The sequence below is a fragment of the Rattus norvegicus genome, chromosome 12 (assembly GCF_021556685.1).
Source record: "Rattus norvegicus strain SHRSP/BbbUtx chromosome 12, alternate assembly SHRSP_T2T, whole genome shotgun sequence".
Lineage (NCBI taxonomy): Eukaryota > Metazoa > Chordata > Mammalia > Rodentia > Muridae > Rattus > Rattus norvegicus.
In genome coordinates this window covers 46748870-46820958 of record NC_141545.1, presented here as the reverse complement: position 1 = coordinate 46820958, position 72089 = coordinate 46748870, and the positions used below count along the sequence as shown (strand labels likewise).

The 72089-nt window shown below is 47.5% G+C and overlaps 2 long non-coding RNA genes across 4 annotated transcripts; one reads left to right on the top strand and one right to left on the bottom strand.

Moving 5' to 3' along the window:
- The first annotated feature begins 723 nt into the window (after positions 1 to 723).
- LOC120095994 (uncharacterized) lies at positions 724 to 3820 on the top strand. 2 transcript variants are annotated; one of them, XR_015634374.1, is made up of 3 exons: positions 724 to 1153; positions 2716 to 2908; positions 3353 to 3820. It is a non-coding gene; the product is annotated as an uncharacterized LOC120095994 (long non-coding RNA). The 2 variants fall into 2 exon arrangements; XR_015634375.1 differs by lacking the exon at positions 2716 to 2908 and having other exon boundaries at positions 727 to 1153.
- A 38469-nt stretch (positions 3821 to 42289) lies between these two features.
- Positions 42290 to 58658, bottom strand: LOC108352460 (uncharacterized). 2 transcript variants are annotated; one of them, XR_015634967.1, is made up of 7 exons: positions 58433 to 58658; positions 54935 to 55111; positions 53094 to 53360; positions 51136 to 51230; positions 45910 to 46289; positions 42644 to 42694; positions 42290 to 42482 (listed from the first exon to the last, which is right to left on the bottom strand). It is a non-coding gene; the product is annotated as an uncharacterized LOC108352460 (long non-coding RNA). The 2 variants fall into 2 exon arrangements; XR_015634968.1 differs by lacking the exons at positions 51136 to 51230; positions 54935 to 55111 and having other exon boundaries at positions 58433 to 58638.
- Between the last annotated feature and the right edge of the window lie 13431 nt (positions 58659 to 72089).

The following is a 72089-nucleotide window of genomic DNA, read 5'->3' as shown; positions in this document are numbered from 1 at the left end:
TGGCTGCTCTTTCAGAGGTCCTGAGTTCAATTCCCAGCAACCACATGGTGGCTCACAACCATCTGTAATAGGATCCAGCACCCTCTTCTAGTGTGTCTGATGACAGCTACAGTGTACTCATATAAGTAAATCTTTTAAAAGGAAGATAAGAAGTGTCTTTGAACTACAGTGATTCCAATACTCAAGAGGTTGAGGCAGGAGGATTGCCACAAGCATGGGAGCATCCCTGGCTACATAGGAAACACTCCCATCTCAGAGAGAAAGAGACAGAGACACAGAGATAAAAGAGAGAAATGAGTTCCTTCAAGTTCCAGGCTCCCCCTCACAGTGCTACCATGACTAGATCCTTCCACAGCCTCAGCCCCCCACAGGCTCTGCCCCTGCTGTTAGCTCTCCCAAGCTGGTGGTCCACAATACTTCCTATATGTCAGTCATGGAGATGGGAACACTCTCAACTATCTGTATGTGCCTCAATACCACATCCATCTTCAGTCTTTCTGACTTAGCCAGGTCTTCTGAGACTTCAGTAAATTGTCATCAGAGTTTATTCTGACACCCGGCTGTTCTCTTGTGATGCCCTGAGCATAAGGAGGTGGTGCTGGGTCAATGGCAGTTCAAAAAGATGGACTGTCCCCGATCAGCTACTCAGGAAACTGCCATGGTGGGGGAGGGGGGCTTTAAGGAACCCCTGGTTGGTTCTGCTGTGTGATGTCATTTCCTTTAGGTAAAGGACTACTCAGCTTCAAGAAACAAGATCCCAGCTGCTTCCTCCTGGCTCACAATAGGCTTGAGGACAGTGCTGCCAACGGCACATGGTGGAAGACGAGAAGCTCATTTTTATTGTCACTGTGACCAGACATCTAACAGAACTTAAGGGAAGAAGGGCTTCTTTTGGCTCATGGTTTAAAGGGATTCATCCATCACCATGTAGAAAGGCATGGTAGCTGCAACGGTCTTAACTGTAAACTTGCCATGGTGGAGAATTAACCCTGGAAGAGTCTTAAAAGGGGATTGTCTAGTTCAGTTGAATCTGCGGGCACGTCTGTGGATGACAGCCTTAACTGTTAATTGGTGAAGGAAGACCTAGCCCACCGTGGGCAGCACCATTCCCTATGCAAGCAGCTCTGGGTGATCCAATACAAGAGAAAGTCAGGTGAGCACAGGCGAGTAGTATGAGTGCATCCCCTACTCTCTGCTCTTGACTATGAGTGTGGGGTGATTAGCTGTTTCAGTTCCTGCCTTGGTGTCCCCCTAATGATGACCTGGAAGGGTAAGTTAATCTACCCTTCACACACGCACTGCTCTTTGCTGGTCTCTTATCAGAAGAACAGAGTCAAAATGAGGGTGATGGCTGAAGTAGCTGAAACATTCTTTGCAGCAAACCTGGAGATACAACTTGGAAGGTCAGGAAGAGGGGGACTCCGGCCAAAGTAGGGCTGGGATAGAACCCTCAAAGCCTCCTCTCAGCCACACAGTTCCTCCAACCAGACCTCACCTCAGAGTTCCACCGCAGCTTTCCAAAACAGCAGCAAAAGCTGGGGAACAAAGGTTGAGGGGCATCACAGTCAAAGCACAATGTGGTGCACAGCTCTCAACACAGTGGCTCCCTCCTTTCAGCTCTATGCCCTTAAATTTGTAGGGCACTTTCTCCTGAGTTCACACATTGCAGCCTCCCTCCCTGTGACCCTGCAGCATGGTGATAAAGGTCATCATGAACACACATGCGCACACATGTACACACAATACATGTATGCATGCACATGCACACACATGAACATGTATGCATATACATAAACAAATGCATAAATGGGGACTCGAACACCTTTAATATTCCAGGCACCAGGCAAGGCATTTTACATACCCATTAACCCATTTAAATGGTGAGATGATTGCAATAGTTTGAAGATGTTTGGGGCTCAAGATTTAAATGGCTCACCCAACCTCACAAGGCTAAAAATGACAGATTTGGATTAAAAAGAGACACATCCCAAGGTGCCCTGTTTACAGCAATGTATTGCATTGCTTTAGTACCTTCCAAAAGGAGCCTAAACCTGATTGATGAGAGGTCCATTTGCAACTGGGATCGGTTCCTGTTTGGCGGCTGTGGAACGACGCAGCCACTCTCACAAGGGCTTTCCTTACATGTTGTTTTTCCATACAACACACTCTGAAATAGGCAGTTTGGGGAAGTGTAGGCTTATATTCTTTTCAAAACCTACTTTAATAAGTGTACTTAAATGTTTTAACCTCCCTTCTAGCCCACAACCCACCAGAGGTCATGGAAAGGAAAGGCTATTAGGGGAAAGGAAGATGTGGGCCTGTTTAGAAATAATTCTTTGGGGCAGATCCAATCGGCATTGTCAGGATATCAGCAGCTCAGTTCACATGAATCAGCAGAGGTAGCCCCATCCACTGGTAAACACCATTCATGAATCAGCAAACTCCAGTTTGATCCAGAAGAAACCACAAGGCTCTGCCAATTGGCCCAAGTTCTTGGACATGGCAAGAAGCTTCGGGAACATCACCAGACATTCTTTGGTGCATTTCTCTCTATGAAGTCACAACAGACAATGTCCAGAAAAGAGTAGCAAGGTGAACCAACACCACACAGCTGCGTTGGCCACTGTCTTTAGGGTTGTATTTTTACCCTTTCCAAACATCGTATGTTCTTTCAAGCATCTGCTCTAGCAAAACATCACACGCCCTTTTTTCCAGGAAATTTCCAGAAAAATTCCACATGTCTGTCCTCAGCGAAAACATGCTACCACATGTCTCCTTCAGCAAAAAATATCCTCTCGTAGACAGTTTCCAGGAAAGCATCACGTGGCACATCTGAGTCTCCAAAGAAACCAGACAAGTCCACGTCAGGGGAGACAATGATGAAGTGAAGTTTCCAGAGACAAAGAGGGTAACTCAGCAGCTTCATCCCTTCATACTCTGGCGAGGATTGAATTGTCAATTCAACGTGACCTGGGAGGAAGAGTCTCAATGAGAGATTATCTACAGCAGGCTGGCCCGTGGGCAGGTCTATGGGGAGCCACCTGACTGCTTTAATTGATTTGGGAAGGCACAGCCTGAAAACTGGCAGTACTATTACTTGCTTGGGGTGCTGGGTTGTTAAGAGTGGAGATAGCTAAGTATCATTCATGTGTTCATCTGCGTTGTTGACTGTGGCTGTGATGTGACTAGCTCCTTTAAGCCCCTGCTGCCTTGAGTTCTCTGTCACAGTGGACTGTAAACCCGAGATGTGTGAGTTAAAATAGCCCCTTTCTTTTCTAATGTGCTTGTTTTGTTTGGTAATTTTTATCGTGGCAACCTGATAGTAGGTTTTTTTTTTTTTTTTTATATCCAGTGGGAACTTCCTCTTTGAAGCAAAATTCCTAGGCACAGGACAAGTAGTCACATTGCTCCATGGAGAAAACCCAGGATGCAAAAGGAGGTTGTCCAGTCTTGACAAAGCCAGGATTCTCATCAACGCAGACTGGGTCCAAATGCTTTTGCTCACACCACTACACTGGGGTGGTTATCTTGTAATAAGAATCCAAGTAATGAAGAGACTTTCCCAATGTCACACAAGATGGTGTTGCTGACGCCAAACTTGACTGTTATGGTTTAAATGTGAGATCTTCCCCACCCCTCAAGCTTGGGTGTTTGAATTCTTGGTGTTCGGATGCTGTTGCAGATGGGGGAGATGGGTCATCATCAGTGGTTTGGCCATGTATCACTTCAAGTGGAACTTTCCGCTTCCTGCTCAGTGGCATGCAGCACACAGCTGCCTTATTCCTTTCAGCTACAATAAACTGTACCCCCTTCAAACAAACAGCCGAAATAGATCCTTCTTAATATTGTATTTTATCAAAGATCCCATCTTAGGAATGAGATAAGACGCTGACACAGCCAACCAGCACATTTTGCTGCTTCCTAGCGGCTCCCAACCTCTGCCTCACTTCCATCCCCATCCATTTCCTCTTATGGCTTCTGCCCTCAGTTCTGCCCAAAAGACAGCTACAACTGGGAGATGCATCTCACCCATGAGAGAGATAAGGGAGAGATTCATGAGCATGTGGGTGGGGGATATTTGATCTTACCTGCCTGAGGTGGTGTGTTAACAGAGTTCCCTAAACTCTTGGTAGTGTCTGCCTGCAGGAAGGACGGAACAACTGTGCAAACATCCACCAGAGGATGTCTCTGAAGAGTTTTTCCTGGCACCAGCAGCAACTACAGGGCAAGTGCTTGAGCCTCCTTTGGGGTTTATTCTCTAAGTCTGTGGTTTGCATTCTACAACAGCTGTGCACATAGAGGAAAGTAAAACTTCTGGGCAAGAAACCTTCTGAAGCAAGGTTCTGTGTGTGTGTGTGTGTGTGTGTGTGTGTGTGTGTGCATGTACATGTATGTGTGTGCATGCATGTGCATGTGTGTCTGTGTGTGTGCATGTGTGTGTATGTACATGTATGTGTGCATGCATGTGCATGTGTGTGTGCATGTACATGTATGTGTGTGCATGCATGTGCATGTGTGTCTGTGTGTGCATGTGTGTGTGCATGTATGTGTGTGTGCACGCGCACGCGCACGCGTGTGTGATTTCAAAAGCTCTCCATACTTGGCTTAGTTTGGTTATTGGCCACTCTATCTACCTTCCCCTCCAAATCTCTATGACCCAGGTTCTGCTGTCATCCTCCCCTGCTTCAGTAGGAGAAACCAGGGCAACATCACACCAGGCTGCTCACCAAGGCCACACAGCTCGTCTAAGATTGAAGCCAGGACTCCAATCCAGGAAGTCTTGTTCCAAGGCTTCTGTTCCATATGGGGTCATCCCATTTGTTCTCCGTGGTTCTGAAACTGTATTGATACAAGCCAACCACGCGGGACACTGGCTCAAGTCCAGATCCCTGGGCATCTGCTGCCTCGACTGGTATGGGTGACTAACAGACCACATTCACAAATAGATTAATTCATTTCCACAATCTATGGGCTAAAGGACTATTGCCAGACTAAATGGTGTTTGTGTGTGTGTGTGTGTGTGTGTGTGTGTGTGTGTGTGTGTGCGTGCACTGCTTGAGGACAGAGGAGGAAGAATTCTAATACAGGCTGCCATTTGCTGAATGCACATCTCCACATCCTCCAAACCCTCGTGATGGGTAGCACCTGCTGGTGTTTAATCATCAAAATACCCCATAAATCAGGGGCATCATTATCTCTGTATCATGGAAAACCCATAGATGTAAACTGCCTCATTTACAGCCTGGCATCTCACAGGTCTGTCTGGTCCTGCTGTGGAGTCTTATCTTTACACTTTTATTCATCCATTTACATGTGTCTGTGAGAGGCATAGCTCACATGTTAAGGTCAGAGAACAACTTGTGAGAACTGGTTCCCTCCCTCTACCAGTGGGTCATGGGGATGAAACTCAGGTCTTCAGACTTGGCAGCAGGCACCTTTCTCCTTAGGAGCCATCTTGACACCACTGTACCATCCACTGCGGCCTTGTCTGTGGAAGCCTGGTTTCATGTCAAATTTACAGGTTAGTGGGGAAACCAAGCTGTACTTTTGTACGATGACAGAAACACAATGGAGAATGAGAATAGGAGCTGGTGGATAGCACACGGTGTGTGAATGAAAATGAGTGCGGGGAGGGGGCTGTACTGCTTCAAATTAGTTGACAGCCTTGATTGGCTTCCCGAGGAAAGTGATGTGTCATAGGGTCTGTTTGTAAGTAGTAGGGTTTGAACCAAGTAGTGATGGGAGTTCCGTCTGGATCAGAATGTTCCTGAAAACAAAAATACTGGTGTAGGAAGTCGATGAGGAATGAGATTATCTTGCTTACTCTGCATCCTGACAGTCAGGAGAGCTCACTTCCTCATCTCCCTCAGATGTGCAGGTCTTAGCGGACCACCCCACTGCCATGAAGCCTGCTTTTAGGGTCCCGGCTCTGCTTCATTTCTCTGAGGCTCTTTTGACTTCACAGATAAAACCCTGCTTTCATCTACCTCTGTCCACTAAGGACATAAGCTGGGGAAGGACAAGGATTCCTGACAGTTTTGTTCGCTGCTGGCTCCTTAGGGTGAATAATGGCTGAGGGCAGTGAGACGTGTGGGTACTCCGGAAGAGTTAGTTGAAATCTGAGCATGGGAAATGGGAAGAAACAGGCAATAGGGAGGGCCGAGGGTTCAGAACCATGGACAGAGACACGCCTCCCAAACCTGGGGAGCATTGGATGGGAGAGCTAAGGTTCAGAACCACGGACAGAGACACGCCGCCCAGACCTTGTGCAAACCACTGAATGAGGAGGGCGGAGGGTTCAGAACTATGAACAAGAGATGGGATGTCCAGAAGTTGGGGCGTTTCCTGATAGCCCAGCAGATGTCAGTTGGAGCGGTCTAGCAAGAGCAGAAATTTCATTCCTGGCTCCTTCCTCACTCCTCCCAGTCTCTTCTCTTTCTCTCGCCCTTCTTTTCTCCCCCTTCTCCCCATTTCCCCCTTTATCTTTCCCCCCCCTCTTCTTCTCTTTCTTCCCCTCCACCCCTGCCCTTTTTCTAGATCTCCATAGACTCTCAGGCATAGGCTGCCTAGACACAGCCCCAGGTCCCACCAAGCTACACAAGCCACCACCATTGCAGGCGCCAGCACATTCCCAGATTCTTCATTCCACCGAGCTTCGCTGCACAAGCCACCCCGGAAGCCTGATGTTCTCTCATTAGTTTGAGTTCAGGAGGTCCAACACAGCCCATAGGGACAACTTACCAATCAGCCCTGAACCCAAGACAGACTCCTCAACTCTTCTCTGACAGAACATCTTTGGCAGACTCCCCTCTCTTCCCCCTCTCTGTCTGGTGAGTCCTCGGAGACTCCAGCCAGACTGTTGTGATCCATATTTATCAGCTTGGGGCTGCCTTCCTTCCCTACCATTGCCCTCAGATTCTCCCCTGAGTTAATTGGGGAAGATGGATGGACGACGGCGCCCTATGTAACTCAATTAAGATAAAAGCCCCTGCTTTATGGCCGCCAGCAATAACTCTTGGTGCCGACATGTCTGATGCGAGCCACCCTGTGGAGGAGGCAAGGGTCTCAGCAACTGCTCTTGGTGACAGAGCGTTCCAGTTCCATGAGCCCCACACCCTGGACAGATATGGAAGGTGGATAAGCCCACTCATTGCTGCTGGGGATCCATGGTTTCTATATATAGAACATAGTCACTTCTAACCACTGGTTCAAGCCCCCATGTCTCTCCACTGCACTGGTAGTGCAAATTTACCTGATCCTAATATTTCTTCTTCCTATACCCCATTCCCAATGCAACATTACTATTTTGTATTCCACTGGGTACGTCAGCCAAATTAGGTCACTCATGGAAGCCATCCAAAATCCCCCTATGTCATTCAAAGGAACAGCCACAGTCGACATGACGGTTCTTTCAGTTTAATCTCCTTTCCCCCTCTGACCATAGATCTTCCCACGCTCCCTTGCTCGCCATGTCCTGACCACACTCCTTGAATCCACCCAGCATGCTCTGGGCGCCTACTTTTTTTCTGGCTGTTTCTCAGACCACAATGTCCTCCCCCCAGGGTCTCTCCCATGACTCATCTCCACACTATTTAAAACTGCCACACACTGTGCCAATAATCATTATCCTGACCCATTTCTTTCCTCTGGAGCACTTGTCATTGGGCACTGGCTAACTCATCTCCCCACCGTCTCCTTTCCCTCCCAGTGTGGGAACATCACAGAGAGAACAGTTTGTCTCATGGCCTCCTGAAACCACAACTCCTTGAGTGACATCTGGCACACACAGAGCACACCACAAACACTTTCTGAATAAAAACAGCTGTGAATCAGTAAAGGTCTAAAATGTGTTTGTTAAAGGCGGCTAGAACAAGAAAGGGAAACTGAGGCAGAAGTCTGAAGATGTCTACTAAGTTTCCCTGATGTACAACATCAAGGACTTAGCAGTTCCCGAGCATAGCCTGATCATATCCGTTCTTATCCAGACAGTTATGTATGAACTCAATAAACTTCCTGCCTCTGCTACTTCCCAGCTGTGAGAAGCTCCCCCTCCAGGAAGTTCCAGAAAGATCCAGAATCCCTCACATTCCATGAAGCAGACAACTCGAATTTTTTTAAAAAAAAATGTGTATGTGTGTGAGTTATGTGTGTGTCTATGTGTGTGCTGTTCCCACTGGTGCCAAAAGGGAATGCCACATCTCTCGGAACTGGAGTTACACATGGGGAGTGATGTGAGATTTGAGATGAGGAAAAGACAGGGGTCTTTTAGGGAAGAAGGAGAGAAAGGCAGCTGTCTCTCCCTCTCTTGCCCTCAGACTTCTACCTCAGTTTCCCTTCCTCTTTCTACCTACCTTCAAACATACATTTTTAGGCTTTTACTGATCTGTTCCTCTGTTTATACTGAAGTATTTATGGTGTGCTCTCTGTGTACCAGACATCATCCCAGAGGCCGGATGATGGAGAAGACAGTGAGACAAACTGTTGTCTTGGTTCTTCCACTCAACCCAGTACTGGGCACCCATGAATGGCTGATTACTGTGAGATGTCTGGGAGCTGGAGAGATATAGCAGACATGAGGACCTGGGGTTTTTTTTTTAGTCCACATAAAAAAGCCAGCTGTGATCATGGGAGCTTGAAGTCCAACCTCTTAGGAGACAGAGATAGATGGGTTGGTGCCCCCAGATGAAATATTTCCTCCCAATATCTATATAAGAAAACTTATGTCAAACACTGTACAAATGACTGTCATGTGTGGCAATATGTACAGACACCCAAGGCACAGAAAGTGTTCAAGGTCACACAGCTAAGAGTTAGCAGAGCAGTACTTGAGTGCAGGTCTTTGCACCATGATGCCTCTGTTCTTTTCCTTCTGCCCCCACTCCCTCTCTCCCATATGCCCTCAGCCTGGAACCTCCTGTCTCCACTCCATTCTCTTCATTTCACATATAGTAAGACCTTCAGTGTTCCAAGCCTGGACAGCAGTAAGGTTCCCCACCCATTGGAAAAACCCCAGAAATCAGTGTTTCTCTTCCTTATTATCATCCAAACCATGAAGTAGCTAAAGCTTTCTCAAGACTTTTGTCTGAAGGGTAATCCTGGAAGTGGAGCCCCACCAGCTACATCTTAGATCTAAATGGGAAGGGCGCGCATGCGCGCTCTCTCTCTCTAATGTGCACGCACATACATGCACACATACACATGCTGCACACATACATAGGTGCACGCACGCACACACACACACACGCTTTGTGGATTTGCTTTGGGACAGTTGTAGGAACCCCACTCCACATTACATCAGCGTTGAAGTCAACATGGTGTCCATCTTACTGCAGGCATTTTGGTCTTTCTCTATAGGATGGGCTCATAAACCAGTGAATCCTGGTGTGCCATCTAGCTACAGAGGAGCAAAATGCTAAAGTCTATAGACTGAAAAGCAGGGCCTCACATGTATGTCCATGCATGTGTAGAGCATTGCCCAAATCTGTTGACACTGTTTCCCACATGACAGTCTCACCTTAGCACCCACATCCCCCCGGGGCACTCTCTGAGCTTCTCGTGATGGGAACACAAGGGTTATAAACATAGATGGAGGACCTTTGGCCTCTCGGTCCAAAGGACGCTTAGCAGCATCCCTGGCTCCAAGACCATCCAGCGTTGCCTTGGTCTGTGACCTTCTGATACCCACCCCACCCTCTCTGAAGGCTGATTTCCTTGTTCATGAGAGACGAGCGATTCAGACTGACCTAAGATCAAAGAGTCCTCTTTGGGTGTCAATATTCTGGATTCTAAACTCCATCCAAGCAGGACTGGAGAGAAAGGCAGGCCCGGGTTTTACACCTCTCATTTCCCAGTGCCTCCCTGTATCATACAGCACGTCTGTGGACCTAGCTGTTCTCTCAGTAAGTTTCTTACACAGCGCAGGCCTCTGTGGGGGATGCTTACGTCCTAGTTAAGGCTGTTGTTGCCGTGATGAACCACCATGATCAAAACAACTTAGGGAGGAAAGGGTTCACTTGGCTGACATGTCCATATCATTGTTCATCACTATAGAAAATCACGACAGGAACCTGGAGGCAGGAGCTGATGCAGAGGCCATGGAGCAGATACCACTCACTGGCTTGATCCCCATGGCTTGCTCAGCCTGCTTATAGACCCCAGGACCACCAGCCATGGGCTGGGCCCTCCCCCATCAATCACTAATTAAGAAAATGTCCTACAGACTTGCCTTTCTCAAATGAGGTTCTCTGATGACTACAGCTTGTGTCAAGTTGGCATGAAACCACCCAGCACAGCTGATCCCTCGTCAAACTGACATACAAAACATCGCTGTAAAGCCACGACCTTTTCTTTCTCATGTATTGTCACGGTCTCACATTAAAAACATAGGTAACATTCAGAGTCCCGCAGATTTACAAATTCAAATGCCTTAAAACTCAGTCCAGTTAAAATATCCAGTCCCTTTTAGAATGACAAATCTCTTTTAAAAATTCAAAGCTTTCTTAATTGTGGGCTCCTATAAAAAAAAATAAAAATTAGGTTAAATGCTTTCTTACTTCAAGAGGGAAGGACCGGGCCACAGTCACAATCAGATCAAAGCAAAACCAAACTCACAACAGTGTAAATAGCACAGTGCCCAATATCTGGGACCCACTCACGGTCCTCTGGGCTCCTACAAAGGGCTCGGTCACTTGTCCAGCTCCACCGTCTGCAGCATACAGAGTTTGACTTCTAGTCTCTGGCTGGCTCTACCCCACTGCTGCTGCTGCTGCTGCTGCTGCTGCTGCTGCTGCTGCTGCTGCTGCTGCTGCTGCTGCTCCTGGTGGTCATCCCATAGTACTGGCATCTTCAAAATGCTACAGTTTTCTGCAACTCAGCTGCACTGTCACCAACAGCCTCTCCTGGGCTCTCTTCGTGGACTCCAGCTCCGCCAGTGTCAAGCCTCAACTTCTCTGCCTGACCGTATCAGTCCTGGGCTTCCAACTACCACTGAGGCTGCACCTTCACCAATGGTCTTCCCTGGTTTCTCACAGCGCCAAGCCTCAGCTGCTTTCTATGATCTCTTCACGCCTTCAAAACCAGTACCACCTACGTGACTCTCAGACTATCAAGTTCAGCTGTCAGCAGGTTGGAAGACCTTGGCTGTCTCTGGAACACAGCTTCTGGGTGCGGACTCTCAGGAAACCCTCCCCAGACCATTTCACTTCAGTGATGCTGATTTCTTACCTCTGGCTAACCAGCATCAATTGTCTCTGTAAAAACAGGGTTTCACCTTAGTGGTTCTGGTATGTTGTTAATCAGTCAATTCTTCAGCCCCAGATAACCAGACTCAAAAGTCCCAGTAGAGTCTTTGCTCCCTTCTGAAATGCCACAAGCCAGGCCTCCATCTTCTTCATTGCTCTTAACATTCTTATCTTCCCAGCTCCTACAGAACTGCTTCCTGAACTCTCAACACTCAATGTCTCTTCTAGCCCAAAGTTCCAAAGTTCTTCATAATCCTCCCCAAAACAAATGGTCAAATCTGTCACAGCAATACCTCACTATCCTGGGACCAAGTTCTATCTTTGTCAGGGTTTCTATTTTGCAATGAAAAACTATGACCAAAACAACTTGGGGAGGAAGGGGTTTATTCAGCTTACATTTCCTTATTGCTGTTCATCATCGAAGGAAGTCAGAACAGGAGTTCAAACAGGGAAAGAACCTGGAAGCAGGAGCAGAGGTCATGGAGGAGTGCTGCTTACTGGCTTGCTCCCCATGACTCACTCAGCCTGCTTTTTTATAGGACCCAGGATCAACAGCCCAGGGATGGCTCTACCCGAAATGGACTAGGCCCTCTCCCATTGATCACTAATTGAGAAAACGTCCTACAGCTGGATCTTATGGAGGCAGTTCTCCAACTGAGGCTCCTTCCTCTCTGATGGCTCTGGCTTATGTTGAGTTGACACACAAAACCAGCCAGTACAGACACAGAGAAGTTGAATGATTTGCCCAAGGTCACACAGAAAACGAGTTATCAGATCCGTAAATGTAGCTATGCCCAACTCCCAAGTCTGTGCTGCTCTCCCTGACCTTCGACTCCTTCTCGTTGAATGGACCTTTCGGAAGGGTCTAATGGTAGATGATAGGAATTTTCTAGAAAGATTGATGGAGGGTGAGGATTTCAAGATAGACTTGGAGGTCTGAAGGTGAGAAGATATACTCACATCGCCCTTACTGTAACAAAATACCCGAAGAAAATTCGACTTAAAGGTAGAAAGCCCCTAGCTTTGGAAATTTACATCTATGGTTACTTGGCTCTGTTGTTTGGCCTCCTCCTCATAACCATGAAGAAACCAAGAGAGGGAAAGGGAGAATCTGGGACCTCAGTCTACCTTTGGAAGGCATGTGGCCAGTGACTTAACTCCTTCCCCATGAGCCATGCCTCTTAAAGGTCTCAACACTTTTCGATGGTTCTATTATCTGATACCAAGCCTTTAACACAGGACCCTTTAAGGACAGTCTAGATATGAAGCACAGTAGAGAGACAGAAAGTGGATCCCGAAGACCAGAGGATTCACACAGAGCCCTGGGAGAAGGTCTAGAGGGGGGCTTTCTTTATCCTCATCCCCTGATGAGGATGGTGAGGATGTGGTATTAGGAGGCAGAAACCCTGGGAAGGCCCATCCATGCTGGGCCACACATCAAGGACTTCCTAATGGCATAGGCACCTCCTGCCACAGAAGCCATGGTCACAGGCCTTTTGATGATGAATGATGGCATCTTGTATTTAAATGTGTTAAGCCAGGGACCTCCATCTGTAGTCGCTGAAGGAGGAAGAATTTGAGGAGCCACTGAAACAAAGACCCTGGGACCCTTGTGGCTGCTGTGGTCTCCGTAGATGGTTCCTTGCACCTCTTTGGAAGAGAACTGGCCTGGGTAGCACATTGCCACAAGCATAGAAAGTTCCACCAAATTATCCTAATATGCAGAGGGGCCAGGAGAAAGGTTGGTCCCACCCCCGCCCCGAGAAAACTCAAGATGGAGGGTGGTCGATTCCAGACTTTATCTGCAACTTCTTTAATGGATGGAAGCTAAGGGTATTTTCCCAGAGGAAGAGACAATTATGAACAATTTCATAAGCACAAGATTCTGCTTAGCATTCTGGAGGGGTCACGGGCTCCCAGAAGGCAAACAATGAGCAATGACCCTAGTCCCGCCTAGTATTCAGGGAATTTCAGCAAGAGGAGCTGGGGACCTTGGTTTGAAAGCCTCCGTTGCCTGGGAGCCATCTCCAGGGCCTTCTTTATTCTCCACCCGACGCCCTTAGTCTGGGAAGAGAAGAATTTGTCTCTACTCCTAATTATGGGTTAAGACACAAATGATGCAAATATTATGCTAAATGAGTCCCCTTAAAATAGCAGAGAGCAGAGACTGCAGAAGAGGCCCCGTCCTTCTCATTTGCATGAGTCAGATGCCTTCTCCTCCCCACCCCTGTTGTTGATGTTAATCTGAATCCCTGAAGGAGTCACCTTCTCCTCCCCAGGAAGGTGTCCTGTGAGAGACATGGATGATTGCCTACAGCCAGTTAGTATTTATGCACCCAGAGAGGCTGGAGGGAAGCTAGGCCTTCTTGATGAGGAACTCTGAGGAGGCAGAGCTTCCTGTCTGAGGGACTAGGAGACGTGGAGAAGGGAGGAAGGAAGCATGAAGGGAGTTTAGGCTGCTGTTCTAGCTTCCTTTCTGTTGCTATGATAAACACCCTGACCCTGAGGAACTGAGAAGAAAGGGTTTATTCAGCTTATACTTCCAGGTCATAGGCCATCACTGAGGGAAGTCAGGGCAGGAACTCCAGGTAGGAGCCTGAAGGTAAGTCTGCTCACTATTCCATCCAACATTACCTTCACAAGGAACTCATTTCACAACCAAAGAAACACAGCAGGAATTATGGAGGACACGGTTTGCTGTTTGCTCACAGTGGTCAAGCTCAACTAAATTTCTTAGAAAGTTCAGGACCACCTGCATAGGGAATGGTGCTGCCCAGAGTGGGCAGGACCATCCAATATTCATGAATAATCAAGATACTTACCCCCATAGACATGTCCAGAGGCCAACCTGATCTAAACAGTTTCTCACTGGCAGCTTCTCCTCCCAAGTGACTCGAGGCTGTGTCAAACTGATAGGCATTCCGGTTAGGGTTCCTTTTGCTGTGATAAAACACCATGAACAAAGCAATTTGGGGAGGAAAAGGTCCTTCCTTCCATGATGAGTAGGGGTGTGGAGGCATAAACCAAACAAACCCTTTCCTCCACAAGTTGCTTTGGTCATGGTGTTTTAATCACAGCAATAATAACCCTAACCAAGACAACTGTCATTCTGACCCAGCCCAGAGTCACGTGGGAGGAGAAGCTGCAACTGAAGAACTGTTTAGGTCAGGTTGGCCTCTGGACATGGGGGGACTATCTTGATTATTCATAAATGTAGAAGGGTCCTGCCCACTGTGGGCAGCACCACTCCCTATGCCATAGTGGACACAGACAAGCTCCCACTGGTCCCCACTGTTCAGGGCTCTATATATAGATGACTGGGAAGTTCACCTTGGTTTGCTGCTCACCTGACTGTGAATCTTTGTTTTTCAAATGTAAAAAGAAAAGTAGCAGGAGAGTCCACAATAGACCTCACATCTCCTGTCAGCAGAAAGGAGTGGTAGCCTAGACGCGAGAAGCAAAAAGTATTATATTTGGATTTGGCTGCCAATGTTTGTGAAAACTAAGAAACAAGGTTTCACTTACCCACCTATCTCAGTTGATCAAGATGCAGACAAGACTCTGAGAGGAAGGACCCCCATCAAGCAACTTCCAAGGATCAGCGGATGGCCAGAAGCCCAGTAACTTATTCTCCCCTTCTGTTAAGAGTCAGAAAACAGCGGGGCTGAGCGATGGCTCAGCTGGGAGAGAGGTTGCTGCGCAAAATGAGTTCAAGCCCCAGGTCCCAAGTGAAAGAAACACTGGGCACAGTGGGATGTGCTTGCAGTTCCAAGGTTAGGGAGATTAAGACAGGTGGATCCCTCAGGCTTGCTGGCCCTCCAGTCAGTCAAGCTGAACCAGTGGGCCCCAAGCCAGTGAGAGACCCTACCTCAAACAAGTGAAGGCCAGAGAGATAGCTCTGCAGCACTGGCTGCTCCTGCAGGGGGCCTAGGCTTGATTCCCAGAGCCGACAACCATCTGTAACTCTGTCTCTGTCTCCTCAGGCACCAAGCGCACCAGACTACACAAACTCCTTCCCTTTCCCCATACACTGCTCTACGGGTCATTTCAGTCCATGCTATGCAAGGTGAAAGCACACACACCATTAGCCTAACATCAGACACTGTACTACACTGATTTTATAGGGCTTGATACATCCTGTGACCTCATGAGATCAGACATGATGGTGGCCTCTTTCCCAATGTCACCTAGAAATCTTTGAGGGTATTGACATGCCAGTTCAGACCTCATGCTCCTAGGAGATTCTCCTTTAATTGACCCAACGTGAGGTCTGTCAGGTAGAATTTACTTAAAGCCCACGTTTTCCCTATTGGCCATTATATTTGAGCGGGGGCTGGGCTACAGAAATTATGGCATCAGTGTGACAGCAAGCGATGCAGAATGGAGAACTAACACCTTAAACCCATATTTTTTTAAGCTTCAGAATAAAGAAAATCCCAATGTATTTGACCAAGATTTAAAAACAGTAATTTTGCGCCCTCGAAATCAAATACTAAACTGAAAAGTGTTAGGTCCGAAGTGGGCGGGTCCTCAAAATGGCGGTGCTGATAACAACATCCTGAGGGCTCTGACTCAGTAAACGGAAGGACTGCTATTGGGTGGACAAGAGGCCTAGATTCAGCATCCCTAAGGGGACGTTCTGGTTACCGTGAACCCTCCTTTATCCACTCTAAAAGCCACCTAACTCAGGCAAAGGCCTCTAGTCCCCATCAATGCCAACAGCCTGTATCGGCTCAAAGACACCGCTCCTCCCCCACCCTGCTGACTATCCATATGAAACTGCTTGCTTTCCCACCATTTTGCTTCTCTCTGACCTCCCACTCCCACCAACCCCACAAAAGATAGCCTTGGCAGTTGGATCCCCAATAAATCTGCCTCTACACACAAGGGTGGCTCAGTTTTATGGTCTCACTCAGCCTTCACAGACAAAAAGAAAAAAAAAAAAAAAAAAACACTAAACAGCCAGCTTCCAAGAAAGAAACAGAGGTAAATATGGAACAAAAAGGAGGAGTGTGTCCATCTTCAAGTTAGTCTAAGCAAACAACAGAAAGTGCTGTCATATACCAAGAGTTCTGGGGAATCAACAACATAAAAATAAAATATCAATAAAAGAAAATTGACAAAAGGTAGAAAGAAATAATTCTCAGCAGAATGAATACATGTATCAAATAAGCTTTGGGTTGGAAAAAAAGCAAATCCAGCCTTTCTAGTAATTTTTTTTAAAAAGAGAAAGAAATAAAAATGGAACCAAAGATATACCAACCTTAAAATCTATTCAACTAGGAGAGACAAAAATAGAAGAAAAGGAGGGGGGAAAAAACCCACCCTTCCAGGCTGGCCAGGGTGAGGGAGCCGCTCTCAGCATGGCAGAGGAATATGAATTAGTTCCACCTTTCTAGAAAGCAATTTGGCAGAATAATCCCAATTATGTTAAAAATATATATGCATATGCATCTCGGCATATAAAAAAGACCGGGTAGATATAAAACAAATGTTAACAGCAATTTTCTTGGTGTAATAAGATTAGGGTGATTTTTATTTTCTCCTTTATGCTTTTCTGTAGTTTCCAAATTTTCACACTGAATACGAATCACTTGCATAACGAGGAGGAAAGAAAAGCAACGAAAGAGGGGCGTTTTTAAAAACCTTGTTATATCCTTTTGAAATGTACTTCTTATATTTATTTATTTATTTTTACTGCTTCACTGCAGAATGCTTGGTTTCGCTGAGCTTTTTTTTTTTTTTTTTCTTAAGAGTTTTCATCCTGAGAGTAGTCAGCCAATAAAAGAAACAGGTTATTCCAGTCTTTCTGGGGAGACAAAAGGAAAGAAAGAAAGGGAGGGGAAAGAGAGGGAAGAAAATAGGGAAGGGGAGAGGTGGGGATATAGGGAGGGAGGGAGGCAGGGAGGAAGCACAGTAGCTCTACCCTCAGCAGACTCCTGTGGGCTTTACCCTCTCGGATGAAGCACGCTAATCCTGGGAGGTTTATACTTGGTATTTTTAAGTAGAGACCTGCACTCATCCCTCCTGCACAGTATGCCATAGTAATTATTTTCAATTTGACTAGCTTTAGAATCACCTAGGAGACACACCTCTGAGCACCTTTAACAGAGAAGGAAAGGCCCACCTTCAGTGTGAGTGGAGCTGTCCCCTGGCCTGTGGGTCCCTAAGAAGGAACCATGAGCTGAGCATTGGTTTGCACCTCTCTGTGTAGTGTGAGTTTTCCAGGAGAGGTGTGAGCAAGCGTCCTTCTCACCAAGCAGGGCACTGAGGACCATTCCACCCAAGACTAACTTAGGAAGCACCTGAGTATATTGGAGCTACTTATAAAAGGATAGATGACAGACACTTAGAGAAGCTTGGGTGACTCAAAGCCACCTGCACCTCCCAAAAGCCCACCCCAGCATGGGCAGCTCAAGGAAGCTGCACCCAGCATGGTTAGTCAAAGAGCCTGCTCTCCCCAGCAATTGTTACTGCTGCTACAACCTTGCGGAAGGGCCTTCTTAATCTTGCAAGTTTCAGGCACTTCCTAGACCTTATGAATTGTATTGACCTCACAAGCCTTAACAGGTTTTATTTTCGTTCTGTATCTTAATGAGCCTCCCTCCAGCTCTGAAGGTTACAATGTGAAGGAAAGAACCATAACGTGCCTCAGTGTCCCGCCACCATGCCTTTCCCACTCAAACTGTGAGACAAAAAGAACCAAAAAACGTTGTACCTCGCCCTGCTTCTCTGCTGGGGTGCCTGAAGCAATGCTGGCTCACTGCTGCAAGAAGGCAGGGCAAAGTCTGAAGCGGAGAGTCCACAGTGGTTCGTGGTCTCCTGTGTACCTAGGCGCTGCCATTTTACCACTGGGAGGCAGGAACAGGGTTCCCTTGTCCACGCTCCCCCTCAGGGTGTCCGCACACCTGGCAGGAAATGAGAGGCCGAGCCATGGACTGGCAGAACCTGTCTGATTCAGACTGAATGCAGAGTACTGGAGAGGCTGCAAGCGAGAAGGCCTTCCTCGGGATTTCTAGGTGCGCTAGCTCTTTAAGATGAAGGTCTTCCCCACGGCGACCATTAATGATGAGATGGTCCTTGCTTCTTCATACTGGTCTATTTGATGATAGGTGTGAATGCATACACTTTCCTCCCGGTGAACCAGGGATTAAATACCTATAGGAAGGAATGCCCAGGAAGGGAAACTCATTGGCTGAACGCTGGAGGGGGCGGGGCATGGCCATCTAGGTACCTCATTGGGTGTTTGTGCTCTGTGACCCAGTGCCCTTGGTCCTCAGTGGGGTGTGGTAGTTACTTGTTCTAGAGCAGGTAGAGGCAGGAATGGTAACGAATGGCTCCACTCCTGTGGGTCTCAATTCTGAGATTCCCAGGGTTTGAACCCATTCAACCTTACCACTCTTATGCCTGTACAAGGTCCCACATGTCTTTCTAGGGGCTGTAGAGATGGTTCAATGGGAAAGATGCTTGAGTTCAGATCCAGGCACCCATGTAAATGCTGGGTATGGTAGTGCTCACCTATAACTGGGGAACTAGGACATAGAGACTGATGACTTCTGCTGGGGACTCACTGGCCAGCTAGACTAACTAAAACAGGATCAGTGAGAAATACTCTCTCAAAATCAAGGTAGAGAGAGACTGAGGGAGAAGCCCAGTGTCAACCTCTGGCCCCCATATGCTCCCGGATCAGTGTGCACTGACCAGCCCCCAGCCCCACTCCCCATGAACCTTCCTTCCTTCTTTAAGTTATTGTGGTCAGGCATTTTATCACAGCAACAAGGCAAATGTGAAGTACAAATTAACCGATGACAGCATCTGGTTTGTAGTGTTCAGCAATGAGAACTCACACTAGTCAGTGGGTTAGGTGCCCAGACTGAAGAAGCAGTGTTTCAAGAGAAATCTATTCCATGTGGAGAAAAGTAGGGCAAGGTATGTCCCACGCCATTGTTCCCACTTTAGAACCAGAGCCTTGGAAACTCAGAGCTAACAACGGACAATGTCCTGCTCCCTTCATTCTTGGATGTCACTCTCCTGCTGTAACCATAGGACAGAAGGATATCCATCCTCCTGTCCACTCATCCATCATCCATCTATCGATCACCATCCATCCATCCATCCAAGCATTTGTCCAAGCATCATTCCATCCATTTGTCTATTCATCCATCTATCTATCCATCCATCAATTCATCTACCTATTCATCTATCTGTCCATCCATCTGTTCATTCATCTATCCACCCATCTACCCATTCATCTATCTACCCATCCATTCTCCTGTCTATCCATCCATCCACCATCCACTTATTCATCCACTTATTCATCCATCCATCCACCCATCCATCTACCATCCATCTACCCATCCATCATCTATCCATCATCCATCCACCCACCCATCCATCCACTCATCTATCAACCCACCCACCCATCCATCCATCCGTCTACCTATCTGTCTATCCATCCATCCACCCATCCATCCATCCTATATCTCCCTAACAACTGTATCATCTTCCACAGTCAAGGCACATGAAGCTTCTCATGTCATGGCAGCACATTGATCATGGGAAAATGTGAATACCATCTAAATTTCTCTGAACTCCACATGCCCAGTCACCAAGAGGCTGGGCACAGGTAAGGCTGCCTGAAAGTGGGCCAAAAAAGAGATTTTACCTGCCAATGCATGCAGAATGGAAGTCTGTCTTTCCTGTGATATTTTCTAACACCAGGTTACATATTGGGTGCTTATCCTTATGACCAGAGACATTGGCAGTCAATCTCCCGAGAGCTAGGGCTCCTAATGCCCCTTGCCTCCACTACCCTGCTTTTATCATTACTGCCAACACAGCCATACACTACTCTGAAACTGGACACGCACTCTTCATGCCAAGCCAACTATCCCAGAATGAGGTCTGCACTCTCAGAGATATATCTGTGTACTGTGACCGGTGAGTTGGGGGACTCTCCACAAGGGGCTGGGAGGATCCAAACAGAAGTGTTTGCAGATACAAGTCTGTCATTTGCTACAGGGGCTTGTCTCTTGCTTTTGCTAGGACGCTCCAACCAAGTGCTCCTAAGTCCCAATCAGAGGGTTTCTGATGATGCCACTTGCTCTTGCTCACAACACCCCTTAATGCCAGCCAGCCAAAGCCAGCCATGTGCCCACGTCAGATCCTAGGAGATGGCAAGAGCGGCCCTGTTAATAGATGGGATGCTTCCCACTGTTTGATAGCCAACACCTTGGTTTTGCCTCAAAGGAGGAAGAAGGGAAGACCGACCTGCCATAGCTGTAGCCTTCCTCTCTTTGATGCTTTTGCAATGAGGGAAACTGAGGCTGGCTCTATCCTTATCCTAGGCTGTTTATGCCACAGGTTAGCAGGCCACTTCCAACACTTGTCCTCAGAGTGCTCACCTGCAGACTCATACCAAACTCTTCATATCGTGTGAAGTCCGCTCTCTACTGCAAATGGAACGCCATATACCCAGGCTCTACTGGGCAGTCCTCCATCCTGGCCTGCCCTAGCTTCAATGACCACATATTCCCCAAGTACCAGACACCCTTTCTCCAGCCCTCTCCCCATCCTCTCCTCCTCCTCCCCACCCTCTTCCCTTCCTCCCCCTCCTCTTCCCCACTCTCTTCTGCTCCTCTTCTTTCCCTCTCCTGCCCCTTATTTCTTCCTCCTCTCCCTCTGTATCACTCTTTCTCCCTCCTTCCCTCTCATTTCTCCCTTCTTCCCACCTCCTTCCTATTCCTTTTCCTCTTTCCTTTTTCTTTTCCATGTTTTTCCTACAGGCAACCCTGGCCTCCTCTCAGTGCCTTGAATGTCTCACCTAAACCTTGACACAGGACACTGGTTTCTGGCACCCTGGCCTCTCCCTCATCTGGTGATTAATTTTCTATGCCAAACCTAGTGTCTGTGCTTTTAACTCCCTGGTTCGGTCCATGTGTCCCTGTGTGTTTTCACGGATGCGAATCTGTCCTTCCCAGCAGCATCCCCGATTATAGCCAGAGACCCGCGGGGTGATTGCTTCATCTGTCTCCTCCGCTCAAACCATAAGCTCCCTGGGAACCAGAGCTGTGCAACACGGTAGTTTACAATTCCCAGGTTGTGTCCCTCGTTCCATGTGTAAGCCAGAGTGACGACAGGGTGTTCCTCTAATTTCTTTCTGCAGCAGAGAGAGAGGATGGCAGAAGGAAATCCAAGATCAACCACTGTGAAGAGCATCACAACACCTATAACCACAAAATACACGGATGTGATTTCAGGGGAAACATTTCCCTTCCCAAGTTGTGCTATAAAGTGTTTCCAATCGCCTCTTCAGTTAAGAACAAGGCAGATTCCACCGATTATAAACTTACCCGCAGCTGGGAGAACAGCAGATGAGCTGCAAGTGTCCACTTGCATGAGTGCAAATCTCAGGCAGTCACGAGAAGCACCTTACCCACAGTGCACTGCAGCAGACTCTGTCTGCATAATGTGCCCATTCCTGGTGCTGACTGGACAAGAGATGAACATCTCTAAAGATGACCCAATCAGATTTTACTGCCTGGGCACATGACCAAGGAACCCGGGGTCCTGGTGTCCAACAGCTCTGATCCGCCTAGGAGATGAAGGTAGAGAAAAGCCTTTGTGGAAAGGAAGGCGGGTCTTCCTTGTTTTCTCTTCAACCTTTCTGCTGCCCTTACACACCTGCCCCTGGAGTCCGTAGCACTCCCCAGTGCCACTCTCCAAACAAACGCCCTTCAGAATTTCCAAGGTCGAGAACATTTCTACAGCTGTGGCCCCCAGAGCCAGGGTAACAGGTGTATTGATTTACCCCTCCACCCCCCGGCACGAATGCGTGCTTGCACATGCTGCAAGTGTTTTCTTCCATTGTCCTTTAAGTCTCACACGCTCCTTGTCCCTTCCCTCTAATCTCCTCCCTGGCTTTTATGTCCTTCTAAAATGTACATATATATTAGGATATATATGTGCAATATACAAGTGCTTTAACGTTCCCTTGCTATTTCCCCTCTGGAATAGCACAGCTCCATAAAACAGAACTTTTGAAAACTTCCTACACAACATAGCCATCCAGAAGTAAAAGACCATTGTAAGTCATAAAGGTGAAAAGAAAAAAAAGCCACACAGCAGAGAAGACAGTCATAATGTGCATGGCCAAAAAAGGGTTAAATGCAAGAATACTTTCAGAAACACAAGGCTGGGAGGTATCTAGTTAGAGAAAGGATCTGCCTTACAAGCTCCAGAGCCTGAGCTCCAGCCACAGAATCCATATATACAGGCACGCACACACATACACATGCCCAGGCATGGTGACACATGATCACAATCCCAGTGTTGGGGAAACTGAGACAGGCTGGTCTCTGGGACTCAATGGGCAACCAGTGTAACCTACTTAGTGAGCTGTCAGCCAGTGAGAGATGTTAACTCATAAAACAAAGTGGATTGTATCTGAAAAGTCACCCAGGACTGACCTCTGACCTCCACACGCATGCACACAAGTGTGCATCCCACACAAACACACTCACACAAAGGACACTGGAAACCGAATGAGAAATGAAATAAAAGAAGGGGATGCCCATGAGAGGAATTGAGGAAGAGCAAGAAGAGGATCTGCCAACCAAGAAAAGCGATCCAGGCCAAGAGAAAGGACATACCCAAAAATGATTGAGTCCTATAGGGATTAGGCTAGGGGAAGAGAAGCAAAAACTCAGTCCCTATGAAAGGGAGGTTTAGTGTAAGAGGTAGGGCGCGAGGTGTGCTGGGAGGAGCCACAGGTACAGAGGGATGCTGGGAGAACTGGGAGGAGCCACAGGTACTGAGGGATGCTGGGATTGCTGGCCAGTGTCCTGTGTTAATAGAAACCTCAGCCATTTGTCCTGGATTTCTGAAACCTAACAGAAACCCAGGTAAGAAATCCTCTCAGTTGTACTCAAGGAAATGTAAACTAAAACAAGACAATATTACACCCATCCTTCCAGGAAATATGTGAGCATGAGATGGTTTTTCACCCCTCCCTCTCATTAATTAAAAGAGCACCATTGGCATGTGATGCCTCTGGGAACTTCAGATAAAGCAGAAACACAACAGAATCTCCATCCTTCCAGAGTTTGGAGACTGAACGTAGTAATAAAAAGAAAATGCCTATGGTGTCTTCACTTGTTCTCTATCACCGTAACCAACAGCAACACACAAGGGGAGGATATATGTGTTTGGCTTACAGGTTACAGCTCACCAGAGAAGGAAGCTGGGATAGAGACTCAAGGCAGGAACCTGAAGGTGGGAACCGAAGCAGAGGTGGAAGGAATGCTGCTTACTAGTTTGCTCACCTGCCTAGGAATGGCACCGCCCACAGTGGGCGGTGTCCTCAGACATCCATTAACAAGGCAATGTTCCTGTAGATATGGCCATAAGCCAATTTGATGGAGACAATTCCTCAACAGATTCCCTCTTCCTAGGTGTATCAAGTTGACAACTTAAGCCAACTGACAGCACAGTGTATGGCCGGTTAGTGAAATCTGTTAAGGTAAAAATTTAAGGCAGAGAAGGACATGAAATTTGTGGGGATGCATATGAATTTCCATTTTTAAGTAGATTGACCAGAGGAGGAAAATAAATACAGAGAGTGGCAGGGATGGCTCAGTTGTAACAATGCTTGCTTTGTGCCTGTGAGTGTGGGTTCCTAGAACCCATGTAAAATGCCCGGTATGGTGATATGGGTCCGTTAACTCAATAATGGAGAGGTGGGAGTTGGAGACAGGAGGATCTCTGGAAGTTCACAGGCCAGTTAACCTGGCCAACTTGTTGAAGTTATAAGCCAGTGGCAGACTCTGTCTCAAACAGAAGGTGTAGGTTCCTGAGAAACCATCCCAGATGTTGTCCTCTGACCTCCACCTTTATGCATGTATGCACCCACGCTCACAAGAATGAACATGCATGCACATGCTCACACACACACACACACACACACACACACACACACACACCTGGAGGAATCAGACATGATTCATGTAATATCTAAGAAGCATCTTCGATGAAGAGATTGGCAAACGCAGAGGTCCTGAGGTAGAAATTCACCTCTGTCCTCCATCAAAGATCAGGAAGAAGTGAGACAAGGTGGCTGTCATTTGCGATCCCTGCACCCCAGAAGCAAGAGGACCAGGCTGAGCTACAGGGGAGACCCTGCCTAGGATAAAAAAAAAGAAGAAGAAGAAGAAGAGAATAGTGGCTGGAGTGGCAGGGATGGGGGACGACCTCACGGAGACACAGTAGACACAAGTCTTTGGGTCCTGGTAAGGGCTTTGGGTTTCCCTCAGTGGGCAGGGATGTTTACATGTTTGTTCACTGATAAATTCCCGACATCCATATGAGTGTCTGACACATAGCGGGTCAATAAACAGTTGTAAAAATAGATGAATAGTGGTAAAATAGAGCTATGAAATAGTTAGGCCACAAGGCTCAGTGGGGCTTTTAAAGGCAGATTAGAGAAGACTATGAAGTGTAGGCTCTCAAGCTGGTATCCATGGCTGTCCCATCCTCCACACCTATCCCCTCTTCCCCATCCTCATCCTTCACCATCCCCCATCTTCCATCCCCCTCCATCCCCCATCCCCTCACCCCACCCCTCATCCTCCAGCCTCCATGCCCCATTCTCCATCTCTCCTTCTCTTACACACACACACACACACACACACACACACACACACACACACAGAGAGAGAGAGAGAGAGAGAGAGAGAGAGAGAGAGAGAGGGAGAGAGGGAGAGAGAGAGATTGCAGCTCTACATCCCCGTTGGACATTCATGAGAGACGTGGACGGCTCTAGCCAATGGGAAGCAGCATGGGGGTGTAGTAGAGGCTGTCAGAGCTCAGAGGCCATGGAAAATTCATGGAAACAAGGGCCATGGTGTGAAGGAAGACGCATTGGTAGAAACTGAGAGGAAGACCGCTGGGGAGATGGAAATGGCCTTCATGCCCACCCTCAACCACATGCAGGACCCTCTCTGCCCAGAGTGTGTGCTGAACATGCATTCTTGCAGGGAACAGTCCCATTCTGCAACCCGTGGTGACCCCACTATGCCATATGCAATGGGAATTGGTCCCCGCCCCAGTAAAGGCCCTGGCCTAGACATTGAGTGGGTGCTAGTCAATGAATTTATGCCTGATTCATCCAGTGCCCGCCCCCTCCCCATCTCAACTGTCTGACTGAGACTCCTGCACTGCGTTCACATGAAAAGGGCTACACAAAGTATACATGGGTAGTTGGATAAATGGATGGATAATAGAGAAGCCGTGTGTTCGGCAAGTGGTACAAGGAGCCCAGAATAGCCTTGGCTGAGTTATGGTCAAGAATAGATTTAAGGACTTGAAAGGTGGCTCAGTGGTTAAGGATGGTTAAGACTGCTCTTCCAGAGGTCCTGAGTTCAAATCCCAGCAACCACATGGTGACTCACAACCATCTGTAACGGGATCTGATGCCTCCTCTGGTGTGTCTGAGGACAGCGACAGTGTACTCACATACATAAAATACATAAATCTTTAAAATAAGAAAAAAAAGATTTAGGGGTTGTGCAGGGGAGAGTTCAGAATGGACTAGGGGAAACTCTCTCTGTGGGCTTCAGTTTGTTTCCCTGCAAAGTGCTAGTAAACAGATTTGCTACGTTATGCTGTGTCTAGGGCACAGTACATGCTCAGAAAACTACTCTGTGAACATTGGGGGCCTTTGTCGTGAGATGGGGAGAGGAGCTGGCCTACTGACTCTGGGGGAAGTCACTGAGATGTGGGGTACTGTGGGGGCCCCTGGACAAGCAAGGTGGGGGCTCTACCTTGCAGGGGCTCTGAACTGGGACTAAGGAGATAGATAACTCCTTAGCTGGGTAGAAGTGTATTAGACCATGTGAAGGGGCTTGAGAGATGGTTCTGTGTGTAAAGAACTTGCCTGGCATGGACCTGAGCTTAATCCCCAAAATCCACTTTAAAGGCGGGACATGGTGCTTCATGCTTGTGATCTCAGCTCTGGGCAGGCAGAAAAAGAGAGATCTCTGGGATTTCCTGACCAGTCAACAGTAAGAGACTTCATCTCCAGACAAAACAAAACAAAACAGCTGCCCTCCAGCCTCTGGATATCCCCACTCACACACCCTCACATGCACACATAGATACACAAAAAGAAACTAACCTATTGAGAGAGGGCCCAACCACTGACCTAATTAATTCTGTTTCACTTCCCTCTCGTCTGCTTGGTTCTGAGTTATTCTTTCTTCCTTGCATCTTGGCTTTCGGGGTCAGTCACAGGATAAACACCTTCGAAGCTGAGATTAAAAAGAAAATTTTCCTACCCACCAGTGGAAGGGATTTTTTTTCTACACTGTGAATAACTGTCTTCAAGTGAATTTGTTGTTTAGATTTGATTTTTTTAATTACAGAGAATTAACTGTAAATCTCTATAGGGTACAGTGCGATGGCTGAGACAGGTACACATCTTGCCAGGATCAACGCAGGTATCCAGGCTTCCCCACATCTCAAATACTTGCCATTTCTTTGTGATGAGGACATTCAAAAATCTTACGTTCTGACTACCTTGAATAACCCCATGCACTACTGTTAACTGTATAACCCTAACAGTCCTCGGGAACTAACTCTTCCTTTCTGCCTGTGATGTTGATTGGCAGTGACAGGAATGAACCCGAGATGGTGTTGTAATGAAAACTGATCCAAGGACAGACAGACAAACATCGCATGACTTCAGCTGTAGAGCCCGAAAGAGCTGAGTTCACAGGGGCAGAGCGCAGAATGCTACTGTGAGCCTGGGAAAGGCGGGTGATGGCTGCCTGTCAGGTGGCTCCGGCCTCACTGACTGGAGAGCTGACACTTGAGGACCAGTGCTTAGGTCATCAACCTCTCCAAGCTCACGCTCCTCACTCAGTCACCTCTGGGTCATCCAGTTCCACGAGTCTGAACAGGGCATGGGCAACTTCCTGTTTAATGAAGATCATTTATCTTAATTGTATGTCTGAAGCAATTTCTGTTGATAGCGACCCACGCAGGACTCTGTAAGAAAGCGGGACTTCAGGGGAGGTTATCCGGGGCTGGAGGGGTGGGCTCAGCAGTTAACACACACCACTCTTGCAGACGGCCCAAGTTCAGTTCTTAGCACCCACATCTGGCAGCACACATCTGCCTCCAACTCCAGCTTTGGGGGATCAGACACCCCTTCCTGGCTTCCAAGGTCACCTTTACTCACATGCACATTCATACACACACACACACACACACACACACACACACACACACGCTAAATAATTTTTCAAAGAACATTAGCTCTCCTTGCTTGCATGAGTTTCGTGTTTCCTATTTTTAAGTATCTGCCTGTATTTATCAAGCGTTTTACAGGGGCGGGGGATTCAGTTCAGTTTGTAGAGTGTTCACCTTGCTTATTTCTCCAAACCAGGGGAGGCTGTTTTCCTTATACTAAGGATTAAAGTACCAGGCCATAAAGACACCAGCCATAGGTCCTAACGCAGTGAGAGTCTGGACTGACACTCCTCCCGAAATGTGCGCCCACCAGCAAACCACATTCCAACCCCTCTTGCATTATCCCAAGTTCAGGCTCTCTCTGAAATGCATGCGCATATATTAAGAAAACCAGTATCTAATTTCTATGTGCAGGACACTTTTGCCCGGGGCTGCGTCGTACAATTTGCTTACTTACTGTGCACTTTCAGGAGCATCTGAGGAGAGGGGACCTGGGGGCCCGAGCTCTGTTTGTTTTCCTGCAGATATTCATATTCCCCCACTACCTACGTTAACAGATTGAGACTCACGGGCATTCATGAGTGGTGTCTTTAATACAGCTCTGGAATATTCTCTCTATAAATTCTTAAGAACGGGCTTATGGATTGCCTATTACCTACTGGCATTATGGGCTATTAATAAATCAGTTACGGGGATGTCGTTGGGTTTTTTTTTTTTTTAAATTGAATTCCTTCCTTGGGTGTCCCCGTTCCAAGCAGCTAAAATATCAGTGAGAGGTGAACCCGCCCTGTTTTCGTGAAGGCTGTGATTTCCATGGAGCAGAGGCAGGGAAGTGGGTTGGGTGGGATCCGAAACGGTTCAGATGGAGGAGGGAAGAGAAGTCCCGGCCCTTACCAGATGGGAGTTGTTGCAACATTTTAGTGCCCACCATCAATCTCCCAGCATCCTCCAGCAACAGAGGCTGAGTCCACAGCAGCCTGCTGTCTGCTCTTACACCCCCCTGCCATTTCTCTGTCCAGACTTCTCCTGGCTGGCTATGCCTTTACCACTTGGCTGCTCAGCATGGCATCCTGGGGTGCAGCTGCTGGGTCCAGGTGTGACCACCCCACCTCCCTGACTCCAGTTCCCCAGCTCCCTGGGCCCCTCCCACATGCAGAACCCACAGAGCTTCCTGCCCTTTCCAAGCTAATGTTCCATTATAGAATTCCCTTCTATAAGGCATGATCTGGAAGTCTCTGGGAGTTTGGTGTCTTCCTTTGCGAGTGGCTTTCCCAGAAGCCTTGCCCCCTCCTCACCTCTCCTCTTCCTCCTCCTCTTCTAGTCTGTGTGTGTGCACGGCGTGCATACGTGTGTACATGTATGTTTGTGTGTGCATGTATGGGTGCTCGAGTACATGTGTGCACATGTTTGAGGCGGTCAGCGGTTGAGGTTGGCCAGCTTTCCCAATCACTCTCCACTCGACTTGCTGAGGCAAGGCCTCTCCTCAAATTCTCAGCTTGCTGATCCTGACTACTGTAGCTGGCTAACCCTCGGGGAGTTTCTTGTCTCTTCCAGGATTACAAGCGAGAATCGGAGTCCACCCAGCATGTGCAGGCTCCCTGGAGACCTGACCTCTAGCTTGCCCATCTGTGAGGCCAGTTAGCCACTGAGGCTCTTCTGATTGTCTTCCAGGGGCAGGACTCACAGCTGCCTAGGATGGGTACCCAACCCCACACTGTGAGATTGGCTATTGCCTACATCACTGGAGACCCCATGGCAGCAGGGCTGTGACCTGTTATTGCTGTACACTGAATTGTTTTCTTTTAAAGAATTATTTATGTCTATGAGCACGCTGTCACTGTCTGTGGCCATACCAGAAGAGGGCATCAGATTTCATTACAGATTTTTATGAGCCACCATGTGGTTGCTGGGAATTGAACTCAGGACCTCTGGAAGAGCAGAGCCGACAATCCTCTCCTACCAGCCTTCTTAGATCTAGGATGACAAAAGAACACACACACTCACACACACAAGCACACTCATGCACACACATACACACACACAAGCACACTTATGCACGCATATACACAAGCACACTTATGTATTCACACACACATAAGAGCACACTCATGCACTCACACACACACAAGCACACTCATGCACTCACATACACACACAAACACACTCATGCACACACATACACACAAGCACACTCATGCACGCGCACGCACACATACACTTCTCCCTGGACTGAGCCACTATGGTCTGTAAATTCGTTCCCTGGAAACGCACTTCCTTAAATGGGCCCTGTAGTCACTTTAGAATCTCATCTCATTGAGCCTGTTCTCTCTGCCCCAAACCGTTGCAGCTGTCCCTTATGCCCGAACAGGTCACTGAGACTAGTACTGTTTGGTCATTGTCCTACAGAAAGTTTCACTGACAATCAGCTGTAACTAGATGCAGGAAGAGTGGTTCTGGAAACAGACCCAGTGCTACACAGAACTACTGCTTATTATAGTAAAGCACCTCACATCTGGACGGCTCAATCAGGGCGTGTCTCTCTGGTAGCTCTCCTCACAGAGACCTGCTAGGAGATGCAGTGGGTGTGGCACATACCTGTTATCCCAGAACTTGGGAGGAGGCAGGGGTCTTATGAGTTTGAAGGCAGCCTGTGCTAAATAGTGAGCTCTAGGCTATCCCTTTGGACAAGAAGGAAGAGAGAAAGAAAAGAAAGAGCAGGAGGGTAGGAAAGGACTAGTGTTCTCCTCAGCCCATTCATAGGCAGTGCTTACAGATATAACTCAGTCCTTCAGTGATTCTAGATTCTAGAACAAAGTCTTCTGAGGTCATGTAGAACAATTCCCACTTGAAAATATGCCCAGCATCTTTATCAACACTGTATTATTTATGTCTCCTGTGGTGGTTTGAATACGCTGGGCCCAGGGAGTGGCACTATTGGAAGTCGTGGCCTTGTTGGAGTGGGTGTGGCCTTGTTGGAGTGGGTGTGGCCTTGGAGCAGGTGTGGCCTTGTTGGAGTGGGTGTGGCCTTGTTGGAGTGGGTGTGGCCTTGTTGGAGTGGGTGTGTCACTGTGGACATGAGCTTAAGACCCTCATTCTAGCTGCCTGGAAGCCAGTATTCTGCTAGCAGCCTTCAGACAATGATGTACATCTCTCAGCTCCTCCTGCACCATGCCTGCCTGGATGCTGCCATGCTCCTACCTTGATGATAATGGACAGAATCTCTGAACCTGTAAGCCAGCCCCAGTTAAATGTTGTCCTTTATAAGAGTTGCTTTGGTCATGGTGTCTGTTCACAGAGATGGAAACCCTAACTAAGACATCTCCTCAACCCCCAAGCGGTAGCCAGAACCAGAGTCCATCCCTAACAGATTTGAGGATGCCAGTGTGCTGAAGGCTAAACACTGTTGGCCAGCAGCAGCAGTCACTCAGCGCTGGGATGGTTAACGTCATGGGTCAGTTAGACTGGACTGTGGTGTGCCCTGACGTCTGGCGGGCTGCGTTCCTGAGTACGTGACACCCCCATTCATTCATCTCTTACTTCTCAAACTTCATTTCTTCACTAAGTTCAGACCTGAGATTCGGACTGGAGATTGTGGAGTTGTTACAGGTGACCAGGCACAGGCGGTAACAGTGATGATATTTAGCTTAGTCACAAAGTCCTATGGTGAGGATAGGGTGTGGAGTGGCCCAGGCATTCAGTAGGCACTGGTGGCCTCTGGGTAGGCAGTAAGGGGAGAGCCAGTGAGCAATATTTTTCCCAGTCTTAGTGGTGACTTGCCCTTCCATTTATGACACGGTCTCTTAGCTCTGCTTTGCAGGTGAGTTCCAAGAGTTAGAACCAACACGTTCTTTCTGACCACATAAGTGAGAAGTCTGTAGTGACGAGATCGCTGGGTGCAATGAGAAACCTGGCCCCACGGTCAGAAAAGAGGCTGAGGCTCTAACTTGAGATTCAGTGGCATTAGCTTGGGACGCAGTCGTAGGGCGGCAGCAGGCTGTGAAAGGTTCCCAGTCAAGATAAGGTCGAAACCCCAGTCAGTGACCCTGAAAGGGACGGTAGGCATTTCCCTAAACTCCCAGGAGGCCAGACCCCTCTCATGGAGCCACACCCCCCCCAGAGAGGCTTGTGGCCATCAGTCAAGTAGAAGCAGGACCACGCCCTCCAGCATGTAGATGAGGTCTTCCCAAGCTCTCAGAACAAGCCAATAGGGTACCTACTGTCAGACCCTGACCCACCCCAAAACTGTATATAAGAATCCTATCCAGAAGGATTAAAGGTATGAGAGAACTACTCCATTGTTTGAGAGCTTCTCTCGTAAGAGTTGTAACACTGCCGCTTAGGGAAGAAATCGGCTCTCCCCAAATCGCCTCCAGAAGCTCCCCGGCACCCCTCCCTGGCCAGTCAGTCTCCTGCTGGCTCAGCCCAGCCTATGTCTTGGAGCAACTGAAGCAACGGAGATGGAAGTGGAGCAGCTACAGCAATGGAGGCAATGGACTCCCTCCCTGCTCGAGTTCTCTCCCCTTCACGTGAAACCCCTGCACCCAGGGCCGGCCAGAGATCTCCATGGAAGGTCTCCAGTATGAAGGACAACACCCAGTAACAACGTCATCTCTCTTCTCAGGCCTCAACAGTCACATGCGCAACCGGGTCACATGAAAGACAAGTGGAGACTTGGGACTTAGGAAGAATTAGGTTCTAATCCTACCTCAGAGGGCTAAGCCCATGTGGCCACATAGTGGCTGCACCCCTCTAGTTATTCAGCCCACCCCACCCCACCCCCATTTTTGCCTTCTTCCCTACCCTAGGCAAGAAAATCAGGTCTTCAGAGGTGCCTGAAGACAGGGATGGCTATGGCCAAGGAGAAGACATCTCTAGGCAGACAATCTCCCGAGACGGAATCAAACACCCTTTACTACCTGCCTCAGAGACGAGATGCAGGTGCTCCAGCAGCCACCACTGTAACCATGAGGAAGAAAGCCACCCAGAGAGAGCTTCGAAGGCTGGAAGCAGGAAAGCGCAGAGCCCGAGGCCTCGGAGGGTACTCTTAGAAAGCAGCAGGTTTCCTGTTTCCTGGACCAGTTGACCCCGCCCCCAATGTCAAACGTCATATCCGCCTGCCCTAACCATCACACTTCAGTTACCCACAGATGTCCACCCTGATACCTGACCTTGAGTCAGCTGGTTGTTTGGGTTCAGTGGGTTTTAGGTGTGCTTCCCAGTCCTGTCAACAACCCATTTCAGAAACGCAAAAGCCAAAACACAGAGAAGGTGAGCAATTAGCCCAACATAACACAGCAAATGAATTTGAGAGCTCTCTCTCTCTCTCTCTCTCTCTCTCTCTCTCTCTCTCTCTCTCTCTCTCTGTGTGTGTGTGTGTGTGTGTGTGTGTGTGTGTGTGTGTGTGTGTGTGTGTGTGTGTATCTGTCTGTCTGTGTATCATGACTGGCAGACACACAGTCACAAACATAATTTTCACCCTGCCCAGCACACCAGTGCAAGGGGATACAACCCCGAACCACTCACATACAAAGCAAACACTCTATCACTGAACTAAGTCCCCAGCCTTAAATTTGTCCTCCGGAGCCCAGGGCTCTTAATTATAACTTGCATTTTGTTCTCCTGAGTTTCTGTTCTCCTGTCTATAAAATAAAACAGCAGAGAACAGTCATGTGAAGAAGCTTAAGACTTTTGGGCTTAAATCCTAAGAATTATCTATTCAAATCCTGCATCTATCCCTTAGTGCTGTGTGACTGAAGAAAAATCACTAAACCTCTCTGAGCCTTGATTTCCGTTTTAGTAAGTCTTGAACAGAGGGGTCTATCTCATAGAGCTGATCTAACCATCCTGTTAGGATGCTGATCAAACACAGAGCCCGGTGTGAGGTTCTCTGTGACTCAGATGACCTCTCCTGGCCCCTCAGGCACAGAGTTTCCATAGCATCTGTGACTGCCTTGATGCTTAGCGTCCTCCCTGAGAGGAAGGAACTGCAGCTGCCTTCTATGTACACAAGACAAATTGAATCCAGGAATGTTTCATCTGAAACCAACATTTTTTGTTTTTTGTTTTTTAATTGTTTACAACTCTGATTACTCCCGGCCAGGGCTACACCCAGACATGCGGCCCCTCCCTGAGGCTTCTCTGGACCCCAAAGCTCTGCAGAAGATGTCAGAAGCCTGAACGCAGCGGGGAGGGGCCGCAGGAGAGGCGCAAGCTTCAGAGGGTTACAGAAAACAATGAAATCGTAATTTTTTCACAGCAGATTTCATCAGCGTTGCTTGAGTGCACTCCATTAGGTCTCATTTATTAAATTTTGAGGAACATAATTTAGATATAAGATTCTGGACAAACAGGTTTTGGAATAGCTGATTCCGGGTGCATCGCCGGGCCCCCATGCGTGGAAAATAGGCTGGTGTTTTTCATTTTGATGGTCTCTGGAGAGACCTCATCTACAGCTCGTGTAGGGAAAGGAGAGTAGAACTGGAGGACCAGAAGGGGCTCCATACCATGCTTTGGAGCTCCCACTGCCTCCCTCCCCCACCCCCATCCCAATAGCCATTTGGAGAGATTCCCTGCCCTGTAGCATAAAAATCTCTCAGGTCCAGTAGGCACACCTCTCCATGTTGTGGGATTTCTAAGCCAAGAGGACGTGGGTGGGCAGATGCCAAGGACCCACACAAGACAAATAGCTCCTTTGTTCATTGTGGGGTCTCCATTGTGCCTCCTAAGACGCTCCTTCATTATCTTACAATCTCCTAATTGCTAATGTCTCCACAGCAAAACATAAATCAGGATCTTTTGGGATCCTGAAGTGGTCTACACTTTTATTTTGCAATCTTAAGGTCACTGGGGGCCCTCCCAACCTACACCAAGTCCCAAGGGCTTCCTCTGCCCTCTAAGTTCATCCTGGCCATTTATGCAAACAAGAGATGGGGAGAACTCCAACACAGGCCCCAGACTTAGTCTGTAAACATTACTTCCTGCCCATCCCTGAGCCACACAAGACATTGAAATGTTTTGGACAGGAAAGCTGACCCTGAGGGAGATGATGTGTGGCTAATTCCTCAGAATTGAGACATCCTCTCCAGGAAGTTGGAGAAAAGCTTGGGCATTTTATAGAGCCTGTCTTAGGGTTTTACTGCTGTGAACAGACACCATGATCAAGGCAACACTCATAAGGACAACATTTAATTGGGACTGGCTTACAGGTTCAGAGGTTCAGTCCATTATTATCAAGGCAGGAATATGGCAGCATCCAGGCAGGTATGGTGCAGGAGGAGCTGAGAGTTCTACATCTTCATCTGAAGGCTGCTAGCAGAATACTGGCTTCCAGGTAACTAGGATGAGGGTCTTAAAGACCACACCCACAGTGACACACCCACTCCCATGAGGCCATACCCACTCCCACAGGGCCACACCTCCAACAAGGCCACACCTCTTCCAACAAGGCCACACCTCCTCCAACAGGGCCACAGCTACTCCAACAAGGCCACATTTCTTGATAGTGTCACTCCCTGGGCCAAGCATAACAAACTATCACAGGGCCCAAGGGGGTCAGAAAGCCACCTCAGTCACAAGGCTATTGAGGTAGAAGCAGTTGTTGGGAAAGAGTCTCTTCCGTGAAGGTACCTGCATATTGTTCAGTGATCTCCAGGGAGGGATGCATCCTCCCCCAGTCATTGCCCTCGTTGAGGTGTGTTTCCTGATAACACAGATGCTTCTGGGTCATCTGTGCTCCTGTAAGAGACCCCAGTAAACTCACCAGATCGCTGAGTTGGGCCCAGAGGAAATGGTTTCCTTGGTCTGTCCACAGTAGCCTAATAGACATTGGCTCACATCTCTCCAAGAAAGTCACACAAGAGAGGGGTGCACTTGTCCCAGGATCACTTGGAGATCCAGTGGCAAAAGTGGGGATTAGGCCCTGATGGCAATCAGAAGATTAGAGTAACAAACTTTAGATGCAGAGCTCTTTGCTATACTCAGTTCCAAGGAGAGTTTGACCTTTTGTGAGGACATATCCAAGGTTAGACCTTGGGACAAGATATACACAAGCTGGGATACAGAGGAGGGGATGGTGGGGGCTTGTAGACTCCTGATAGATCCAGAACCCTGAATCGTTTCTCAAATTCCAAGGGGAAGAACACCCTCTGTTTGCCTGGTATCTGGCTTTGGACAACTTGGATTGGTGTGAGAGCCATGATCCCCATGAGGATGTTGTTTACAGTGCAGACTTACTCAGCTTCCCAAGCAGAGGATGCGGCTGTCTTGTAGCTAAGACTTTAAATCTGGGTTCAGAAAACATTAGATAAATGCCAGATTGGCTCCGGTTCAAATCCCACCCCCACCACTTGCTGCTCCCTGACTCCTCTTATACATGGAGCTAATTCCAAGCCCCACATCCTTTCCTTGTTTGATCTACAAATATCTCACAGTTAGGGAACTGCCCACCTTCCTCCCAGACTCTCTTGGTCACTGGCAGCCCTCTCACTGAAAGCCATTGATGATGGAGTCTTGCTCCTGTAAGCCTCAACAGACACAACCAAAGACATAATGTGCACCGGCAACCGGAACCATCATGTAGTCCGCCCAACAGAGTGAGACACAGCTGTCCATTCCATTCATTCTTTGGTGGGTATCAGTAAGGCAGGACTCTACCTCCCAAGCTCCCAGGGTCTTCCTAACAGGATTAAGGTCCAGCTTCCTGAAGAAGCAATAGACAGCATGATTATCCATCTCTACTTTTCTTTCCCACCATTGAACACAAATCCTCGTCTCCAAGGCTGCTTCTGGAGAGATCCAAATGAAGAATGTCCCTGTTGTTCATGAAATCTCAGGCATGTCATTGAAGCCCTAGGTTTCCTCATTCGTAAATAGGACTTCTTTTCGTATGGCGCCATGTTTTTGCACATGAGGTGAGTCCAGATGAGCTAAGTCGAGCTTTGAAAGGTACCCAGTAGTCAGAGAACACCGGAAACAATGGCTCTTACTATGCTCAAGGTCTAGAGAGGGGACCTGGCGACTCTGGGACTTCAGTGCAATGTTTGCTTCTTAGAGCAGATAGTCTCTGGGCCCAGAAGGCAACCTTTCTACTGTGTTCTTTTCATTGTGCGTTACAGCTAGGTTCTCCTGGTTGCCTGGAGCTCGCTCAAGCTCACACAAGCAAGGACGTCTGGTTGTGGGATATAGATGATCATCTCACACCATCATTGTGTGCCAAGCAGGGAGCAGAGTGGTGGCAGGGGTTCAGACTGGAAGACACTTTCTAATGGCCGAGCTATACTTGTGCTTCTCCGGATGGTCGTACATGCCCTCTCTCGAAAGATCCACCACTAACACTGTCTCCACCACAGCCCCTCCCTCTCTCCCACTCTTACTCCTGTTTGTGTAACTCACCAGTCCCACTGAGAGCCCTGTGGGTTCTAGTCCAGTTGGGAAATAATCAAAGGAAACACCCCTCCTATGTCCAGTTTGGGGGCATTCTACAGTATGGGCTCTCCTGCCTTCCCATACCACACAAGCTTAATAAGAGGGCTACGGAAAGTGTGTCACCTTACAAAGAAGAACCAAAAGCAAAAGCGGCCATGCCTCAGAGCAGGACAACTCAGGAAACAGGTTGCAGAAGACATAGATCCAGGTGTTCTCAGGCATTGGCCCCAACACCGCCAACACACCATCTATTCATCCCCGGGAAGACTGACGGGGCAGGGGTGGGCTGGAGAAGAGTGAAAGCTGTTGTGTGAATGGAACCATGTGGCAGACTGAACAGCACACAGGTGAAAAGATTTGTTTTCCTGCATTCACAAGCCAACCAGCTCTACTAAACACCTAGTTAAAAATCCCCGTTTACCCTCATTCCATAAAGGGGCAAGTCATAGGTCATGGGCTGGCTGATCACTAGCACACTTGGGACTATCTTTAGTCAGCCGCCTCCCTCACTAGAACACCCTTGAAGAGTAAGGGACTGTACCCAAAATGCTTGCTGCTACAACCCCAAGATCTGGAATTTGGCTGTTGGTTCCAGGTATGAGCAATGATTGAATGATTAAAGAGAATTGAATACCTGAGTGAATGAATAAATCCAACAGATGTTCATGAAAAGCCCCCTCCCTTGCTAAAGCACTAGACACCCCCTTCCCGTCCAGTCTTGCCCATAGAATCATCTCAAGCCTCAAATGTGCACAGCACCCTGGGAGAAGCCCAGCAGAGTAGCAAAAGTGTGCTAACCTGGAAGGAAACTGAGTGAGCAAGGGCACAGCCTCCCAACCCCATCACCAAAGCAACTTAACCCAGCGTTCCTTCCAGCCACATACTGCGAGTTTCCTCAGAGAGTATGACCGACACAGTTTTCTCTGTATAATTTCATTTCCACCAATGCTTCAGCCCCTCTTGAGACTGAACCACTCCCCTGATCACATGACTCTGAGCCCCTCGTGAATGTCCATAGACAGAAACTCTCCCTCCAGTTTGCTCCCGTGGGCATTAGTTAACAGAAATCTAAGCCAGGCCTGGTAATAAAAACAGCTTGTGCAAATGCTCATTTAAAAGGATTAAAGTACCCATGCCCTAATACATGGGTGCAAACTAATGACCCTAAAATATGGACAAACACCCATGAGATCTCAGACTTTACCCAGAATGGAGACAGGATGATACAGGAAGCACACAGTAAAGTCAGTCCCTTTGGGAGATGGATGTGACTTCACGGCTGAACCCAACACAGGGTCACAAGGTAGCTTTGCAAAACAAGGTGCTTGTTGGTGTGATTGGAACGAGGTGGCAATGCCTAGATGAACCACACACAGGACTTCGAATTATCCTCAGCAGTAGGCAAAGGCTGTGGAAATCCTAATGGAGAATACACAGGGCAAGTAAATCAGACCCAAGGAGCTCTTGTAAGATCAGAGACAATAGGTGTTCAATAAATAGTGGGCATGAACGAGATGCAATTCATACATCCAAGGCTGTGACAGGTAGAGACCTGGAGGGACAAACTCCTCAGCGAGAATCCCCAGTACCTTGATATTGATGGGCTTTCTGCATGCAGCCAAAGTCGGGAGGTTGCAGCTCTGGACTTGGGGAATACTGGTTTGTTCTTCAAGACTCTTAAGACCCACAGAGCAGCCAAAGTCATGGGGCTGTAGCTTTGGACTTGGGGAATACTGGATGTGTTCTTCAAGACTCTTAAGACCCACAGAGCAATAGAGTCAGAGTTAGCCTTCATTCCCACATGGCTCATGGGATGAGAGACCAGAGCAGATCCCTCCATTTGTACTGATCTCAAATACCCTTATTTTTCCGTCCATTTTAAGAAAAAGCTTTGCTGGGCACAGCACTCTTGGTTGACAGATATTTACTTGTGGGGCCTGAAATATACATAATTTCCTGCCTTCCTGCTTTGAGAGCTTTTATGGTGATGGGTCTGACATCCTTCCAGTATCTCTGCTTTTGTGCGTGAGTCTGGTTTTCCCCTCTATGGATTTTAGATTCCGTCCTTACTTTGTATTTTTGACGTCTTCACTGTGGCTTGCTGTGGGGACGTCCTTCTCTGCTCATGCGTTTGGGTATAAATGCCTCTTGCGTTGGTTGTCAACTTCGTTCCCTAGATTGGCATACTCTCCTGCTATGACTTTTTTTTCCCCTATGATAATTTATCTACTCTATTCGTTGTTTATCCCCCACTCTTTCTGTCCCATGGGTTCTTGAATGTATTCCAGAATTCTTGGAATTATTAGTCATGTCCATTGACTTTTTTTCTTCACATATGACCAAGTGTATCCATGTCTTGCTTTGTCCTGAGTCCCAGGATATGGTCTTGTCTGTTGATGGCGCTTTCTCATGTTTTTTTTTTATTTTAATGGGTTTTATTTTCCATTTCCAGAATTCCTGTTTGGCTCTTCAGAGGTGTTTTCAATCTGTTGCTGAATTTATCGTCTATATCTCATACTTTCTCTCCCCCACCTTGTGGTTCCACTCACTTTAGATGCCATCCTGTCATGATCTTGACTTAGCCAGTTAGGGTTACCATTGGTGCAATGAAACACCATGACCAAAAGCAAGATAAAGAGTAAGGGTTTGCTTGGCTTACACTTCCACATCATAGTCTGTAGGATGACGTCATCACACAGGTGTAGGCAGGTACAAGATAGAACGAGGCCTGTCATTGGATGAGAAGGAAGGATGGGCAGGAGAAAAGTTTTGGAGAGAGGAAGAGACTGGAGCAAGGTGGAGAAGTTGCCGGGAGAACATGGAGGCTGCTGTTAAGATTCCTCTCTGCACATTTACAGGTTGTTATGAATATTCGTAAGGGATGGATGTATATGGAGTTTTTGTGTGCCTAGATGAGCAAATTATATATTATCAATTGGATCAGAGGTTATGGTGTTGTGTGTTCTTTCATGTGGCGACTTAAGTTCAAGAGAGCATGTGGTGGCTGGGGACACTAAGCCGACACGGAATTGGGATGTATATTTCTGGCATGGTGGCAACCTGCCCTGGGAACTAGATGGGTAGAGAGATTACTGCCAGGCTCAGAGAGAAGCCTTCAGCAGTGTGGTATGGGATTGAGCAAAGTGGGTGAGAGGCTTTGCTGGATCTAGTGGGGGTAGACAGCTTTTTTTTTTTGTTTATAATTTTACAGCAATAATAGTCCACCATTGAAGGAAGTTGGGATAGGAACTCAAACAGGGCAAGAAACTTAGGCAGGAGCTGATGCAGAGACCATGGAGGGGTGCTGCTTACTGACTTGCTCCCCATGGCTTACTCAGCCTGCTTTCTTACAGAACCCAGGACCACAAGCCCAGGGATGGCTCCACCCACAGTGGGCGGGGCCCTCCCCATCAATCATTAATAAAGAAAATGCCTGCTTGCCTATAGCCCCGTATGTCAAGATGCCATAAAACTATTCAGAGCAACTGGATGTCCTGTTTGCTCATCCCTTTATCTAAACTTCGATATCATCATTGATACTGTTTTAAAGTAGGATTCTGAACTCTTCTTCAGGCGTTTCACTAATCTAGGTGATGTGAGGGGGACTGGGGTGTTGGGGATGGGTTATGATGGGAGGTTGTCTCATTCTCTGTGTTTCTTTGTTGTCTCTGCATATCTGTTGGGATTCATACCCCCTCCCCATTTTAACACACCTTTTCCTCAGACTCTGCATTGTTAATTGGCTCATAAGAAAGGTTTCCTATCGCTAAGGGAGAAAAACCTGGAAAATAAGTGGCAGTAACCACTGAGTCGCCCCTGAGCACCGGCAGGGGATGTGACTCCTAGCAAAAGTCACCGGGAAGATGCTAGTAACTGTGGCGTGTTAAAGACTTTCCTAAGGCTGTGATAAAACGCCCGAGACCAAAATTGACTGATTGAACAAAGAGTTTATTTTGGCTCATGGTCCCACGGGGATTGCAGTCCACTATGGCAGAGAGGCATGGCCCGCATGGTGGCAGGAACCGGAAGCTAAGGGCTCACATCTTCACAAAGGGGAGAGAGCAAACTGGGCGTGGCTAAGGGTGTGTAATCAGAAAGCCTGATCCTAGTGAGACTTCATCCAGCAAGGAGGTGGTTGCACGTCCCTAAACAGCGCCACCCACTGGAGACATTGGGTAAGAGCTGCACCTAGCACCTGCCTCATGGTTTATGTAGTTAATTCTCATTATCTTTCCACGCACCCTGAGCATTCTCTGACTGAACAGCTGCCATTCCACACTAGACTTATGAGCGCACCTGTCTATTAGGCTCCAAGCCATAACAGGCAGGTAAAATTCCTTACTTCCTTACTTCTGTCTATGTCTTCAATAAACCTCAATACCCTGACATATAGGAAATGCTCAGACAGTGTTTGTTGAAAATAAATGAATGGCAGAATGATCGTGTGAAATAAATATTCTGTATTCTGCTCCACGGTCTTTGTGATTTTTGACACCTAGATTCACAGTGTTCCCTCCTGACTGTCACTGTAAAAGACAAGTTAGAAAAGCTTGAATCCTTCTGGTTGGCCCTGTTTACCACACCTGTTTGACCACAGGAGCTGGAGAAGAGAAAAGAGGCAGGTCCCATGGCAGATGCTGCTACTCCTGAGATGAAAACCCTGGAGAATGAAGAACCTGTCCCAGTTTGGAGACACCAGAGCTTCAGAAACGTCAAAACCCAATTTTCCTAGCTAATACCATTGCCTGAAGCACTCTGGCAGCCCTTTTCCCATTTTGTGTTGTAAGAGGCTGTTCTGATATGTTCTGCTGCCACAGACAGCTAAAGGCAAACTGGAAGGCAGACACAGTGGTGTATATGCAGGCTCCCTTCCAATGCCTTGTAGAGCATTATATTTGGCCAATTTAGGAAGTAAATCAAAATAAAAAGAGACCAAGTAAGAAAAACCAAACTTGTCATGAACCAAAAGACAGCTGAGAGACCATGGTGTCCTTCAAAGCCAGGGTCTTTAGATCAGGCAAATTCCAAGCCTGCTGCTGCTTACCCAGGCAGACATCACTAATCAATTATAGCACGCTTTCACTTTAGCCAGTGATTCAAAAGCTTCCCATCCCATTGATTGGAGCGAGACATTACTAATCTGTTAGACAACGTACAGCATTAAACTCCCCTCCCAAACCTGACCTAGATGTTCATACTAAGTGTGTAATCTACAGGAGTAGAACAGACTTCCTTGCCTGTTTCCTAATGATGCTGACTGGGTTGGGGGGGATGAGTGGGTGGGGTTAATGACGTCAGCACAGAACAAACCATTTACTTCTTTTGCTGCTCTTCTCGCATACCCCCTCCACTTACATCCATCTCCAGGACACTCCGGCTTTCTTAACCTCATTTTAATGGAACATAACACACAATGGCAGGACTGGAGAAATGGCTCCATGGCTATGGGCATGCTTTGTTCTTGTGTTTAATTCTAGGCACTCACAGCAGCTGCTCACAACGGCCTATAACTCCAGCTCCAGGTATCCGATACCTCTGACTCCTCAGGCTCATACGTAGATGCACGTGTATCTACCATAAATAATAAAAATGTAAATAACAACAATACACTACGACAAAATGCAATCTGTGTTCACTATAAACTGCCCCCGAGGGGAACCGGGAGATGGCTCAGTTGATACATGCTTAGCTTGAGAGCCTCAGGACCTAAGTTTGACTCACTCAGAACCCACCTGAAAAGTTGATCAGAATTGGTGAGCATCAGATTCAGTGAAAAGCCCAGTCTGGAAAAATAAAGTGGACGGACAACTTCAGTGACAGTTTTCGTTGGAGGTGTATGCACATGTGTGAGTGCCAGCAAGCTTAAAGGCACTCTCTACCAAGCCTGACTTTGTTTTGTCTCTGGGTCCTACATGGTACAGGGAGAGAGCTGGCTCCCTCAAGTTTGTCCTCTGACCTTCTCCTCATGTGCACCATGACATGGGGGTGTAGACCACCCCTTCACATACATGTACACACATACACATGTAAACACACATGTGCACACACCTCCAACAGAAACTATCACTGAAGTTGTCCACGACATTACTTTGTATCTTCTCTCTGAGGCTCCAGGAGGAGGGACTAGTGCCTTCCTGGTTTGGAATCAGCATTGAGTATCTCTTGACCTGCCAGACCTCTGCTCCCTCTCCACCCAACACAGCCCCAGTTCGCACCAGTGGCGGCACACAGCTTAGAGCAATGGACTATGGCCATGCAATGCCCCATTCACCCCTCCCCTGAGTCCATCCTGCTTTCTGAACTACCTCCCCGCATTGCCTGGTTTACCCATTGTGGTTGCTTGGCGGGGGGTTGGGAGGGCGCATGCTGAATACCTGGGGGGATAAGTCTGGTATAAATAAGCAAATAAATAAATACATACAGGGGTTGGGGATTTAGCTCAGTGGTAGAGCACTTGCCTAGCAAGTGCAAGGCCCTGGGTTCGGTCCCCAGCTCCGAAAAATAAATAAATAAATAAATACATGCATACATACATATATACATACATAGACACATGCATACAAACATATACAGATATATACATTATAGATGCATACATATATAAATACATACAGATACATACATACATGCATACATAGATAAATGCATACATACACACATAGATACATACATACACACATAGATACATACATACATATATAGATACATACATACATAGATACATACATATATAGAGATAGATACATACATATATAGATATATACATACATAGATACATACATACATAGATATATATACATACATATATAGATATATACATACATAGATACATACATTCATAGATATATATACATACATATATAGATATATACATACATATATAGATATATACATACATAGATACATACATATATAGACACACACATACATACATAGATACATATATAAATACATACTATCTTGATGAATGTGAAACACATTTAAGCTCTTTAACATCAGCCCCCTGTGCAGGTGTTGGGGGCTAGACCTCACCAGGGAGGAAATGCCGTATCTCCTATTGAGCACCCATCTCCTCTTCTCCTTTTGAGCACCAGAAGGAACAAATAAATACACGGGGTGGGGGAGGGGCAGTTCTGCCTCATCTGTGTCCCTACAATGCCAAAGACCACTAAGTAGCCTCCTAAGTCAACCTCACAAAAGGCACATAGACTTTAATACTGAACATGAGTGTCCAAGGGATTGGGATGGGAGGACCACTCTATCATGGCTCCCCCAATTCCCAGTTATTGATTCCCTAAGCTACATCTGGGAAAACACTATTGTTTGAAGCTAAATGTGTTGGGCTTTGCAGTTAAGATTCACATTCTGCTGTTTAAACTACGTCTCATTCACCTGTGGGTTCACGAGCCTCAGCTTCCTGCCTGGGACTGCTCAATGGGAAATAACATATGGGAAGCGTCTAGCATGGTGCTTGGTGGTATATGAAACATACTTTAAGGCACCAGTTACTCCTCCCCCTAGATCCTGTTAACTGAAGATTCTCCTTTGCTCTCCCTGGTGGAGGGGGACTAATATGGCTTACCACACAACTCCAGCGGACTCGTGCCCAGAGTCAAATACACTGGTCATTTAAAATAAGTTTTGGGGGGCTAGAGAGATAACTCGGCAGTTATAAGTATATACTGCTCTTTCAGAGGAACCAGGTCCCAGCATGTATGTTTGGTGGCTCACAAGTGGCTGCAACTCCAGCTCCAGGGGGTCTGATACGGTCTTACGGACTCCACAGACATGGGATGGCTAATCTTAGCTGTCAGTTTGACGCACCTTGAAGAACTGCCTCCATCAGATTAGCCTGTGAGCATGTCTGTGGGGCACTTTCTTGGTTGCTAATTGGTAGAGGAAGGCCCAGTGGGCCCACTGCAGGCAGCACCATCCCTAGCAAGTGGACCCAGGTTTGATAAGATGTCAGTTATATGTGAGCCTGAGGCGGCTGAGAGAGCCTACAAGCAGCGTTCTCCACTGCCTCTGCTCCAACCCTTCCCTCCAGGTTCTATCCTTGGCTTCCCTTGATGGTGGACTGAAACCTGGAAGTGTAAGCCAAATAAATTAACCCTTTCCTCCCTCATGTTGCTTTGAGCTATAGTGTTTATCAAAGTAACAGAAAGCAAACTAGGACAGGGCACCTGGATTCGTGTGTAAAAATACCCACTCGCCCCCAGGCACATGCACACACACGTATGTAATTACAAAAGAAAAAACAATAAAAATAAATCTTAAAAAATAAAATTCACTTCAGAATATCAACCCGCTTCCTCTCGGTGTGGCATTTCATTACGATTAAGATTTTCTCCTTCCGGGGTTGGTGACATGGCTTGGTGGTTAAGAGCTCCAGCTGCTCTTCCAGAGGACCTGGGTTCAATTCCCAGCGCCCACATGGCAGCTCACACCTCTCTGTAACTCATGTTCCAGGGGACCTGACACCCTCACAAAGATACACATGCAGTCAAGTCACCAAAGTACATAAAATAAAAGTAAATTATTTTTGAAGTAGAGTTTCTCCTTTCTAGAAAGGCCTCTCTCCAAAGTGTACCAGCTGTGTCCATAGCGCCCTCTGCTGGCTGGAATTAGCAACAAACAGCCTCTCCTTAACAGCAGGAGCGGAGGATGGGCTTACCCCGTGCTAGACTGGGCCATGTCCCAATTGGGTCTTGGGCCCGTCTGTCAAGTGCACACATAAAACTGTTGTTGGTTGGTGAGCAGCGCATCAGTCCCCAACAGCTAAACTCTCCCTGTGTGTAAACCTTACAGACAGAGTACCTAACAATCTGCATTCTTTTCCAGGTCAAAAAAAAAAGCAGCAAGAGGATTTAAAACCATGTCTTAGAAACCCATAGAGACGGCCCGGGAAGGCAGTGACGGGGAGAGTCCTGGTTAATTTTGACATTCCAAACCAACAGCTTTCCATCAATTCCAGGACCTCATTCCCCCCTACACCTACCTCCTTTATTCTCAGAACCGATGTTTATATTTCCGCTAGACTAGAGACCAATCCTCCTCGGCATTCTCCGTCAGAGAGAATCAGAAATTTTCCACCTGGGATGTTACAAATTGCATTTTTCAACACAGTTCTGGGATACGGGGTGTGACCAGCATAGCTAAGTGATCAGACCGACTTGATCCCAATCGCTATCAGACACGTGAAGCTCAGGATGAGTGAGGCACGGAGTCCCCTGTCCACCGAGAGCCGAAGAGAAAGCCCAAGTCAGTCTGGAGATAGCTCACTGGGAATCTGCAGTCCGGAGGGAGGGTGGGGGAAGGCTTCATTCTCCGCGTAGGAAAGGAGCGTCGTTCTGTTGCTCGGAGCCTCCATTTGCCCATCTGTGAAAGGCAAATAAATGTCTGCGCTGGGGAATAAACCTGGAAAGGAAGCGATTGAGTCTCAAATGTGAGAGCAGGAGTTCAATACCTCAGCGCCCACGTTAAGAAAAACAAACCAGGCTGGAGGGATGGCTCAGAGGCTAAAAGCACTGGCTGCTCTTCCAGAGAGGTCCTGAGTTCAAATCCCAGCAACCACATGGTGGCTCACAACCATCTGTAATGGGATCTGATGCCCTCTCTGGTGTGTCTGAAGACAGCTACGGTGTACTCATATAAATAAAATAAATAAGTCTTTTTTAAAAAAAAAAAAAGAAAGAAAAACAAAACCAACCAACCAAACCAAAAACAATAAATAAAATCTCACTATTGGGGAGGCAGAGTCAAGAGGATCGCTGTGTCTCAGTAGCTAAGTCTGTGAGTTCTAGGTTCAGCAAAAGACGGTCATTACAAAATAGGGTGGAAAATAAGAAACATCAGACATTGACCTCTGGCCTCTACATGCATGCATGCACAGTCCTTAGCCAAGAAATACTCAGAATCTCTTTGATATTTCACCTTTTTTTTTTTTTTTTTTGGTTCTTTTTATCGGAGCTGGGGACCGAACCCAGGGCCTTGCGCTTCCTAGGCAAGCGCTCTACCGCTGAGCTAAATCCCCAACGATATTTGACCTTCTTTAAGAATATCACTAATAACCAGACACTGCTTAACATCTGTGAGTTCAGGCCAGGCTGATCTGCAGAGTGAGTTCGTGTGTGTGTGTGTGTGTGTTATGGTTTGTATATGCTTGGACCAGAGAGTAGCACTATTAGAAGCTATGGCCTTGTTGGAGTAGAGGTGGCCCTGTTGAAGGAGGTGTGGCCTTGTTGGATTGGTGTGTCCCTATTAGAGTAGGTGTGGCCTTGTTGGGGTAGGTGTGGCCTTGTTGGGGGAGGTGTGGCCTTTTTGGGGGAGGTGTGGCCTTGTTGGAGGAGGTGTGTCACTGTGGGTGTGGGCTATAATCCTAGCTGCCTGGAAACCCGTATTCTCCAAGCAGCCTTCAGGTGAAGATGTAGACCTCTCAGCTCCTCCTGCACCATGCCTGCCTGGATGCTGCCATGCTCCTACCTTGATGATAATGAACTGAACCTCTGAACCTGTAAGCCAGCCCCAATTACATGTTGTCCTTGTAAAAGTTGCCTTGGTCATAGCGTCTGTTCACAGCAGTAAATCCCTGACTGAGACATTCTGTATACCACTAACTTCACAGGGAAAGCCTTGCCAGCCATATTTACAAAGTCCAGAGCCGGCCCTCTTCCACATCACACCTCTCAGTCAATAGTGAATGGATAGTGGAAGGCACCTCTGTCCAGTTAGATCAGCTAGATCTTCCCTCCCTGGACCCTGGGGTGGAACCTGGCCACTTAGATTCTACAAATTATTTCAAGTGAGGGTAGGTTAAATTATCCAGCCAAGACAATGCCATCCCACGAGAAAATGAGAAAGTCTATGAATGGAGAGAAAGACTGGGGGGGGGTGTCAGGAAGGAGAAGACAGGGAGAGGGGTGAATAGAAGGAGGGGACAGGGAGAGGGGTGAATAGAAGGAGGGGACAGGGAGAAAGGGAAGTGACCATCTGCTCAGAATGACTTCTCACTAGAAGCTGGGGGACTATGTAGCAGAGATTGAATCCCTTGACCCGAGAAGAACACCTTGATTTCAGACTTCTGTCCTTTCAGGCTACATCTAATCAATTTCTGTTGTTTTCAGCCACTCAGTCTGAAGCAGGGGGCCTGGGAGGTCTTGAGAATGTTCTTGGTGCCAGTGCACACTGAAAGGCTGAAGAGGCTGGGTTCTGACATCCCCGTGATGGAAGCCACTATGGAGCCTCTTACTCAGAAGTGTGCATTCTGCCTCTTCCCATCCACCCGAGTTCTCAGCCTGTGGAGCTGTGTCATGCACACATGGGGCGGGTCTTCTCTCCCCATTGTATCCCGGCTGCCAATCAAATCATCTCTGGAATGCCATCACAAACACGCCCGCAAGTGGGATTTGTCAAGTCTCCAAGTGTCTCTCAATCCAAGAGAGCTGTCAGTCAATACTATGGCTCTGTGTTGGGGGAGGAAATGAAGGCAGGACACATTTGACTTGTTAGGCTTACTCAGTAAGCTAGTAAACAACAGGGCTAAGACTCAAGAGGACTTCTCTGATCCTGCACTGTGAGACTATGCTGTCCTGGGGTGGGGGGGACAGGAGCTGCACCGCCACTCCCCTGCTGTAGCTTGTGAATGAATAAACACTGGGGTTATATACAACATGGTGCTGATTCCAGAAGAGGAAAAGGCTAAATTTGCCTGCTTTGGGCCACTGCTAGAATCAGGCTCATGGCACTAAACCCCAGGCACAAAAAGGCATGTTGGTAATGAAAATATTTGTCAAAGTATCTTTTCAGGAGAGGTTGGGCTACTTCCAGAAGTGTCCCATCCATCCTTGTTTCTCTCTGTGTCCAAAGAAGGCTAGATGTAAACTCTAGGGAAGTCTTTTTGGAGAAAAGTCAAACTCCACTGACTGGGACGTGGGGAGGTTGTATATTCTGAGTGCTGTGCTAAGTACTTTGCTGAACCAAAGTACTGAGTAAGTGTTAAGTACTGAGTGCTGTGCTAAGTACTTTGCTGAACCAAAGTACTGAGCAAGTGTTAAGTACTGAGTGCTCTGCTAAGTACTTTGCTGAACCAAACTAAGTATGCTGAGACCACTACACAACAAAGCAGAGCACTTAGACACGCAGGATCTGGAGCCAGGCTGCCTTAACCTTCCCTGACCTTGGACTTCAGTTTTCCATCAGTAAAATGGGATGATCCTGTCAATACTCCCTCCTTGGCAGAGTTATTGTAAGGGCATTGGAGCGCCTGACTTGGTGCTCCCTGCACATACGGGCCCGTTAATCCTTCCAATGACCTGAGAGCCCCCTGAAGCCATTTTGCATACATTATTCCTGGGAATTTTGAGGTAGATAATTGCTCCTTCTGACAGAGCTCACGTTTGTACGAATTCCCTTCCATGAGACAGGGACACCCAGAGCCTTTCCAGGTTAAAAGCCAAGGTGAGAAGACAAACTCAAAACACATAAATCCCACTGGGAGCAAATGGAGATCCATAGACATCCTGGACCCAAGTGTCCAGGCTGTGGCAAAGGCGCCTCCCAAGGAGGTTCTGGGAATCACAGGGAGGGAGTGGAGATCATTGCTGGGCTTCAGGTCCAGTCATACGGCACTTACAAAAGTGTTCAACAAACATTGGCATCCATAAAAAAATCTAGGGCTTATTCAGTGCTGGGTATGTGTGGTACACAAGCACTCTGTACTGAGCTGCAACCAAGTAAATGTGTTTGTGTATACACACTTGTCCGTCTGTCTGTCATTCTGTCTGTCTGTCTCTCTGTCTCTCTCTATGAGTGTGTGTATGACTGTGTGTGACTGTGTGTGTCTCTCTGTGTGTATGTGTGTGTGTATATGTGTGTGTGTATATGACTGCATGTGTATGTTGGTGTATGTCTCTCTCTCTATATATATATATATACATATATATATGTATATATAGTGTGTGTGTACATGTATGACTATATGTGTATATGTCTGTGTATATCTCTCTCTGCATGTAGGTCTGTGTTTGTATGTGAGTATGTGTGTGTGAGACTGTGTGTGTGTCTCTGTGTGTTTATGTCTGTGTGTGTGTGTGTATGACTGCATGTGTATATCTGTGTATGTCTCTCTCTATATATATATGTGTGTGTGTGTGTGTGTGTGTGTGTTTGTGAGTGTGTATGTGTATGACTCTGTGTGTATGTCTGTTTGTGAGTATGTGTGTATGACTGTGTGTGACTGTGTATCTAAGTGTGTGTCTGTGTGTGTCTATGTGTGTATCTGTGTGTGTCTCTGTGTATGTCTGATTGTGAGTGTGTGTGTGTGTGTGTGTGTGTGTGTGTGTGTGTAACAATATGTTTGGAGATTAGAGGAGAATTTGTGGGAATCTGTTCTCCCCTTCCACCACATTGGTCCCAGGATTTGAACTCAGATCATCAGGCGTGGCTGCAAACCAAGAACTCAAAGGCATTAAAAAGCAAAGGGTTAATCTTTGCTGGGTAGAGAATGTCAATGAGCCCTATACAGTGTCTCAGCAAACCGACCACTGAGGGGCTAGCTACTAGTGTCATCTTTCACTAGAGACACAGCACATCTGTAGGAGCTTGCTCTCCTGGCCGTGAAAGCCACGGTGGTTATAGATTGGAGCAATTATCCGGCTGCGATGCTGTGCTTTATTGTGTAGTCCCGTGCTGCCGTTGACACACTGAGAGATATAAACCCTCTTATTACAGGCAACTTCAGCGTCTTCCCTCTCCCAATACTGTCAGAGTGCTGTATTCATCTTTTGACTCTCTATGCATGTATGGATTATACTATCTGTGGAAATTCATTTCTGAGTGGTAAACAGGGCGTTACAATTCTTCTCTCCTATAAAGAGGGGTATTGAGTCTGACTGAGAGCGATGTCCTTTAGTGGATATTGTTAAGCTTTAGGATATAAGTCCTGTGGATCTGGGGAGAGTCATGGCCATGTAGTTTTATCATGTTCTACCGCTCTGACACTAGCTGTCTCTTCCTTCTTTAGCATTGAACTCTTCTGCCATTGTATTAAGTTTGTCTTGGCAATCCAGGCTAACCTCCTTCTTTAAGGTCAGCTAAGGGGCAACCTGCTATAATGGCTGACTTTGCTTCTCTTTGTCAGGTGTCTCAGTTAGGTTTTACTACTGTGAGCAGACACCATGACCGAGGCAACTCTTATAAGGACAACATTTAATTGGGGCTGGCTTACAGGTTCAGAGGTTCAGTCCATTATCATCAAGGTGGGAACATGGCAGCATCCAGGCAGGCATGGTGCAGGAGGAGCTGAGAGTTCTACATCTTCATCTGAAGGCAAACAGGAGAAGGAAGAGGATGAGGGTCTTATAGCTCACCCCCACAGTAACACAATTACTCCAACAAAGCCATACCTGATCCAACAAGACCACACCTATCCCAACAAGGCCACACCTACTCCAACAATATCACACCTCCAAACAGTGCCACTCCTTGGGCCAAGCATATTCAAACCACCATACCAGGTAATATACCCATCCACACTGTTTGTGTAGTAGACTGACCATCTTGAGTTGGATTGCTCTTATAATGTTGGGGACCAACCTTGGAACTTTGTGCATGCTATGAAGTGCTCAGTGAGCTGCACCGCCAGGGTAGGATATAGATTGGACCTCTTGGAGGGGAAGAGGGGCCACACACATTCCTCTATCTCCTGGGCATGCATTGCTACCACAGAGACTGCTCGTTCAAAGCCAAGACATCAGCAACCCCGATCTCCACTAGCAATGTGTCTTGCCTAGACTGCAGCCAAACTTGCCAAGAAGAAATCCACAAAAATATCAGTATCCTGCAGACCTGAGTTTTCATGGTTCAGTCATCCGCGGGGAATCATTGATTTAATCCTGACTTTTTTAAACACAGCGTGATCAGCCACTGTTGAGTAGCTAAGCAACCTCATGCTCAAGACAGTAAAGATGCAATTTCCCATCTCCCAGGGAGCCAAAGACAAACAGTATTTCAGGCTAAGTATGGTCCTTAAAGGCCACCATAGTCATTCTCTTTCTTTGATTGACTTGGTTCTTCTAGAGACAGAGAGACCATTATCATGTAAAGTGACCCATCTTGACTTTGAACTTACTTAACCCCTAGTAAATCATTCCTCACTGCACAGCTTGGTTACACATTTTCTATTGTTATGATAAAATACTCCCATAAAAAGAAACTTTAAGGAAAGAAAGGTCTACTCTCGCTCAGAGTTCGCAGTGTAGCCCAACATGGCCAGGAAGTAAAAGCTGGTCACATCACATCCACGCCCAGGAAGCAGAGAGTGCTGCTGCACTGTGCTGACATAGCCCCTTTCTCCATCCCATAGTCCAGAGTCCCAGCCATGGGAATGGTGCTGCCCATAGTGGACAGGTCAATTAATGTAATCAAGATAATTCCCCACAGGCATCCCAGAAGCCCATCCCCCAGGAGACTCTGGATCCTGTCAAGTTGACAGTGAGCACTCCCCCTCACAACAACCACTGAGAACTTAAAGACAGATGTTTGAACCACCATAGAAATAGCTCTAAGACAGATATAGACGAGGAAGGGCATTGTACATTGAAGGGCAATGTACCTCACACCATCTGCTTAGAATGCAAAACAAAAATCTCCTTAGTGTGTGTGTGTAACTGTTTAGGAAGGCGTATGGAATCATAAGAACAAAAACAAAATCAGCAGTAATGTTAGCTTTAATAAGGGGAGGGGTTGAGAAGGGTTGTATATTTTTCTGAATTATAATGAGACCTTGTAAGTTGCTGCAAGGATCAAGAGAGAAAGAAATCAAGTTCTTTTTTAAACTTTACCACGGACTGTCACTCTGTACTAAGATGACTGCTAAGTAGATGTGTGACTCAACACCCACCATCCTTCCTTCTTTCCTTGATACCAAGAGACCAAGACTGGAACAGGTATGTCCAGCCCTAAGCTGAGGGCTGTGACATATCAAAGCATCTAATTTTTATCATAAGCATATTTGAAATGATAATGTTTGTGTTCCTGGGGTTTGTATGTGTGTGTGTGTGGGGGGGTCATTGACCCATTTATTCATTGCAAATAAAAAAGCAGTAAATTATTTTACATCAGTTGGGTCTGTTTGGTTACAAATAACAAATTAGACTAAACAACTATGGCATTAGACAGACTTGCCAATCTCCCTGTGATATTCCAGAAGTAGGTGAATGCTGGCATCGGCGCAGCTGTCAGGAGCGCAGGGGCGTTGCTGTTCTGAGGATGCTAGTGTCCCTTATTGCTGTTGTGTTAGGATTTCAAGATGGCTGCCTCCTCTGCAGACAGGAAGGGAGAGGAAAGATGGCCGGACTGTGTTGTTTTTCCTTCTCTTGATAAGACTACAAGGATAGATGATACTGGATCCCTGTCTTCTTAAGCTGGGTCACATCTAGCTGCAAGGGAGGCCTGCACAATAAACAATAGGACATCCTATTTGCCATATCCTTCTATTTACCAAGCCAGATATGCTGTTACCCAGCATAAGACTCTAGCTTACGAACAGTCACAGGAGGGAGGATTATACATTAGATGTGAAAGTGTTTACAAGATATTGCACTGAAGAGCTTAACTCTCTAATGTTTTTCAGAGCCAAGAACAGAACAGCTGAGGGAAGAATTATTCAGCTTCATGACTTCAGAGACTTTGGCCCACAGTCCTATACCTCACAGGGATAGCAGAACACTGTGGCAGCAGGAGAGCATGGTAGAGGTGGTTGTCTGTCTCCTAGTAGGCAGGAAGCAGTAACAGGAAGGGGCACAGCAAGATGGAGCCCCCAAGGACATGCACATGTCCTCCAACCAGACCCCACCTCCCAACAGCCTATTCAGATGTGAATCCATGGATGAATTCTGCCTCCTGGTCATCCCTCACCAAATCTAAGTTTACCGTCAAGACCGACCATACTACAAAATTCCACAGTGACCTTAGCTGTTATTTATAATATGGGTGTTAATAAGTCCATTTATTGTACTTTTTGCTGCAACACATAAATTATTTAAAACTTGCAGGGTCAGGACTGGGATTTAGACTTCATCCTTCCAACTGGCATGGGTCCTCTTCATAACTACAATTATAAATTACTCAAACATCATCTGAGAGGAAGAAGCAGCAGGCCATGGGAGCCTGTTTTGTAGGGATTGATGGCTCAGGATCTGAGGCAAATATCTATATATAATAAAGACTGGCTGGGAGGGAGATTGGACAGAGTAGTCTGAGATCCACAGAACAAGAGTGCATTGGAGCCTGGCATCAGGTAAGGGTGGGACATTTGTGACTGTTCTTGAAAGGAAACTGGGAAGTCTAGTTTAGTGCCACCTCGCACAAAGCTCAGGAAGAACACACAAAGTCTCTTAGATCATAAATTAACCCTGAGCTGCTGCTGCATGGAAAGTGTCTGGGTTGATACTTAGAAGAAAGGTTGAGGCCTACATTCCCAGAACCATACCCACCTCTCCCGCGAACAGACTGTGTGACCAGAGCAAGTTGCTTGGCCTCAACCATTGGTTTCTTCATCTTCGTAACCCTTAAGACAGAATTGTCTTCACATAGCAAGTGGCTCAGAGTAAACTCTTGCTGGCCATCCATAGTTGGTGTTGTGCAGGGCCTGCCCACCATGACATTGAAGGAAGTTCAATGTCCTGTGGTTACCAGAGGCTAGAACTAACTGAAGGGTACTCGTATAACTCTAATCAGATCCATATCCCTGGGTGGCCCAGTTTGAAGCACTGCAGAACCCAAATAACTAAAGGAGTGCTCCTCTAGACTTCCATATCACTTGGCCTTTCCTAAAGTGAGGCTAAGTTTCTAGAGGACATAAACTCTTTGTTCACGGGTCACCAAATCACCACACTCCTTCAACTCTTTGTCCATTTTATGACCAGATCATTACCCACAAGGCCTTCATGGTCCCTCTTCCTCCATAGAACTTTGATTTTCTGCTCACACAAGTAGGTCTATGTTTCTCCAGAAGGGACTCTTACCACCTATTTCTTCTTTCTCTGTTGTTGTTTGTTCCCTTGAGACAGGATCCTACGTGGCCAAGGCTAGCCTCCAAACAACTGTGTAGCTGAGGATGACCTCGAACTCTGAATCTCCTGCCTCTGTGTCCTGAGGGCTGAGACAGTAGGCATGCGCCACCACACCTGGTTTGTGGAATGCTGGGAATGAAAACCAGGGCCCCACGAATGTTAGGCAGGCACAGTACCAGCTGAGATATGCCCTACCCCTTCCCTCCATTGTTTGATATTCTGGTGACCCCATTCTACACCTGAGCCTGGGTGGCGAGAAATGAGTCCTTACTAAATGAGCAATGGAGGAGATCACTCAGAGAGAATGGAGGATGGGAGCTAATCTGCCTGTTCAACTGATGTTTGTTGGTGCCAGGCAGGATTCTAAGTGGGGATGTAGTTGCCTCTGCTTTGAGGATCTCCCCATCAGCTCCTCCTAACCACTTTCCAAGATGAAGACTATCCCTGACCATAGGGACCCCCAGCTCAGACATGCAGCCCTTCAAAAGGCCATATAGCACCTCACTACTAGACGATGGAGCCCTATCCTAGTGGAGCCCAGCTTCTTGGGAAATAAAGACACTGAAGCAACAGTGGCCTGGGCAGAGCCAGCGAGAGCTACAGTAATTTATCACCAGCCCCAGATCCCATTCAGCCTCGCTGACCTGTAAAATCCACACTGAGCTCAGGACTGACTCTTCTGAGTCTAGCTTTGATTTAGACCCCAGTAAAGATCTCTGGTGCCTCTGGCTGCCGAACCACTGGTTCTCAGTACTTCCCTCCTTGACGTAGGGGTCTAGGGAGAGCTGGAAGGTAGGGGGATCAGACTTGCATCACCTTTTATGTGCAGATTCTAGGGTTCACACAATTCTCAGACCCCAGAAGTCTCCACTTGGCAGTTTGTCATATTTGGAATAACTGGACCCAAATACCCTTCTCTGTAATGTCTCAAGCGTTCCGATCTGGTGTATTCTCTTCTGTATGCCAAGCACCAAACCCAGTATGTGAGCACTGGATAAACAGCTGCTAGCCTTGTCTTGTATGATCCAGCGTTTACAACACGCCTCGAGAAACACACAAGAAGTAGGAGGGTCACACTTGCAAGAGGACCAAGCAGAGTGTGGTGCACTCCACCCACTGTGTGTTGCCATAACAGAAGACCACACACAGGCTGGTGCATATAGAACAAATTCAGTTATGGAGGCTGGGAAGTCCAAGTCTGCACACTGTACTGTTCCACGGTGGGAGGTAGGAGAGAGAGAGAGGGAGGGAGAGAGAGGGGGAGACAGACAGACAGACAGACAGACAGACAGACAGACAGACAGAGAGACTGACTACCCAAACCAGCAATCTTCCAGGGCCTTCTTAACCAGTCAGAGTTTTTGTCCTCATACCCCCCGCACCCCCCACTAAAGGGTTATTAGCAGCCTGGCTTTCCGTGTCAAGGCAGCCCCCTGCCATTCGTCGTTCATTTGGCTTTCATGGTCATTTCTTTCCCCTTGTTACTAACAAGGCAATCAGGATTAGCACCCTACACACCATGAGCATCCTCCATGCAGGCCCTTTGGACTCTCTCCTTCCTCCTTGCTCTCCACCTCATCTTCTAGCTCAGGATAAACTGAGCTCAGAAGACCTGTAGCTTCAGCCAGACCTGAATAGGTATGGCTCCCATAGACTCATGTGAGTGAATGCTTGGCCATAAGGAATGGCACTATTAGGAGGTGTGGCCTTGTTGGAGTGGGTGTGGCCTTGTTGGAGTGGGTGTGGCCTTATCAGAGTAGGTGTGACCTTGTTGGAGGAGGTGTGTTACTGTGGGGGTGGGCTTTGAGGTCTTCTATATTCAGGCTACGCCCAGTGTGGCTCACAGTGTCTTTCTGCCTTCATATCAAGATATAGAACTCTCAGCTACTCCAGAACCATGTCTGCCTGCAAGGCGCCATGATCCTTACCATGATGATAATGTACTGAACCTCTGAACCTATAAGCCAGCCCCAATTAAATGTCGTCCTTTAGAAGAGTTGCTATGGTCACGGTATCTCTTCACAGCAATAGAACATTAAGACAAGACCCAAGTTCTATGTGTTAGCACAGAACAGACAGCATTTAAGGCGTCACTGGCCTTGGCATTATTCCCTATGAAAGAGATAAGTGTAGAAATACAGCAGTAGGTAGCCGAGGAGCATGCCCAGTTTGACCCAGGAGCACCTGCAAAGCCATCTTAGAGCAGGACCCCAATGGCTTTGAACCTCTTTGTTTCAGAGGGAGCCACTCACCTCTGAGATGTGCACAAGAGCCCACGGAATAGGAACCCACCTCAGCCCTGAGCGTTCGGCTGAAATTGTTAAGAAAGGGTAATGTAAGATGTGGCTGAGTTGTCGCTTCAAGACTCTGGCTGACTGGGGATATCTGGCCTCAAGGGATTTAGACTGAACATTAAGGAACCTCTTGTGTTGTGCCAAGTACAACAGAGGCTTTGCCCTGAAGCTGAGGAAGTCCCCAGTGTATCCACGTGTGGTACCATAAGCAAAAGACCAGCTTGGGTAACTCTGTTCTGCAACTCTGACCTTATGGTTCCAACTGCAAAATGTCTCCCGTCAACTTTTATCTTGGTGCCTGTGTGCGTGCATGCGTGTGTGCGTGCATGTGTGTGTGTGTGTGTGTGTGTGTGTGTGTGTTGATTATCTATTTTAATCAGTAACAAATTCATCCCTGTGAGATATGTTCAAGGCCCTGTATGGTGGTGTACACTTTTAATCCTGGTGCTTGAGAGGCAGAGACAGGCAGATCTCTGTGAGTTCCAGGTCAGTCAGAGCCACCTACTGAAACTTTGACTCTTAAAAGCTGCTAGGACAGAAAGGGTCCACCTTAACCCATGCCTTCCTGTTCTCTCTTCCCCCAGTTCCTGCGGCCCTGTCCTGGCTCTTGGACATCTGTGTTCTGCGTCTAAGACAAACAGGTCTAAGAAAGAAGCAACCGGTGGCTAGGAAGATGGCTTGGTTGGTAAAGTGCTTTGCTGCACACAAAGAGAGGCCTAGGCTTTGAACCCTGGAAGTACACTAAGGGGTTAAAAGAAAAGAACAGGTGTGTGCGTGCATGTAATCACAGTGCAGGGGTAGTGTCAGTACATCTATACAGCTTGTGGGCCAGCTAGCCTAGAGCCAAAGGATCCATCTCAAAAAATAGTAATAATAATAAGCGGTTGGTTCCTGAGGAGGCCATGCACGCACGCATGCGCAAAGAAGGGAAAAAGAGGCAGCCATCAAAGGTGCCTGTGGTGGATATAGCCTGGCTTTAAAATTTGGAAGGGGACTCTGGGCCATCACAGCTTTTGACCATAATTTTTAGGCCTCCAGTTTGCAGTGAATATCCCCAAGGCCTCCTGTGTGTCTTGACAAGTGGTCAAGCCTAGGGCCTCGTTCTGGAACAGCCCAGTTGCTCCGCTCACCGACACTTTCCGAAAACAGCACTGACCTCTGCCAAGGACGTAAGAGTCTTTGCTACTCCCATCAAATTTTATCTCCCTGTGGAACTGCCCATGGCTGAGAGATAGGAACATCCCCACTAAATTGCTTTGATGGAGCTGATTGTGAGCCTTAGATTGCCTCGCTCTTCTGAAAGTTACGTTACAGCTCGGGGCTCAAATCTGTCTTCCTGTCGTCCTCACACTCCTGAGTATCAAACTTCCCCCTTTCAGGGTCACCCCGGAATACCATGGAAACCCTCACGTTCTAGAAGCTTAGGGAGGTCACAGACCCTTTTATGAATCCAATGAAAGTACCTGGTACCTCTAGTCAAAAAGCAGAGAGAGAAGGAGAGGGGGCAGGGGGAGGGGGAGAGGGAGAGAAATACCTTCTGTACACCATATTGGGGATAACCCCAGGACCGTGGGAGACATCTAAAAACCTTGTCCTGACACTAGCATGGGAGTAAGGTGAAAGCTCAGAGGGATCTTAGAACTTACTAGGTCCCCTGACTGCTGCAAAATAACAATTGTGTGTGTGTGTGAATCACAGGCACTAGCAAGATGGCTTAGTGGGTCAAGGAGCCTGCTGCTAAGTCTGGGACCCAAGGTCAATCCCAGGAAACTACATGGTGGAAGGAGAGAAGCAACTGCAAATGTGATCCTTTGACTTCCAAATGTTCAGGGAGCGTGCGCACTTGCGCGCGCGCACGCACACAAAGCAAACAAATCAATAATATTGTAATTAATCACCTGTTAAGTATTTATTATATACCACCAACCCTGCCAAGACTCTACATCGATCAGGGTCATAAAATCCAAACAGTAACTCAACTTGTAGATATCATTTGACCCCATTTTTACACAGAAGGCAACTAAGGGTCCTAGCGCTGATGTCACCTACCCGAAGATACTGAGACCTGACTCAGAAGTCAAGTCAGCTGACACACAGATCCATGCTCCGTGAGCTAGGCCTGCAATTCATTGTCCTTCCCTTCTCCTTCGGTATACTGTGAGTGTCAGGAGCCGTCCTGCTTTGTTTTCAAACTGCTGCAATCAATATCATGACCAACAGGAACTTGGACAGAAAACAATTTATTTCAGCCCACAGCTTAGCAGTCTATCATAAAGGAAGCCCAGGGCAGGGGTGGATGCTGCTTACTGGCTTGCTCAGCCTGCTTTCTTACATACCTGAGAACCATCTGCCTCGAGGCAACACCGCCCATGGTGGGCTGACCTCCTTTACACCAGTCATTAATCAAGATCATACCCACAGGCCAATCTGGTCATGGCATTTTCCCAATTAAGGTTCCTCTCTCCAGATGACCTGAGTGTGTGTCAAGTGGGCATAAAACTACGCAGCAGGGTGCCTACTGGTGCTAACTTGAGCTGTGCGAGGTGTTTACAGAATCCGCAGGCAAGGCATGGTCTGGGTCGCGGGTTTCACCTGCAGTTAGATGGAGTGACTTAGCAAATTGCTCCCAAGTCGTCCTGGAAGCCCTAACTACCTGGTGACTGCGTTGGCAGACAGCCTTCAAGGAGATGCCAAGGATGAACTGAGGAATGGAGCCCTCATTTACCAAAGAGCAGACGTTGTCTTTAAAAGAAAGGTAAGTGGGTTACACAGATGGCGCAGTGGCTGAAGTGCTAAACAAAAGCATGAGGACCTGAGTTCATACCCACAACATACCTCAGCCATGCAGCACCTCAGCAACACAGCACTGGTGTAGAAGAGGGGTGTGGTGGCTTGCCCTTGTAACCACAGCCTTAGGGAGCTGTGGAGACAGGCAGAGAACACTCACTGGACAACTGGTCTACCAGAAACAGTGATTTCTTGGTTCCCTGAGAGACACTGTCTCAGCGAACAAAGTAGAGCGCCAACCTCTGGACTCGGTGTACACATAGGTGAACCCAAAACACGCACACAAAAACACATGTACACACAAATACCCAGTGGACAAAGCAGAAGATACCTGATGTCAATCTCTAACATGCACACACATGCATAAAAACACATATGCACACATGCACACACAAATATCCAGTAGACAAAGCAGAAGATACCTGATGTCAATCTCTAACATGCATACACCTGCATACATATGCATACACACATCCCTAAAAACATATGTGTACACATGTACACAAAAATACACCCTGGACAAAAAAGAAGACACCTGGTGTCAGTTTCTAACATGCACACACACACACACACACACACACATACACTCACCCCATAGCCAGAGACACAGAGCTCTGTCCCCACCGTATGAGAATCCAGAATCAACGAATATACCCTCAAGGCAGGAGTGGAGCCCACACCAGGAACCAAACCATGCAGGGCCCTTGGGCTTAGACACGGCCCCAGAAATGAGAGAAAATAAATTGTTGTTGAAGGAGTGTCTTCTGGTTGCCATGGCAATTGTAAATGCCCTCTAAGTTTCCCTCACTACCCCTTCCTCTTTCTCCTCTCCGCACAAAAAGAGAACCAGCACAGGGGGCACCTAGGACCTGGGTTTTCCTAGTGTGACAGACACCAAGGGGGTCATGACCCAGATTGGTAGATGCTGAGGTTTCAAACTCTGTAAATGCCCAGGAGGGCCAGGCAGGGGCCAAGCCGAGAAGCAGGTGCTAAGAGCCCACAGGTTGACAATTTATTCACTACTCTGCTTCAGCATCTTGTCATAGAGGCAGCAAGCCACTGCTGGCTGCCAGTGCCCTTTGCTTTAAAAGAAAGAAGGGACGGGAGAGATGGTGAGTGGCCGAGAGCACATAATGCTCTTACAAAGGTCTCGAGTTCAATTCCCAGCACCCACAGGGCAGCTCAAAACCGCCTGATGCCACCTTCTGGTGTGCAGATGCACATGCAGGCAAAGTACCCATAATACATAGCATACATAAATAAACATCTTAAAATGGATGAATAGCTGGTATAATCTTTATCGTCAGGTGGAATCACAGATTCTTAAAACACTGAGAACTTGTACAGTCTAGACGAAGCCTGTGGAGGGGCTGTGTCTAGACTGGGGTTGGATAGTATGCAAAAGCCAGTTAGGATCTAGCAGAGAAAGAGATGAGCAAGGAGAACACATTCTGCAGAGCCACAGGGCTAAGTTCGAGTCCTAGGACCACCACTTAATTGCTGTGCCACTTAACAAGCCACAGACCTTCTCTGATCAGCCTAAGGTAACATTTCAATCCTGTTGTTTCCAACGTTATATTGTCACCAATGACAATTCCATAATTCTGCACATGTCGTTTTATATGTATACATGCTTTGTTTTTAATTATCTTCATGCTGGTGTGTGTGAGTGCGCACATGTGTGGGTGCATGTGTGCGTGCGTATGCATGTGAGTGTGCAGGTGACCTTAGAGGCCAGAAGGGGGTGCTAGATCCCCTGGAGCTGGAGTTACAGGCCATTGCCAGACACTTGATGTAGGTCCTGGAAACCAAACTTGGGTCCTGGAAGAGCAGCAAGGGCTCTTAATCTCTGAGCCATCTCTGCAATGCAATCCACATTTCTATTCTGCAAGTTTATCTGTTAAAAAAAAAAAGCAAAAAACAGTCCCTAATGGGTTAGTTCAGCCTGCTTTCTCAAGAGTACACAGAAGACAGAATTTAGGTTACAGATGTTTCTTAGGTAAATATGTCCACACACAAACCTGTGTAAGAGTGCTCACAGCAATCCAATTAAGTGTAAAGAGCTAAAACATCCACCCATTTGTGAGGATAGGGATCAAACGCGACACATTCATCCTGGAGAATAGTACTCAGCAATGAAAAATGAAAACGGATGAGCTCTGGATACATGCTATGACATGGATGGACACTGAAGACAGATTGCTGAGGAAAATCAGCGAGCCAGCCTGGGCACACAGTTCTGGTAGAGCACTTGCCTATCATTCATGGAATCCTGGGTTCAATCCCAGAACCATGTAAGACAGGAGTAGTGCAGGGTGTGTTTCTGCAATCCTAGCACTTGGGAAGTGGAAGTAGGAGACTCTGAAGTTCAAGGTCATCCTCGGGTACATAGGAAGTTCTAGGCTAGCCTTGGCTACATCAGACCCTGTCTTTAAAACATATATAGAGAAATGTAGCAGGTATGTAGTTTGGTCTTCGTGTGGGTCCTGGACAGCTGGGATGGGGCTATCCCAAAGCTGTTTCCTGTACGTGAAGATGTGTACTTCTAGCTGGGCTGCCTCCTCTAGCCTCAGTGGGAGAGAGAGAGCCTACCCCTGCAAAGAGTTGAGTGCCAGGGTCAGGGGATACCCAGAGGGGGCCCCACTGGCTGAGAGGAGAAGGGAGAGGTAGAAGAAGGATTGTGGGAGGGGGTGAGCAGGAGGGAGACAGTGAGCAGGATGTAAATATGTAAAAAAAATTAAATTTTGAAAAAAATATAGAGAAAAGGAATAAACACACGCACACACACGCGCGCGCACACACACACACACATACACACACACACCACTTATAATTCCATTTATGGGAGGCTTGCTGACAAGCTGAATCACTAAGGATGGAAAGTGGTTATCTAGGTGTGGTGTTTGGAGGAGAAATAACGAATAAACTCCTGATGAGGAGTATCAGGCTCCTGGGAGGTGAGACTTCTAAAACCGACTTAATGAAACCTCCCCAGCATGGAGCACACTGAAAACTGTTGTGGTCACCCTCCACAGTGCATAAGTATAATTATGTACTCTATAAGTAGAGCTGTCGATAAAACATCGATGCTGCTGGTGGTGGTGGTGAGGAGAGGAAGGGGGAGGGGAAGGAAAGGGGAGGAGAAGAGGGGGGACGGGGAGGGGAGGGAAAGGGGAAGAGGTGGGGGAAGGGAAGGGAAGGGAGGGGAGGGGAGGGGAGGAGGAAGCAGGATTGAGCACAGGATAAGGTCGAAATGGCAATGCTGGGCTGGGAATGCAGCAGGTGGCATCCTGGGAGAGGGCTTGCTGAGAATGTACAAAGCCCTGGGTTCCACCCCTGTCAGTATCACATGGATCTGCCTCCATGACATCAGCCTTTCAGAGGTGGAGACCAGAGGATCGAGAGTTCAAGGTCACCCTCAGCTTCAGTTCCAGGCTAGAGATCCTGTCTCGAAACAAAACAGAAAAATAAAACACAAGTCCAATGTCATGGGCCAACTAGGCGGAGCCAAAAACCGTGAAACCCCTCCCTCTGTCTTACTCTGGCCAGATCATAGCAAATTCCTAGGAAGGTGTGGCCTTGGGGAGCCCCTGTCTCTGCAGCTGTCACAGACGCTGACAGTTGGAGGCCATCTGCAGACCACACTCCCCACGACTGGGCAGTAAGCCCACCCAGGAGGAGAGAATGTAAAAACCCATTTCCATGTCTACCTCGCCAAGTCAAAAGGCAAACGCGGCTAAGCTGGACAGTTACAGCCACAGCCTGCCATTGTTGCTGACACTGAAGGACTCCCAATTGCCGGTGATTTTTAGTGTATCTGGCACAGGAGACGCATAGAACATCAGGAGGCAACACACTGCAGAGACCACAGGAAGGAAGACCTAAAACGTCTCTTGACAGTCTTTTCCTTTCTCCTGTACGGATCACAGAGCCCAGCAGGGTAGTGTTGTTTTCCATAGAAAACTGACATGATGTAAGCTGGGGTTTAGAATACTTGGCCTGGTGACAGCAAGCAAGATGGATTGGAAAGGGGAGACCCAGAAGACAGGGAGACTAATTAGCAGATTATTGGAACCAGCCAGCCGTGAGACGGGAGGGCGGTGGTTTCTGCAGAAATGCAAGGGGAGAGTGTGGAAGAGAAGAGAAGGTTGTGTGCACCTGTGGGAGCGGGCACTGCGAATGGCTGGGGAATGGAGGGGAACTGAAGCCAAGGGCATTGCTCTGCTCCTTGCCACACAGTGTGAGGGGCTTTGTGCTAGCAGATCGCAAGTGCCTTATATACAAGACTGGGGTGGGGGATGAGTCAGCAATTACGAGCACTTCTTTCTCTTGCAGAGGAACCAAGTTGAGTCCCAGTACCCAGATGGGGCAGTTCACTACCGCCTGTAACTTCAGTTTCGGGTGATGAGGGGTCCTCTTCTGATCTCCAAGATGGTGGGGGCATGTAGCTAAGGCAGTCCTTTCCTTCACTGTGGACAGGAAGTAGGGAAAGAGAAACCGGAAATGGCTCTATGCAAAATACCACTAATGGCCTGCCTTCAAGAAGCCTACTTCCGCCAGCGAATGTCTGACTTAGGTTTCCCACCACCTCCCACAATGGCTGTAGCAGCTGTGTCCAAGCTTTCAAGCACATAAGCCCATGGGGGATGGTCTAGTTTCATCTACTGACTGTGGCACCGGCCTCTTAAGTCACCTTAGTCTAAATTCTCCCCCACAGTCGCCACCAGCATCTCTCTCCTGGGCAATGTAGGATCATCCTTCTGTGTTCCTATGACCCAGTCTCCTTAGAACAGAGAGGAGTGTGTGTGTGTGTGTGTGTGTGTGTGTGTGTGTGTGTGTGTGTGTACGTGCGCATGCGCGCGCACACGCATGTCCGCGCACACGCATGTGCTTGTGTATTTGCGTGTGTTCCTCTGTCACTCTTCACCTTGTTTAATTGAAGTAGAGTCTATTGATTCTTATGAATTTGGCGCTCACAGATTCTGCAAGACTGGCTGGCCAGCAAGCCCCAGAAATCCTCTAGTCTCCAAGTCTATCTTGCAGTGTTTAGATTTTTTTTTTTTTAAGATTCAATTTTAAATCCTAAACTATATATGGGTTTGTGCACATGAGTGAAGAATCCAAGGAGGTCAAAGGAGGCCATCAGATGCCCCTGATCTGGAATCTTCCTTCAGTCCTCTGGAATAATAAATAAAAGCAAAGGACACTTCCACCCGTTTGACAAGGTCCATGCAGCTCTGAACGGGTGGCTTCCCTGCTCAGTCCACCCTTTACCTGATCTACGAGCTGCACAGGGTGCCACAGGGACACCTGAAACTACCTCACATCCTCCACGTGTGAATAACCATCTTCAACCCAGGACCTCACCTGACCCCACAGCCTGAAGAAGAGCTGCCATTGTTGCCCACACCCCATGACGTATTCGTGTTATTTTAATGCCCCCAGACTCATTCCGGCTCTGCTTTGTGTAACTCTCCTATGATCACATGGTTTGAGCCACAATTCAAACCCAGCCCTCCCAAGGGCACAGGGACTGGCTAAGTGGGATGACACCTGTCACGGGCTGAACAATAAAGAGATGTTCCAGGGAGGGATCGTGGAGAGCGATGGAACCCGTCTCCATCTTGGTCTCTTTCTTGTGGCCACTCCCTGACTCTGAGTATATAGAATGGGATTCATCATTAGCTAGTAATTAAACCACTTACTTTATTAAGTAACGTAATTTGCTCAAAGAACCCAACCGTTGGCAATATTTCTCTCTCTATGTGCATGTGATCCCATCTGTCCCCCCTTAAAGGTAAAGGCTGGGTGAATCCATCTGAATGCTGATGGGTTTCCCTGAATAGCTGTGTCTAGTGGTACCTTGTTCTACACGGGGCTTGGTGATGGGAACACCAAGTGTCTCAGTTAGGGTTTTACTGCTGTGAACAGACACCATGACCGAGGCAACTCTTTTTTTTTTTAATATTTATTTATTTATTTTATGTATAAGTACACTATAACTGTCTTCAGACACACCAGAAGAGGGCATCAGATCTCATTACAGATGGTTGTGAGCCATCATGTGGTTGCTGGGATTTGAACTCAGGACCTCGGGAAGAGCAGTCAGTGCTCTTAACCACTGAGTCATCTCTCCAGCCCCCGAGGCAACTCTTATAAGGACATTTAATTGGGGCTGGCTTACAGGTTCAGAGGTTCAGTTCAGTATCATGAAAGGTGGGAGCAGGGCAGCATCCAGGCAGGCATGGTGCAGGAGGAGCTGAGAGTTCTACATCTTCCTCTGAAGGCTGCTAGGATTAGACTGGCTTCCAGGCAGCTAGGAAGAGGGTCTTAAAGCCCACACCTACGGTGACCCACCCACTTCAACAAAGCCACACCCACTCCAACAAGGGCACACCCACTCCAACAAGGCCACACCCACTCCAACAATGCTACACCTACTCCAACAGGGCGACACCTCCTATTAGTGTCACTCCCTGGGCCGAGCATATTCAAACCACCACACCAAGTGACAGGTTCTTGCATCTCTTCACTGTAGCTGAGTTTTAGAAGTTTAGAGCTTGGCTCTCTGGCTCCGTTGTGTGTGGGTACCTTAGGGATTGACACCGCTTTGTAGCTTATCTTATTCCCCCAACCAACATGATAGTGTCCCTCTCCCATCACGCAAGGCTCCTAGAATGTGCTAACTCCTACGGGGTGCCTGTGTCTAGGTGCCACAGGGATATTTGAGCTCTAATGGGGCTCTGAGCTCACTGCCATCAGCAACACTTCTTGGCTTCTACACAGTTGAGATAAAGGCTGCCTCACTTGGGATCTTAAGTGGGGGAGTAGCCCACAGTGACAGGCAGAGGTGGTTATGCTGAGGGTTCTGATTCCCCCTTTGAAGCTCACTGGCTTCCGTCCATCTGTCCATCTCTAACCCATCAGGGGAGCCTCCCTCACCAGGCTTCAGGGGCTTTAAGACCATATCGAGGAGCTTCAGTGTACTGACTGCGTGCTGCTGAGCAGGGCGGTAGCTGTTCAGCGGTATGGAGACCTGGGTTTTACCACCATGTAACTAATAAGGCTATTAACACAAACCGGGCCAGCCGCCCACGCTTAGGACGCCATAAATCTCTCTTCCCACTGGAAGGATTAACAGTGTGGCACGCTCAGAGGCCACGGCCTCTTGCTGTGTTCTGCTTTCAAGACTTGGCAAGGAGAGGCAGGGCCCAATAAAGGGAATGCAGTTCCCAGAAAGGAGAGAGAGATCGAAGCTAGGCCTGGTCTCAGCTCCCGTTCCTGCTGTCAGCTTACAGCACTGACCGCTGCCATGGGCAGATTGAAATTTTATGACCCTGATCATGAACCACCTGTTTATGTCTCGTTTGTAGAGTGGGTGCCTTGTGCTAAGCTCTTCACAAATGGAGTAGCTATCAACCTCCTGGCATCTTCTTGAAGGTGAGAACACATTACACCTGTGTGTGTGAGTGTGTGTATATGTGTGTGATTGTGTGTGTGCATTCACATTTGTGCATGCTGTATGCCTGTGTGTGCACAAGTATGATCCTGTGTTCCTGTTTTCCTGTGTATCCATATTTGTGAGCACATGCTTTCATGAGTATATATGCATATGCACATGTGTATATGTGTGTTCTGGTATGTACATGCCTGTATACATGGTGTGCATGCAAGTCTGTGTGTATGAATGTGTCTTAGTTAAGGTTTTACTGCTGTGAACAGACACCATGACCAAGGCAAATCCTACAAGGACAGCATTTAATTGGGGCTGGCTTACACATTCAGAGGTTCAGTTCATCATTATCATGGCAGGAGCATGGCAGCATCTAGGCAGGCATGGCACTGGAGGAGCTGAAGGCTGCTAGTGGAAGACTGACTTCTAGGCAGCTAGAATGAGGGTCTTGAAGCCCACAGCACAGTGACACACCTACTCCAACAAGGCCACACCTACTCCAAGGCCATGCCCAGTACAAGACCACGCCTACATCAACAAGGCCACACCCAATCCAACAAGACCACACCTACTCCAACTGGGCCACACCTTCTAATAGTGCTACTCCCTGGGCTCCGCATATACAAACCATCACAGTATGCATATGGCTGCATTGTGTATGTGCACATGTCCGTATATGATGTACCCTCATGTGTATGTGTACATTCGTTCACGCGTGCATGCGTGAGAGTAAGCACATGCTCCCACTGGACATTGCTCTCATTTCACAGCTTGCCAGAACCAGAGAATTTAACTGCGACATTCCCAAACTCCATCACTTTGGCCAGTCTTACTTTTCTCGTTGATTTTAAGTTAAGTCAGGTTTAGGTTTCCTTGCTCTTTGGGGAGCTGTGAGCTCCACTAGGGAATTAAATAGCAAGAATCATCAGTGGGAGGGCCTGGCAAGACCGTGCTTCCATCCACTGAACTGTAACCCAGACCGTGGTTCTGCCCTCCCTCCTCAGAGCTGCTGTCTGTGGTGAGACACACCCTATCTGGTGTCCTCTGCCTGAAGCTCTAGGATCGGCTTTGCTGACTCCAGCCTCCTTCTCTCCTTCCTATCCCATAACCCCCAGGGCCTATGTAAGAGCCAAGGGCCATGACACCCCAGGGCCACTGGAAACATTCTCTCTCTGTATGTACATGTCTGTCTGTGTAGTCACCCATGTATACACGTGTGATTGTGGTGTGTATATGTGTGCGCATGTGTATGTATTTGTGTATATACATATACATATGTGTACACTTGTGTGTGCACGCAGGTGCACACACATGACTATTCTATCTCTACCTTTGCCTCTGTCTTGATATACCAGGAGTCTTTGCCTCTGCTCCAACCCCTCAATGCCTCTGCTCCACCCCCTATGCCTTTGCTCCACCCCCATGCCTTTGCTCCACCCCCTCTATGCTGATGCTCCACCCCTTCTATGCCTCTGCTCCACCCCCTCTATGCAGCTGCTCTACCCCCTCTGTCTCTGCTTTACCCCTCCATGCCGCTGTCCCACCCCCTCTATACTGCTGCTCCACCCCTTCTATGCCTCTGCTCCACCCACTCTATGCTGATGCTCCACCCCCTCTGTCTCTGCTCCACCCCCTCTCTGCCTCTGCTCCACCCCCTCTGTCACTGCTCCACCCCCTCTATGCCTCTGCTCCACCTGCCTGGTACCCACGGACCACTGCTTTCCCTGTGTCTTCTATTAGGACTTTCTCTAAGCATTTCACAGAATGTGTGACTCAGCTCTCCAGCCCTGCGACAAAATAAAATAGAACTCGAGAAAATCAACTTGAAAGAATATGTGACTGGTCCATGGTTTCAGGGATGTCACGTGGCCTCACTCGCTGGACTGCAGTGAGGCAAAATGTCATGGTGAGAAGTATGTGGTAGAGCGGGGGCTGGGGGGGGGGGCTGCTGCTCAACTCCTGGTGTCCAGGGAGGAGCATAGGGAGGGAGGAGGAGGATGGGAGAGGGCGAGAGAGGACAGAGAGTGTGAGGAAGGGCAAGAAAGGGTGGGGTCTACCCCAGGTGACTGTCTTCATCCAACTAGGCATGTCTCCTAAAGTTCCCTTCCAAGATTCCTCTATAATCTGTCAAGAGATTCACTCGCTGGTGAAGTTAGACCCCTTATGGTACTGCCACCTCCCATGTCTAAGCATAACTGCTCTGGGGTCCCAGCCTTCGATGTGTAATCCTTTGGGGGGGAATGTTTCAAACCCAAACCATGGAGAAGCTGAGCTTTATCTACTCCCACAATGGCTCAGTTATGATCCAGAGTCATCCCTACTATGCCTGTCTACAACTTCAGTAAGCTCTAAGGGCGCATAGTAGGGCAGTTAAGTTATACATCAACCTGACTCAGCTGAGTGATGCCCAGATATCTGGCAAAGCAGCGTTTCTTAAAAGTGTGACTATGGGAAGGTTTCCAAAAGATATTAGAATTCCCCTGTTTTTAGATTTAGTTTTCACTGATAACAAAAAAAAAATTTGCATGTACTATGTGTGACATTACCGTGAATGTCCAAATCGGGGTAAACATACTGGCCATTTAGAGTATAATTTCTTTATGTTAAAAAATGCTCAAATTCCATTCTTCAGGTTCTTAGAAAGCTATGGAGTTTATTATAATTATCTGTGGCCACCAGAATGTCTTTACTAAGTCCCTGCCAGTGTCTTTCAATGTTTAACAAATGATCTCCAATTCATAACACATTGTCACAAATGACATGCCCCTATCCTTTATCATGGCTGAATAGTATTCTACAGTACATATCTACCACATTTTCATTTAACGCTTGATGGACCCTTGAGACTTTTCCCCTGAGTTTAGCATTTGAATCAGTAAACTGAAAGTAAAAAACTTACATGAGTAGACATCATCCAATCTATTGTGGCCCAAATAGAATAAACAGGCAAGGAAGGGCAGATTTGTTAGCTCTGGTCTGAGGTGCTCATCTTTTCCTGACTTTGTAATCAGAATTCCACATTCCCACATCTTTAGACTTAGATGGGATTCATCTGCCATCTTTCCTGGTGCATTCAGCTTGATGGCGGCATATCCTGGGCTATCTCAGCCTCCACATTGTCAGGACCACTTATCCATGTGCTCCATCCATTTTCTGGTCATAACCACAGCCATTGTGCCCAGGGAGCTGGTATGGATCCAGACAGATCAGCTTCACCAGAATAGTGTTACCTCGGGTGACAGGTGAACAAGTCCCCATTCAACTGCAGAAGTCACTACAGTCCTCACTCCCAGTTTAACTTACAAAGAACTGAATCTCAGTAAGGCATTCTTTCACACAACGTGTTGTTTTGTTTCTCCCAGGCCAGGAGCTGCCTTCCCACTTGCAGTGTAATCTTTGCCCCGCCCTTTCTTCCCAAGTGACCTTCTGCCCCCCCCCCATCGCCTTTCACTCTTGTCTCCTGATCTCCGATCAACCTGTCTAAACACACTCTATGCCCCTTATTTACATACATACATACAAACATTCCCTTAGCATGAGAGCAGACATATCATTTTTCCCTTTCTGAGACTGGGACATCTCACTTACTCATTTCTCTGCAAATCTCATAATTACCAAGGAAACCGAAGCTCTAAGAATACAATCGCCTTTCCAGAGAGAGAGAAGAGCTGCTAAGTTCAGAAAGCGGAACTTGGACTTGGATGTGCCCGAGCTTCTGAAGAAGCTTGCCCAGCCTTGCCTTGAAGGCTCCAGCAGTGGGCATAGCACAGTCTGCTTACCCATGCTCTTACCCAAGATGCTTTGCTGCCTCAGTGGTACCTCGCGTGATGCCTCAGGCATCCCAGGGTTGGGATCTGGAGGGCATTGTTGATACACATATCACTATCAGAAAGTAGCCGCAAAGGATCCAGGGTGCATTACAGATGTCGAAACCTATACTCGGGTCCTTACACAGAAATTGCGTCACAGTCACCTGCAGCCTGCCCGGCGTCCTCCCACAAACTCTCAGCAATCTTAGCTTAGAATCTATACCTACCACAGAAAACAGAAGCCACATGCCAGAGTAGGTAAAGATGGAGATCAGTAGGGAAGGGCTCAGGGTCCTCCCTGGAACTGGGAAGGACATCTTAAGGGGAGGTAGAGCGCGAGGATAATACCCAGTTCATAGTGCAGCTGCCTGGCATAGACAAAACTCTAGGTCTGATTCCCAAGACCCCATTAGCGGGATGTGGTGGCGCACACCTGCGTTCTGGAGGTGGAGACTGGAGAATCAGAAGATTAAGACTATTATCCTCAGGTACATAGGGAGTTTGAAGGCAACCTTGAGTACTTGAGACTCAGTCTTGGAAAAATATTTTTAAATTACATTATAATATAAAAATCATTGCTGTTCCATTTAGGGTGTAATAAGAAAAAAATATCTATGCAGTCACAATCATACGGGGGATCAATATCAACACGGGGGATTTTCCCCTGAGTATCTTTCTTCCATATGGTCTCAGCTGTGTCCACCTACACGGAACTTGCATACACGTAGGCCTTTGTGCAGTGTCCTCAGCATAGACTACTGGAG